General features: G+C 33.2%; 3 protein-coding genes across 4 annotated transcripts; 2 read left to right on the forward strand and 1 right to left on the reverse strand.

Moving 5' to 3' along the window:
• Positions 1-43,303: 43,303 nt before the first annotated feature.
• On the forward strand, positions 43,304-46,131 carry LOC107961481 (cytochrome P450 724B1). The gene is made up of 9 exons (XM_016897601.2): positions 43,304-43,529; positions 43,671-43,995; positions 44,071-44,223; positions 44,436-44,675; positions 44,782-44,868; positions 44,970-45,048; positions 45,171-45,277; positions 45,504-45,622; positions 45,895-46,131. The coding sequence occupies exons 1-9, from the start codon at positions 43,327-43,329 to the stop codon at positions 46,007-46,009; spliced, it is 1,428 nt and encodes a 475-aa protein (XP_016753090.2). The 5' UTR covers positions 43,304-43,326; the 3' UTR covers positions 46,010-46,131.
• A 6,843-nt stretch (positions 46,132-52,974) lies between these two features.
• Positions 52,975-55,510, forward strand: LOC107959910 (proteasome subunit beta type-7-B). The gene is made up of 8 exons (XM_041114219.1): positions 52,975-53,300; positions 53,903-54,044; positions 54,205-54,301; positions 54,390-54,463; positions 54,560-54,663; positions 54,872-54,970; positions 55,063-55,150; positions 55,242-55,510. The coding sequence occupies exons 1-8, from the start codon at positions 53,157-53,159 to the stop codon at positions 55,319-55,321; spliced, it is 828 nt and encodes a 275-aa protein (XP_040970153.1). The 5' UTR covers positions 52,975-53,156; the 3' UTR covers positions 55,322-55,510.
• A 1,011-nt stretch (positions 55,511-56,521) lies between these two features.
• LOC107959911 (E3 ubiquitin-protein ligase RGLG2) lies at positions 56,522-60,472 on the reverse strand. Of its 2 annotated transcripts, XM_041114221.1 has the most exons (13): positions 60,094-60,402; positions 59,667-59,842; positions 59,107-59,491; positions 58,855-58,939; positions 58,636-58,776; positions 58,440-58,553; positions 58,260-58,357; positions 57,896-57,975; positions 57,711-57,816; positions 57,467-57,594; positions 57,146-57,383; positions 56,899-56,955; positions 56,522-56,790 (listed from the first exon to the last, which is right to left on the reverse strand). In XM_041114221.1, the coding sequence occupies exons 3-13, from the start codon at positions 59,416-59,418 to the stop codon at positions 56,707-56,709; spliced, it is 1,443 nt and encodes a 480-aa protein (XP_040970155.1). In that variant the 5' UTR covers positions 59,419-59,491; positions 59,667-59,842; positions 60,094-60,402; the 3' UTR covers positions 56,522-56,706. The 2 variants fall into 2 exon arrangements, with proteins under 2 accessions (XP_040970155.1, XP_016751574.2); XM_016896085.2 differs by lacking the exon at positions 59,667-59,842 and having other exon boundaries at positions 60,094-60,472.
• Between the last annotated feature and the right edge of the window lie 476 nt (positions 60,473-60,948).

Genomic DNA, 60,948 nt, shown 5'->3' on the forward strand with positions numbered 1-60,948 from the left:
TTGATACCTTGTGTATATATGTTGATGAAGTGTGAAGTAAGTATGATTATGAGAATGTGTGTTAATAAAATGACTTAGTTAGCTATGTGAATGTAATACTGTAGTCAAAGCCGATTTCATTACTTGAGACTTACTAAGCTTAAAATGCTTACCCGGTTGCTTTGGCTCTCTGTTTTATAGATTTTGTTCGTTAGCTATCGGATTCGGGATCAGCGAAGTCGAAGTCATCTACACTATCAAAGCTCTTTTGGTACTCTTTTAGTTGAACTCTGGATATGGCATGTATAGGACTACCCCCTGTTGTTTAAGTTCTTTTGTGATGTATGTGTGTAAAGCCATGCGAAAATGGCTTGTAGAAGTGGAGTATGGCATTAGACCATTTGTGTTTATGTATGTATATATGGTTTCACGATGTGACTGTGGTTTGAAATGGAAGTGTTGGGCTAATGATCAGCCATTGGAATGGCTAAATATGATCACATGTGGACCTATGTATGGCAAAACCCTAGTTGGTCCATGGTAACCACAAAATAGGTAAAGTTTACCTTGAGAACAGATGCTGACAGCAACAGTGGTGTAGATTTGAAAAATCACCAAAATTCGTAGGAGTGGAATTAAATAGTGAATAAATTATGTAATCGAACCTTGATAAACCTACTTTCATATGGAAGTAACGAAACAATCATATGAACAGTACAGTAAGAGATATTCGGGTTCTTGTGGAACGGGGCCAGAACAGTTTCTGGATTCCCTGTTCCGCCTTTGGAAATTCACTATAAATTGAACAGAGATAATTAGGGGTCATACCATATATGCATGGATTCCTCTCTGAGTCTAGTTTCCATAGAAACAAACGGCATCAGTATTGGAGCCCTGTACAAGGAGATATCCAAGTCGTAATGCGCAAAGGTCAGGGTAGTCGATCCCTGTAACATGGGAGACTTTGACTAATAAACTGTACTAATTGGCCTGACCGAAAATTCTAGAAAAAAATACATAGGTGGGGACATGAGTCTAGTTTCAGGGAAAAATCACAAAACTGATTTTCGAGTTGTGAAACTCAAGATATGATTTTTGAAGCGACTAGTACTCAGACTGGGCAGTGTCTGGAAAAATTTTTAAAAGTCTGTCAACACCTCGTATTCGACTCCGGTGACGGTCTCGGGTTCGGGGTGTTACAACCTATAACACCCCTATCCCGTATCCATCACCGGAGTAGTGTTTCGAGGTATTACCCATCAATTCACAACATTTAACATACATAACTCTTACATAAAGCATTCATTCTCATAAATCATTCAACACAATCACATTGTCCCTTATAAGGGCCTAAGAGGCCTTAAACATGCTTTAGAAGTGGTTTAGGACTAAACAGATAACATATGAAAATTTTGGCAACTTAGAAAAATTTCAACCATACAGTGGCCACACGCCCATGTGAATGGGCCGTGTGCCTCACACAGCTCTAGACACACTTGTATCTCTGGTCGTGTGAAAACAGGCCATACATACTGACTTGAGTCACAAGGCCAACCACATGCCCGTGTGTCTCCTCCGTGTGCCCTTCGAAGTGGCAACACACACCCGTGTACCAGGGCATGCACTAGGCCATGCCAAACCTATAGGGTATATTGACTTATGAAACATGGCCAAGTCACACACCCGTGTTCTAGGCCGTGTGCCAATTAGGGGGAATACTAACTTGTACCACATGGCCGGTCACACACCCTGTGTGAGACCATGTAGAGTATACTGACTTCATTTAGAGTACATACACGTAACAGTTGGAAAGAGAGGGTTGTTGTTGTTTACTAGGCCACATATTGCCTTATTATGGCCTCAAGGACAATTTTTTGAGGGCGTGGCATCATGTGCTTGGGGCATTGCTCGTTACCCATGAAACTTTCAGAGCACTTTTTGTTCTTTTGTTGTTTATAAAAAGGAGGATACTCTTTTTTGAATTTCACATGGTCTAACTACTTGTGTCTAAGATTGCCTAAATTTCCTTGAACTTTCATATTGCTTCTAGTGCTTTATACCAAACAGGCTTTCTCTATTCAGTTGCTTCCTTTCGATGAAAAACCTACTTTTGTTTCTTTGGGTTAGATTTATTTTTTCCCTTATTTTCTTATTTTTGTTTTGTCACTTTCTACAATTGTTAGCGATAATGGCTTGTTGAGATAAAATTGGAGTGATTTCATCATCTACAGTTTCACAGGATTCCAAACAAAGGAGATTAAAGGATGTAATTGTGGTTGGCTGACAGTATGGTGCATTGCTAATGAAAGGGAGGTGGAAAGGTTGTTACGATATTGCAGTTTGCATTTACATAATCACAATTTCAAGTTCAACCATCCTTCAAGACCTATAGTAATTTGCTGGAGAATCCATATGGGAGCCTTGCCTTCTTTTTCTTTTTTTTTGTACGTATTTGAGTTAAGATTCCATTTGCCTTTACATCCTTTCTTTTGCAAGGTGCTACAAATATATCGTATAGCTCTTAGGTATCTCTTAGGGATGTCTTAGTGGAACCTAGTAGCATTTTTCTTAGATTGCTATACTTGTAGAGAACTTTCATGTTCAAAATCTCTTCATTCTAACATTGGCAGGTTAGAAGAAAGATCAAAGGATGTAGAGGATGTTGTATTTCACCAAGAGATAGAGAAAAAATAGGTTAATCATTGATCACGTTCTCACAAACCCCATGAGCAACCTCCTCCTTAGAAGTAGAAGTTTATTTTAGTCCTCCATAACTTTTCCAAAGAGTTTTCTTTTTTGATAAGGTGGCAATTCTATGCAAGCAATACTTGTGACCAAAGGCCATCGTTAAATGAATAATTCACAGTGAGATAGTGCGACAAGATATGGTAGGTAATTCTTTAGAGGTAGAGAAATTGATTATTGCAAGGAATTTCTACCTCTATTGTTTAAAAAAAAGAAGCCTAATAGCTACAAGGATAAGGACTTGGAGAGAGAGCTCACAGATGAGGAGGTGAGATTATCACACAATAGCATGTGCCTCAACTACATCGAGAAGGACTATTTCCTTGTGAAGGTTCTTTTAGGTCAGGAGCAAGAGCCCTAAAATTTCTTTGTGTTGTATGTTGGTTTCCTTGAGCACAAATGGTCATATTGTTGAGCTTTGGTTGTTTCTATTTCACCAATACCCTTAGACCTCATTGATAAGGTTAATAGAGGTGAGGTTTAAAGTTCTATAGTTGTTAAAAGTTCTCATGTTGAACTTAACATACTTGTTGTTTCTAATACGGGAGTACTCGATAAAAAGTGTTAGGTCATCAATCCTGCAGGTGAGACATTATGATGAGCTCTTTTTGTAACTACATAATAGAGATTAGCTCTAATAAGGAGGAGGTTCCCCTTAATGTACCTCATTTAGCATGGGTCATGGATTTTGGCAATTATTCAAACCTAAGACAATTTGAAGTGACTTTTTCTCCAACTATCCAATAGTTCACTTAAATCCTTAACTGCAAGTGGTTGCACTAGGAACTTTGGCTAGCTCGCATTGTTAATGAAGTAGTTTTTCATCTAACGAGTTTGCTAAGGTGAAATTACGAACAAGGAAAAAGCGTCGAATGGGTGATATCGCAAAAGCTACCTTAAGATTACTACATTGCATCAGTATTTCCATGCCAACTTTAAGGATGTCCATATGAGTTTTTCAAATTGAACTATAGTGGGGGTATAAAGCTCAAGTTACTAGATCCGTTCTACAAGGCTCAGATGCTATATGTGTTTTTAGTGTAGCAATTTCGATTACAATAGAAGTGTTAAACCCTATTTTGAATAAGTTTGATATTCATATTGGCACGTAAGGTAAAGGAAAGAAAGTACTTGGTTCGATTCCTTTCCTATGAAACAAGGGAAACACTTACAACCATTGACATAATGAGAATGTCCAACTATTATCATGATACACTCCGAAGTAGTAAGATTTTAGCGATACTAATAATGCTAGCGAGCTTATTAGATTATTCATGTTCTGATTATTATTTGATAGTGGTTAGTTTGCATGATCGACTTCAATGTGATCTTGATAGGGAGAATACCCTTAATTGGGAAAAGGGAAAGTTAGAGGAGGAGAAGAAAACTCTTCAGGAGGCTTTTAATAAAGTTGTGGATGAGGCTACAAAATAGGTAAACAAGGCTTGATTTTTTTTCTGACAAATCTCACAAAGGATAATGTAGAGGTTGGCCAAGCTACTCCATATCTTAAGTACTAGGGGTCTCTAGAAGAGATAATAAAAAGAGTTGTAGGCCTAGTTTGAAAATTATTGTAAGAGATTAGAAGGCCTACAAGGGAAGTATTTCACCAAGCTTAGCAACAAGGATAAGTCAATCATGGAATTGTGAGACATGTTGAAAATTTAACAACGACCTCATCAATCAAATACAAAAAGTTGAGGCCTTAATTTATGTAAGGCACATGCTTGACAGTTCGAGTGGGGAAAGGTCCAATCAACATGCGCAATTTGGATTTTTCCAAATGTAATTGCTTAAAGGTAAACTTTGATCCATTTTTTCCATTTGGCATTGAGTGGGAGCAATATAAAGAGAAGATGAAGGATCTAATATTGTTGCCTCTTACTCTTCTTCAGATTCCAGATGTTGAGGTCCTTGATAAAGGTGAGCTTGTTGAACAAGCTATCCATTGTCATCGGTGCCAATATGAACCCATTGTTGAGCCTTCTATTGACGTTCCCATTGGGAAAGTTGATTCCCAATATTTTTTTTACTTTGTTCTTTGACTTTTTATTTTCTTTGTATAAAATAGCTTTTATAATCTTTTTCTTTTTTTTAATGAAAATTTATCTCTATAAATATTATTTGTGCTAATTTCTTCCGAGTAGTTTCATATAATTTTTTAGAATTTTTTGTATCTTATTAGTTATTTTTGCATGTAATGATTGACTTATTCGTCCTTTTTATAATGTGAATGATTACAACCTTTAGGCATTTGTGGGAATAAAGTACCTTTGAGTTGTTTACAATCTCAAGAAATCAAAGGCTTAAAAAAACCAAGTGCATAGAAGGTTAAACCAAGTGCATAGGAGGTTAAGTATTTTAAGAAATGTGCAACCTTGGTAGGTTGAAGCTTTTAAGAAGCCAAGTTCTTGAGAAAGTTAAATAATTTAAGAAGTACGCAACCTTGGAAGGTTGAGAGCTTTGAAATTTTGGGTTCTTGAAAAGGTTAAGTACTTTAAAAAGTACATGAGCTTAGAAGGTCAAGAGCTTTGAAAATAAAAGTTCTTGAGATGATTAAATACTTTAAAGAGTATGAGACCTTAGAAGGTCAAGATCTTTGAAAATGAGGGTGCTTGAGGAGGCTGAATACTTTAAGAAGTACGCAACCTTGAAAGGCCGAAAGATTTGAAAAGCTAAGTTCTTAAGAGGGCTAAGTACTTTAATAAGTACGCAACCTTTGAAGGTCAAAAGCTTTGAAAAGCTAAGTGCCTGGAAGGTAAAGAGTTCTAAAAAGCTAAGTGCTGAAGAAGGCTAAGTATTTTAAAAAGTATGTGTGTAATATCATGAATTAGGGCTTAATCGAAATAGTGGTTTCGTGACCACAAATTTGAGATAGAAATAATTATTTTATAATTATTTTGATGATTATGATATGATTGCATGATTGTGTGAAAATTTCGTGATGAAATTCTATGCCTAAAGTGCTTAAATTGAAAGTAGGGACTAAATCGAATAAGCTGCAAAACTTGCATTCTAGAAGTTTTTAGTATGAAATTGTTTTGGACTATTAATGAGGAGGTCTTAAATAGCAATTTGACCCATTTTAAGTTCATGGACAAAATTAGGACATGGAAGGAATTTTTTGAAAGTTTAGTAGTAAGGGTATTTTGGTCATTTAGTTATTAAAATGAATTAAAAACAAAATTAAAAGCCAATTTTTGTCCATCTTTTTCATTAGGCCGAAATTTCAAGGGTCCTCCATAGCTAGGGTATGTTTCAAGCTTCCAAGCTCCATAGTAAGTGATTCCAAGCCCCGTTTTTAATGTTCTTTACGTTTTTTGAATCCCGGTAGCTCGATTAAGCTTATGTTAGCAATAATTCAACCTAGGGTTTATATTTGGAAAAATACCCATATGTGAAATTTGTGTATTTTGATGTTTTATGATAGAATATGAGGTTTTAAATTATGTTAGACAACTTGTGCTACTCGGTTTTGAGTGAAAACGAGTAAAAGGGCTTAATCGGCAAAAATACCTAATAGCCACAAGTATATGTTAGAGAGAGAATTTTATGTTACCATAGAAGGGAAAAGTGATCAGCATGTTATAAAACATAAGAATAAGGAATAAAGTTTAATTCCCGAGCCTAGGGGCAAAAGTGTAATTATGCAAAAGTTTAGGGGAAAAGTGTAATTTTTCCAAAGTTCGTATTAAATGCTGTTTTGATGAATGTATGTATTAAATAAGATTAATTTGGCATTATAGATCAGGAGAAACGAGATTCAAGTCGCGATCGAGGAAAAGAAAAGATTGTGGACTAAATTGCAAAATCTTTATATTTTGGTACCAAGGTAAGTTCATGTGTAAATAATGTAGCTTAATTGTTATTTTTAAGTTATTGATGTTAATTATATGATACGCTGATTTTTAATCGTGAAATATTATGCTTTGTGGTTAATGTTGAGTAATATGCAACTTATGTTTACTACTTGATAAATATGAATTGCTACCGAGTATCGATTCCGATATTCCATGGAAGACGGCAAATGTGAGATCCAGGGAAAAAGCCCGTTTGAACCTTAGGAATAGATTAGGATACAAGTGACATGTCACTAGGATGGTTGAGCATCCGAACTCGTTGAGTTGAGTCCGAGTTCACTTATGGATGCAAATGTCCGAACTCGTTGAGTTGAGTCCGAGTTCGTGAGATGTAACTAGGCATCCGAACTCGTTGAGTTGAGGCCGAGTTCAGTTATGGATGCGAATGCCCAAGCTCGTTGAGTTGAGTCCGAGTTCACTTAGGGGCGGGTTACATGATTTCTTCATTACATATGAGGCACTTATGTGCAAATTATCCGTGTATCCGAGTTGTATTCCGATGTGTTCAACGGGTGAAATTTCTAGTGAAATGGAAGAACACTTAAGATGCAAGTGATGTTTTGGTAAGTGTTGTGAAATGGACACTTTGGACAGGTATGTTCTTAACCCTCGGGTTGAAATTAGATACAACAACGATAAGGTGGTAAGATGATGAATGATGTTTAGAAATGTGATATATGTTTTGGTGATACCATGCTAAAGTTGTTTGGTATATTTGTATAGTTATGTTACTTGTTATTTACATATGAACTTACTAAGCATTTATGCTTACTCCCTCCTCTTTATTTACTGTAGTTTTGAACAAGCCAGCTCGGGAATCGGGACGGGTCGAAGGTTCGATCACACTATCCAAAGGACTTTCATCTGGGTAAATGGCTTGTAAAACTTAAGTATGGCATGTATAGCAATATACTTATTTTGTGTAAATAATTTTATGATATGGCCATGTTTGGTTGAGAAAATGTTTGATACTGATAAGTCATGGTGATGGCTAATTTAGATCATGTTTGATATTATGGAAGTTTAATAGGTTATCTAGTTCATAAAAATTCATGGAAAGATGAAACTTGCCTTAAAACAGAATATTACTGCAGCAATGACATGAATTTGAAAAATCACTAAAAATAGTATAAATAGAACTAAATAATGAGTAAGTTATGAAATTGAAGCTTAATGAGTCTATGTTCATGTGGATCGAACAAAACAGGCATATAAATTATATTTTATGAGATATTTAAACTTTTGTGAAATAGGGCCAGAGTGATTTCTGGATCCCCTGTTCTGACTTTAAAAATTCATAATAAATTTTAAAAAAATAATTAGAAGTTTTTCTTTATATTTACAGATTCCTTATTGAGTATAGTTTTAATAAAAACAAACCTCATAGTCATTGAAATTCTGTATAGAGAGATATCTGATTTTTAGTACACAGAAGTCAGAGCAGTCGAACCCTCAAACAGGGGAGATTTAACTAATAAACTGTACTAATTGGCCCAACAAAAAATTCTAGAAAAAAATTAGTAAATAGATATATGAGTCTAGATTTAGGGAAAATTTATGGATCTTGATTTCAAGTTTCGTAACTCGATATATGATTTTTCTTGTAACTGTGACGCGGGTAGTTAGAAAGCTGTGAATGTAGAAACAAATGATTTGAAGTTCTTAATTTGATAAATTATGTTCGGTAACCCCTCAAGCTCGACTCCGACGACGGTATCGGGCGTGGGGGAGTTACAATGTGACCATGGAAGGTTGAGAGCTTTAAAATCTAAGTGCTTAAGAATTCTCAATACATTAAGAAGTACATGACATTGGAAGGCCGAGAGATTTGAAAAGCTATTCTTTCATAATCACTGCATGTTTGTGCGGTAAATATGATTTCATTTTTCATAAATTTTCCACTTAAAGGAACATGTGGCAACATTTTGCAGATAAAAATTCCTTATATGCCTTGTATTCCTAGTCCTAGGGACTATTTTTCTATTCATTTGGGTGAGTTTGGAAGCTATAAAACCCATGACCCTAGCAACTTTGTTCGAAACTTTTTAACTAGGAGCCATCTTTTCCTATTGTTTTGTGGGTAGGCTAGCTTCTATGTTCCTCATAACTATATTTCCAACTTGACCTTGTCTGTTCTAGTTATAATGGTTGGCTACTTATCGAGTTCTTGTGGCAAGCATTATTTCTAATTAGTCCCTCATTTTCTCAAATATACCCAGATTTGCTCTAAGTGCTTTCTCATTTTGTTAAGGATCAAAGTGAGTCACCACATCCGGATGTACTAATGTCCAGAGTGTGAATATTGTAACCAAAAGATATAGAATTGAAGCGGTGTTTGTAAGTATACAGGGTTAGGTTGTAATATAGTTACGACGAAGCAGGTAAGTACACCAAGGATTGTAACACCCCTAACCCGTATCTGTCGCCGAAACAAGGTTACAGAGTATTACCAAATTTTATAGTACAAACAAATAGAATTGCAAACATTTCATAACATATCAATATTCATATCAAAAACCAATCAAAATCATTCATATTGTCCCAGATACGAGCCCTAGAGGCCTAAAATATGCATTAGAAACAAGTCGGTACTAAATCGGAAACTCTGAAAATTTTTCAGAAAACATTGAAAAATTTCAAAGCTGCAATGTCACACGACCGTGTGGCCAGGCCATGTGGGCATTCGAAATAGGGACACACAGCCGTGTCCTAACCTATGTCCGTGCTCATGTAGCTCTCTAATTTGGTCACACGGCCAAGCCACACGCCCGTGTGCTAGGCCATGTACCCTTCGTAGTAACCTCACACGCTCGTGTGGCAGGCCATGTAACATCCTGACTTGCAACCCCTTGAAAGCTACGAGGGACACACAGCCGTGTCACCTGGCTTGCTGAGACACACGCCCATGTCTCTGCCTGTGTGGACTAAAATAGGCTATTTTACAAGCCATTTTTCTTACCCAACATGCCATGAACCTACAATGAAAATTTCATATAGGTACAAGCCATAACAAGGCACCAAATTCAAATATAATCAAGCTATAAACTTAAAGTATAAAAACATACAACCAATATGCCCATGGGGCACCTCAAACTCAACATTTAATCTAGTATAAATACAACCTCGATTTGAATAAAATGGTCAACTAAACTTGAACTAATCTTACATCAATAACTAACCATTGAGTTCACCTACTAAACATACTTGGTACCAAAATTTCCATTCAACAATTAGCACCAAAGTATACATATATTTCATATAAAACAAGGTACCAATTCATAACGTTTCCAACACATCACAAGACATTTGTAACTTCCATTTAGACTACCTGTAACACCCCTATCTCGTATCCATCACCGGAGTAGTGTTTCGAGGTATTACCCATCAATTCACAACATTTAACATACATAACTCTTACATAAAGCATTCATTCTCATAAATCATTCAACACAATCACATTGTCCCTTATAAGGGCCTAAGAGGCCTTAAACATGCTTTAGAAGTGGTTTAGGACTAAACAGATAACATATAAAAATTTTGGCAACTTAGAAAAATTTCAACCATACAGTGGTCACACGCCCATGTGAATGGGCCGTGTGCCTCACACAGCTCTAGACACACTTGTATCTCTGGTCGTGTGAAAGCAGGCCATACATACTGACTTGAGTCACACGGCCAACCACATGCCCGTGTGTCTCCTCCGTGTGCCCTTCGAAGTGGCAACACACACCCGTGTACCAGGGCATGCAGTAGGCCATGCCAAAGCTATAGGGTATATTGACTTATGAAACATGGCCAAGTCACACACCCGTGTGCTAGGCTGTGTGCCAATTAGGGGGTATACTAACTTGTACCACATGGCCGGTCACACACCCTGTGTGAGACCATGTAGAGTATACTGACTTCATTTTAATTTCAACACTAGGGGACACATGGCAGTGCAACATGACCGTGTGTCACACATGGCTGAGACATACGCCCGTGTGGACAAAAATAGGCCATTTTACCAAGCCATTTTGCCACCCATTTTGCACATACTTATACAAGCCTAATTGACACCAATTTAAGACACAAAAATGCAACCAGAAGTCATCAACCAATACACAATATCATACTATATCCATTTCAACCAATTCAATACTCAATTCAATGCCATTTACCTATTCAAATACCTATCAATTCAACTTGCCTTACTATACATAATTCACATATATATTTCATTTAGTTAAACCATTCCAAACATGCATTATTCATTCAACCTCATTTACTCAATATAGGTCAATTACTTAACTCAAAACAAATCCATTTACACATCTTTATACATTAACAAATTCATCATCACAAGCCAACTCAAATGGCCTAATTACATGTTCATCAAACATACCAAAATGAAACAAGCCTATACATGCCATATACCATATATACATAACTTCAAAAATACCAAAACAGATGTTCAATAGTGCGATGAAGTCTCTGACGATCCACGAATCCAAGCTAGCTTCGATATCACTATAAAAGACGGGAAAAATACACAAAGTAAGCTAATAAGCTTAGTAAGCTCGTATGATATAAACTTAACTAATCATAGATACAACATTCATCAATCTAAACATATTATCATGTACTTTATGATTACTAATAAACCTTTCATCTGCTTATTCATAAGCTTATACACAAACTTTATAACCTCTTCGATTTTAAGCTCATAATATACATGTACATACCTGTACCAATCCATAACAAGTTCATACATACACAGAATGTCGTTGAATACTCAATACCTCACAAAGTAAGTGACATACTCAATATCTTGTAAACTAAGTGCCGTACATAGCCGAAGCTATCTCAAACAGCACACTAAGTGCCATATATAGCCGAAGCTATGTCGAATCACACACTAAAATCTGTAGTCCCTAGCAGCACATATTAACTTGTGCCATATATAGGGGCACTCGAAAATATCTGTAGTCCTGTATATGCAATTTATGCAATATCAAAGCACTAAAAGCATAATTATTACAATGCTTAATACATACGAACTTACCTCGGATGTTAAAATAGTGAATCGAGTCGATTAGTCGTAACTTTATCTTTTCCCCTATCCAAGTCTGTATTCCGCTTTTCTTAATCTAATTATATTCAAAATTAACTTATTCAATCATCTATTCATTCAATTTAGTCCAAAATACACTTTAAAACGCATTTACACTTTTGCCCCACAGATTTCACATTTTTCACAATTTAGTCCTTATTTCACAAAATCACAAATTAATGAAATTCAAGAATAACCTATGTGAATTACCATAGTGCCCCTAGCAGCCCATAATTTTCATTTATTCACACTTTTAACCACTATATTTCACATTTTCTCAATTTAACCCCTTTTTGACATTTTTGTCAAAGAACACTTTACAAAAACTATGAATCTAACATTAAACCTTCCAAATCTATCACCAATCATCAAATTACTCAAACATTCAACAATTGCAACATGTTAAATCTTTAACCATTTCAAAATCTAGGGTACGGGCTAGCTAGAATACTAAGCAACGATCTCAAAAACGTAAAAATCATTAAACACCGAACAAAAATGGACTTACATGCTTGAGATTAGTGTAGCCGAATGTTAAAGCTCCTTCAATGGAGTTTTCCACCCTTATTTTCAGTAGAAAGATGAACAAAACAAAGTGATTCTTTTGTTTTCTATATTTTATTATCTTTTATTTATAAATTACCATATTAACCTTAATTAAAAACCACCAAATTTCATGATATTATGCCCATTATTATCCACTCAATTCAATTAAGGTCTAATTACAACTTAAGGACCTCTACTTTAATGATCCATAGCTATTTAATACCTTTAACTAATAGAACTCAAGTTTTACGCATTACACGATTTAGTCATTTTTACCGAATTAACCATTCAAATAGTAAAATTTCTTTAAGAAACTTTCACACATACATACTATCATGCTGTAAACACTTACAATAATATTAAAATAATCTTTCAACCTCATATTTGTGGTCCCGAAACCACTATTCTGATTTGACTAAAAACGCGCTGTTACACTACCATTTCATCCTCAATCATCCAAGCATCATGATCAAAGGTAACAACCACCTTAAGACTAAATATTTACATAACAAACTAAGTTTACATTAACACACAAAATCCTTAACACAAGCCAAGAATATGGCAACTTCAACAACCAAAAAGCCTATACATGCCATTATAACTGAACAAAACAACATCCATAGGTACCGGTATAGCCGATGGATAGTGTGATGGATCCCCAACTAGCTTCCAACCCGATCGAGCTTCTAATAATCTATAAAGTAAGAGAAAGACAACCACGTAAGCAATGAATGTTCAATAAGCTCACCTAAACTTTAAACATAACCTTTCATTTCAAATATGAACTTTATATGTCATGAATAAACCTATATTAATGCTCCAAGATTTACCATTCTATATAAATATCATCTCACAAATGAATAGGTTCATTAATAACCCAAACACTTTCAATTTATAATATAATAATGTCTCATACTTTGAATTACATAATCATCTCCCTTTTCTTAAAACGGTAATCCATTTCATTTACTTACTTACCATTTCTTTCACCTATTCTCAATCATTTAATTTGTGTATAACACAATACATGAGCATAAACATCAATTATAACCACAAACTAGTGCATTTAAGTATGACTCTTTTAAAATCAACTATACAATAAACCATTTCATAAGAAATTGAATACTTCAATTCTTACCACCCTTTCATGCACCTAAGCATCTTTCCATTTGGTCAATTACCATTTCAATGCATTTCTTGAAAACTAACATAATATAATCCAACGAATAGCTCAGTACAAGCCTAAGCACCTCGACAACACATGTTAGTTAATTTAAACATAATTTTTATAAATTTGACATGGATAACTATTATACTTAAACATGATTCAATTGGATTTATCATTCTTCATAACATACCATGTTTTTCTATGTAACACCATTTCAATAATTTTCATACACACATGTCTTGGTTCATATTGAACACAACATAACACAAAAGACATAAACATAACATTTACCATAGTCACAATTAAACACATAACTTAATAATATCTTTAAAGGGTAAGATATGATACATAAATATAGCATCACTTAAATCATACCTTTCATAGTCATGAATATTCATACTTTGATCAGTGGTATATCATACCTTTCCATATTTTTCATAGTGAAGTCACTCAGGATCCTTACTGAAGCTTGTACGAAGTGTGCTAAACGATGGTTGTAACCGTCCCTTTTCATATTCTATGGTCGAAACCGTCCCTTTTCATTAATCGATGGTCGTCATCATCCCTTTTCATAGCTGATGGTCGTCACCACCCCTTTTCATAATCGATGGTTATCATTATCCCATTTCATAGTTGATGGTCGTCACCATCCCTTTTCATATTTGATAGCCGAAGCTATCCCTTTTCATAGTTTATGGTGGTCACCATCCATTTTCAAAATCGATAGTCGAAACTATCCCTTTTCATAATCTAAGGCTTGTCAATACGTTGTTGGATTTTCTATCGAGACATGATATGATAATATAAAATAATAGCATTTAAAATAATATTTAAATATACAAACATACCTGGCTAAATTGCAGAAATACCAAAGTTCATGGGCTTTTTGGTAATTTTTCATATTTCCTCAATTTTCCACTTGATCTTGATCTAAATTTGTAATTTCATTCAATTTATCAATTTAGGTACTAAAAAAATGTACTTCATGCAATTTGGCCATTTTTGACATTTTTACAAGATTACCCTTAAAGTTTTACTTTTATTCAATTTAGCCGCTAAGCCCAAAACACGCAATTTAACCATTTATAATACAAACTCAAGCTAGTCGGATATTCATAGCATTCAATATAACCCATTTTTCAATGATTTCATAAAAACCCTTTTATTTTTACTATTTTAACAATTTAGTTCCTAATCGATAAATTCATCAAAAATCACTTAACAAAATATTTTTAATTATCAATCAACATTCCAAATTCATCATCTAACATAAAAGATCTCAAGTTTTATCAATGGTAACATTCAAAATCTTTAAAAATTTCAAAATTGAAGGTACGGGCTAGCTGGACCTAATTGCAACGATCTCAAAAACATAAAAATTATAAGAAACTGATAGTTAAGGGGCTTACGTGCAAGGAATGAAACATGGCTGAACCTAGCTTCCAGAACCATGGCTTCCTTCTTCTTTCCATTCGTGAAGAAGACACAAAATGATGATATTAACATTTTGGTTTTTATTTTAATAATTTAATTACAAAATTACCATTTTTTCCACTTAAATTAGCATCCAATTTCATGCTTTTAGTTGCCCAAAACCATCCACTAACCTCTTAAGTGGCCTAGTACCATTTAAGTACCTTTTCCCTTATTGAATTAACCATTTAATCAATCAAATCAAATAGTGATAATTTTTACTTCTTTTACGATTTAGTCCTTTTTAATTAATTAACTATCGAAACGTTAAAATTTTTCGACGAAACTTTAATACCACCTTAATGACACTCGGTAAATATTTATAACTTGATTTATAGAAATGAGGTCCCAATACTTCATTTTTTAAAACCACTTGACCTCAGGGTCTTACCACTTGAACTTAATAAATCGCTTATAAAATAAAAATCACAATATCAAAAAACTTTTCTAAGTCACAATTAACTCGTAAATATTAAATATAATATTTATGAACTTACTCGTTGAATTTGGTCGCCCCGAAACCACTATTTCTGACACCATTAGAAAATGAGCTGTTACAAGGATCATACTCAAGCGAAGTGAGTACTAAATTAATGTTAACCTAAAAGCAAATAGAAGTAATTAGTAGTTTAAATAAATTATAGTATGATAAAACCTAAAAAAGAAATATTTTTGGGTTTTCACAAATAATGAAATAAAAATAAAAAAATAAAAGGAACTTTGGAACAATGAATTCTAACTTTATCAGATCTAAGCATAGGTGATTAGCTCACTTTAGTGATCATAACTAATTCCTATTTTGGGTTTCTATTCAATCAACTAGTCACTACACTAGTAGGATCTCTCGATCTTCCACTAAACTAATGAGTAGACAAGAACTATTTATCTTTCGACCTCACAATCCAGACTGGTTCGAGGCTAAGCTGTTCACAAATAGGCCATGCCAATTTTGGGTTAATTCCCACCTATACGACTTCCTAAGGTGTTCACAGATAGGCCATACCAAATAGTTGCTCCGCTAAGAAACCCTACATAGAAATTAATTAGTCACACCTCCACTCAGTAATCCCCCATAAAAGGATTAGTTCATTGTGGATCTCATGAACACAATAATCTTGATAATAAATGTAAGCATAAATAATAAATCAAGAGAAAAGGTTAAGAGAATCCTGAATTGTATTGATTGAAGCGCGGAATCCACAGTATTTTGATTACAATTACAACTCACATTCTTCGCTGAACACGAAATAGAAAAGAACTAATAATAAACCTAAAGCCTAAAAGAAAGGAAAAACTAAAGACAAAATTTACAAAGAAAAAAAACCTAGAATGTAAAAGTTATCCTTCAACAATTGTTTTAAAAGCCTATTTGTATAGTTAGGGTTGTTGTTGTCCTTAACCCTAGGTTAGTCGACGTTCTCGTGTTTAATATTTATTATGCGAACCAAAATGCCCCTGGATCGTAAGTGCTTCTCGTACAAGACTGATGTTGCAACATCCTTGTTCTGTGTTAAGACGTCGAAGGCAGTATGCATGATTCAGGGCTAGCTTCATGGGTGTGTCGCAACATCCTTTGGCTATGTTGCGACAACCAAGGAAGTATAGCAATCTTGACATTCTTCTCCTTGTGTTGCGATATCAAACTCCTTGTGTTGCAAAATAGTGACAAACTTTGAGTTCCTATACCTTTGAATGGTCTCCTGCACACTTACTAAGTTTGTTAGCTCGCCTTTAGGCATTAGTCAACCCCTAAGGTCAATAAAAGACTCAAAATGTACTTTTTATGTAATTGAACTAAACTAAGAAAAGTAAAACATACTAAAATTGCTCGTATTCAAGCTCTTCAAGTACGAAAACTAGTTTAATCTACTACACCGAATTACGATCAATCAATGAGATGCTTGTATGTGCCAAGCCCTATCTTCGTTAGTATTACAGATTTAGTTTCAAACATCAAGTTGAATAATGTCTTGCATGTTTTAGTTTATTGGTGCAAATAATGACTATAAATTTAATTCAAAATAGATATTCAATTAGACCTTAAAAAGATGTTCATTATTCCTTCGATAACTGCAAAGATATAGTATTCGTGTTAAGTAATAATTACAAAAAAATAAATCCATTAAGAAGTATTATGAGGATCGAATCCACACAAAAATGGCTATAGATGATTTGAACTACTTACTCAAATCACTAATTAACTAAACTACTAATATAATTAAAGAAGAAATAATAAAATAGTATCAATAATGAGTAATATAAACAAAAATGTAACAGAAAAAGTAATAAAATGTTGAGTTACTATTCATTTCAATTCACAATGGAAGTGGCCATGATATCTTTTAATTAATGGAAATTATTCTAAATTCAACCTAATCTCGGATTAATGACTCAGATGCACCTTCAGATTTAGGCCAAGTGCTAATAGTGCAAGTGTCACTGCCACCACCTTCTTGAGGACCCTAAGTAGTTTAATGGTTTACCAACTTCTTACTTAGTGCAATGTGGTCATCAATTGGTCGTTATGCTCGAAGCAATTCTTTGGGTAATTTTCTACTAGATTTCTAAGATAGAGTCGAGAGTTTTCTCAACTACACGTTCCTTTTAGGATTTCTATTAACCTACCTATCACCTTGAATTAACGTGATACATGTGCGAATGGGTTGAAATTTATTAAATTAATTTCACCAAATTTGATGTTTTTCATGTTTGGAAGATCATATAACTTGTGGCGCATTTTTGGATGGGATCTAGGCATTTATAAGTTGAGTTGTCTTCATACAGACCAAATAGTTTTGTCTTAGCTTTGCAATGCACTTCCAAATACCTTATTTTGAGTTTGAGATTTCAATTTATGATCATTGTTAAGCTCAATAATCATCAAGAGGGGAGTGAATTGGTATTTTAAAAAATTTAACAAACTATGGCAAACAATGGAGACTTAAAAATTTATAGTAGTTCAGCCCCAATTGCCTACATTCTCTAACTTAGCCTACCATGACTAAGGATTTCCAAAATTCACTAGATTTAAACATTCCAAGAACGAGGTTTAATCTCTAAAAAACACTATCTTTTCACTAGGCAAGATAGAGCCACTTCTTTTAAGGTTTTCTACCCAAAAACCTTAACCAAAACCTTACAAAGATGAGAAATAAAAAGGATTAAAGACACCTCTGAAATGAAGATATTACAATGATAAATCTCAAGCAATGACAATAAAGAACTTGAATATAATAATGAAGATGGTTACCCAAGTGTTTGGATGAATGATCTACCATAGTTTATTATGGAAAATTAGGTTATTTTCACTACTTGAGCTCGTAATCAAGTGTTTTACATAATATTTACTCTAGTTTTAAGATTTACTGAGGATGTAGTTTAACTTCAATAAAATGAGATTTTGATGATGTTTCATGACCTGTTAGGTCAATTCGGGCCTAAGGTAGCTCTAACAAGTTAACTAAGGGTGTAGGAAACATCTGAAGGTAAAGAGTTAGTGGATTGGCTAGAATGTTGCAACATTTAGCACGAAAGTCACGGCATCAAAGCTGCTCCAACTCTTAGACGAATTTTTCATCCAACATCTACAATACAAGCACATTGGTCCCAAAGACACAACATTGGAGGACCAAAGTCGTAACATTGGCCTACAAAGTCGTGACATCCTAATCTGTCGTAATTTGATATGAAAAATTAGAATATCCCGTTATACTTACGGAGCTTGTTTTCAAGCAAATTAGTTTCTTTTCTATAGTTTTTCGTAGTTTTTAGAATTTTGATTTAATAAGCGTAAAAGTCTCTTTTTACTTATTTTGAGACACAAATTGACCAAATCTACCATTGGGGGCCCTAATATGTGATTAAGTGCTGTAGGGATGCTTTGGAGCCTAAACTCAGGCGAGAACTTTACCATAAGAGAGGGTATCACGATATCCTAACCTTATAATCGTGATACCTCCAACTGGCCCCAAGTTTGGACCACCCTTCAATGGTATCACGATACCCAACTACACAGTGAGCACCCCAATTCAAGTCTGTCAATAGTATCGCGATATCCTATCCTTGGGTATAGTGATACCAACATCGTAAGAGGACAAAAAATGACACGATGTGTAGTCTTTGTCCAACCGAAGCACCAATCATTGAAGGCTCGTTCAAGGGCATTTTGGGGACAAATAAGGTTAGAAAATTGTTGCTACAAACAACCAAATTTTGCTGAAGAGAGAGGAGACACACTTAGCCTTAGTTTTAGATAGTTTTCTCTTAGGTTTTCTTTATTTTTTCTTTATTTTCTTCTAGGGTTTCCTATTTTTAATCTTCCTCCATAACTATAGTGTTTACTTTTCTTCATTTTTCTTCTTGTTCTTGTTGTTCTTATAGTTAGTTAACACTATAGATTAGGTTTATTTTCACTTTTAACCCATCTCTTTTACTTGTAATGACATTCTACTCTTAGTGAGCTAGTTAGTTACACTGTAGCTTAGGTTTATTTCCACTTTTAACCCATCTCTTTTACTTGTAATGACATTATACTCTTTGTTTAATGCTATTTCAATTTCCTTTATTTTCAGTTGTTAAAAACTTTATCTTTCATGCTTTTTCCTCTTTATTTTGAGGTTAGTTTATCATCTTTATCTTTCCTTTAAGTTTTCTAGATTAAAAATGCAAACTTTCATTTTTTTCTTAAGTTTTATGTTAATGGTTGCAATGGTTTCTTCTTTCATGTTTACTAGCTTAGTTTTTAATATAGGTAATTAAACTCCAAAGGGGTTGGTTGATGGAGAAGTGGATAAACTAATTTTTGGATAAGGGGCTAAATTGTTATAAATTGGACTAAATAGACTAAACTTAAAAATTTAGGAATAACGATCCTAAGTGAATATTTAAAAAAAGTGAGATCCAGAGGTAATCTTGTTGAGCACCAATTCGTTAGTCCTAGGTTAGCTAGTGAGATCAAGAGATAAACCAGATTAACTTGTCTTCTTTGGTAAAATTAAAAGCGACAGGTAAAACGCAACCATTTTAGAAGTTTAAGCAATTTAAATCCATAATTTGAGGTTTGGTAAACCACATCGAAATCAACCAACCACTATTTGTTAATTATTTGTCAATTTAAAATTTTTTGCATGTTTTACAATTTAACCCTTTGTAGCTAGTCCATAATTTAGTATAATTATTATTGACTTTATAGCTTGCCGTAATATAATGTTTTGTGATTATTTAGTTAGACTCAATATCTTGCATGCTCATTAGTAGAAAATTTTCAATTGCCAACTCTCTTGGGTTCGATCCTCGGAGTACTTCGTACCTTATTGTACAATTATATTACAATAGGACTATCACACTTGCAGAGACCGCACGTAGTATATTATTCGATTTTTGTCTCTAACTGTTGATTTCTCTCCCTAATTTGTGAGAGTAGGGAAAGGGAAATCACATCCATTCCCTAAATTTGCAACATCCAAGACAGAAGCCTAAAGATTATAGTTGACACCAAAATGCAACAATGTCACGAAATTAAGGAGAAATGTTGTGACATTCAACCTTAGTCCTAGAAGTTCAAGTAAACTGCCTACAAAGTTACGAACTTGGACCTGGAATGTTACGACATTGAAGCTCAACGGGTCAAAATTCTACAAAAAGGTGTTTCCATTCGTATAATCCAAATGAGCTTGTAATTCAATGTTTAGCCAACCTAATTAGGTCAAAGTACATTTAGACTATAAATATAACTTGTAAACATCAGATGAGGGAGATCTCTTAGGATTTAGATTATTTTAAATTTCTCAACATTGTTCTTGTTACCTTTTAGTTTCAGAGTTAATCAATTTTCCATCTATTCTTAACATTAGATGAGGGAGATCTTTTACTTTCACATATTTTTTGTTTCCGATTGATAATCAACATGTTTCACATATTGTAGTTGTCACTCAAACAATCTTCTACCTTGGACTCTTAGGAATTTCTAAGGACTTCTTAACCTTTTTCTTTATTATTTTGCATTATTTTAATGTTGAATAAAATGATTAGGGAAATTGCATTTAGAATGGGTTGTAACTAAAATAGTACGTGTAATACCCCTAGCCTGACCTGATCTCTAGGTTTGAGCTATAGGATGCTACATTTGATCCGCTAGACATGTTCTGCAACTTAAAATCTACAAGGAAAGGGAAAAAAACAACAAGGGAAGCATATCGAATGTTTAGTAAGTCCATAAGCATTAAACAAAAGCTTAACTTAGCTTACAACAAAAAAAAAACAAACTACTTTGCTTGGCACAGTTTTCCTGAATATGGAAATCACATAACAATAATGTGAGTTTAACATATAACCATATCATATAGTAATTCAATATAACCTTTCAATTCACTTATAATCAACATTTCAAAACCATTTTTATAATCAATCCAACGTTTAACCATTTGAACATCAAATTCATATCATACACAAGTATCTTGTTACACCAGTTATCTGAGCTAAATATAAATACACATATCAAGTTACTTGTCCAGGCTAAACCTTTAAACTGACATCAGGTTATCAGACTAGGCTAAACCTATGTCACAAGTATCTTTGATACATCAATTGCTCGTTCAAGTTGAAAATATATATTTGTGTCAGGTTACCAGTTTATGCTAAACCTTTAATGACACATTCGATTTCTTGGACAAGCTAAAAATATACAAGTAAGGTTACCAGTCCAGGCTAAACCTTTAAAACGACATCAGATTACTAGTCCAGGCTAAACCTATGTCACATGTATCTTTGAGTCCACAAAAAATGTTGGATCTTAGTAATCATCGATAATCAATCCGTACAAACGTGCACAAAAAATTTACTAAATTCACTCGGGCATTTTCAACACACCATACATACATTTCTTTACAATTTAGTCTAAATCTCACATTTTGTACCAAATTGAAAATAATCCAAATTTAAACCAAAAACAAACATATTCATAATTCAAATATAAAAAAAATAAATACAATCATACCATATGAACTTACCTGGTCAAATCAGCCAACAAGTTCAATTTGCAAGGGCTAACCGATAATTTTGGCTTTTTCGCAGTTATCTCCAATTTGGTTCAATTCCCAACTATACAATTATTCGATTCAATCTATCAATATAAAACACTTATAATCCCATACTATGCATGAACTAGTTTAATTTTATTTTTAAAATACCCCTGATTTTTCTATTTTATTCAATTTAGTCCTTAAAATTAAAATAGTCATAACTTTCAATTTTGAGCTCCGGTTTCAAAACTGATCCCAATCACATCCTTCTATGACCCTTTATTATCTATTATTACAAAAATTTCACATCAATTATTCAATTTATACACTTTAGTCCTTTTTGACAAAAACTAACAATTACACTTTACAATCTAGTCCTTTTTTCATATCTAAGCTTAAAATCTATCAATTTAACACCAATTTATTCATGAAATCAACATTGGAAACTTTCAAAAACTTTAAAATTTTTGTAATTTGGTACATGGGCTAGCTAAATCAAGCTCTCGTGATCTCAAAAACATAAAAATTACAAGAAAATGACTTGAAATCTTACCAATTTGAGGGACCGGAAGTGTTGAAGCTTAAAACAATGGCTTCTTAAATTTTATTTTGCTTCGTATGGGGGAGGAAGAAGGAAAATAAAGATGACAATATTTTATTTGTCTTTTATATCTTAGATAATATTAACTAACCTTAATTTTAGTTAATTAAACATAATTAACTTAACTAATTAAGCTATTAATCATACATGGTGGATTCCACCATCATTTACCACTATCTAGTATTAATAATTGGTCCAATTTCTCTCATGATCGTTTAGCTAAATAACTATCAATTCCCTAAAATTAAAGGACCGAACTTTAATATATAAATATATATATTAACCTTATAAATATTAAAATATAGTATTTATGGACTTGAACTACGAACATAAGGTTCTGAAACCACCATTTTTGACCCCACTAAAAATTGAGCTATTACAGCTCTCCCATCTTTAAAAAATTTCATCCTCAAAATTTAGCCAAGAAAAGATGTGGGTATTGAGATTTCATACTTTCTTCCAATTCCCACGTAGCTTTTGGAAAAATCTTGTTTTGAAAATGACTTTCTTGTACAGCAAAAAATTAAAATTTTAAAAATCAACCTGGTTCGTGATGTTTATAGCAATAAACCTTAACCGAATTTGTATATGTGGTTTCAGCTTAGTGGACATTCGTTGTTCTTAAATTTCAACCAAATGGTCTTCTCCGCTATTCTTGTACCACGAACTGCTTTAAATGTGAGCTCGAACCAATTGAATCAAAACACAGAACTAGAAAATGTTTTCTCTACTTTTGAGGTGAAAACAAAAATTCTTTCTTTTTAATATAAACCGGTAGAGTTGTTATTCTAAAAAAATATATGTAATATTTGAGAATAAATTCTCTCTATTTTTGACAGAATAACAATGTAACATCCCAAAAATTGGGGGTTAGTAGAATCGGGTTTGAGAGTTAAAAGAGATTGGTTATGCCCTAATTTTGAGATTATCTACGTATATTTAGAAATAAATGAGGCATTGGTTTTTTGGATAAGTGTTAGTGAAATATTCCTTGAAACCTAAGTTCAAATATCTTCTCTTTCTCCATTTTTATTATTTTGCTAATTTTGCCTCAAACCCTGTATGTGACACGCATTGTTTTTAAAATAAATATTGCAAAATTATTTCAAAAATAAGGAAATAGCCTAGTAGTTAATTGATAAATGCAAAAGCATGAAAATTAAATTGAGGTCCCAAGTTCAAATCCTTTCCAATGTAAAATAATTCTTTTTTTTCCAAAATTCCTTGTTTTTAATGTGTGTGTCATCCATACCCTTGTAACCCTAGTTATAAATATTAATTTTACACAACATAATCAGATTGTATTCTATTTTTACTCACCCTAGTCGTTCCTCACCTCTCCTCTCCTCCTTGATCTTTAATTTTTTTTCTTTCTTTCTCCATTGTTGTCATCGCTTACACCTAGTTTTACCATCTTTTTCTTTTTCTTTTTGTCTCAAGATTTTTTAACATCTTCTCCGCCATATTTTTGATATTTTATCTCATTAAAATCAGCCATAAATATGAAATCTTGAACTCCGAGATAGATCCCAAACATTGCCAAGAAAATGCCATTGTCATTTTTATTCTTTCTTCAATTTGTTGATTAATCTTGTCAATTAAAAACCTAAATTTAAAGATCTGGAATTTAGGGGAATTTTAAATATTTTAAAGGTATTTTTCCATATTTTTAATTGATCTTTAAATCGTTTTCATATTAGCCCTGAATTTTTCCACTACGGGTGGTGGTGCTTGCGCCTATGTGCAAGAAAGGGGCTTGTTTTGTCTCTTAGTTCTTGCCCATATTTCCCAGAATTAATTTGAGTTCTTTAACCCTCCTAATTAGCCTTTAATCACATTTTAATTAGGAAAAGATTTTATTGATCAATTAGTCATTTGGATCTCACAATTCGGGAAGTGTAAGTGCAATTAATTGTAAACTAGCTTGTTTTTTCGACAAACTTATTGGGAAAAGGCTATGGATTCATTAAATGAGGGATTTTAATCAATATTAGCTACTGATTTTCCAATATTTAATTTTTTTAGGTGTTGAAAATCAACCGTAAAATCGAAAGACATTCACGTAAACGATTTGCAACAAAATAGTGTAAGAATTCTAACTAGTTTGGATTCGTAAAATAGTATTAATTTTGACGATTGGTTGGATCCCATAAGTGGGTGTTTAAGGGCTGGTTAAGATATGAATTGATTGAATTTATACTGATTTTCTACTTAGGTTCATTTTAAGGTTTCTTAAGGAAAATTGGAAGATTTGCAAGTGTGTTGTGAGAAAGCGAAAAATAAGGTGTGGGTCCTAAACTAAAAAACTTGATTAAAAATGATAATATTTTTGATATATTTAATGACTTAGCTTGCTGATTGGATTTTCTTAATACCCAAATAATTAATTTTGTAAGTGGTCGAACCAAATACTTTTCCAGCCATAAAAGATTGATATGTTAGCAAAGTTGCTAGTTTGACAGTGTGACTGTGTGAATGGTATTATGATGCATGATTGTGTTATTTGGTATGAGGTTGATTGTATATATAACATGATTTTCTGAGATATGAGTTTATGCATGATATAATTACATGGATAATTTGCTATGTTATATTAGAAATGTTGCTATACACGCACAATGGAAAATCGTAAAAGTATGTGAAATTATGTAATACTAAATTATATCATCTTAATGGTAATTTGAAAGTTGGAACATTGTTTCCATTTAATGAAAGTATGTGATTATTGAGGGCATGTTGAACATGTCAAATAAATGTGAAAAGTATTGAGATATGATTATGTATGAGTTTGTGTGACATATTGCATTTGCATTGGGATGGGATATCTTGTGGATGACGGAGGAGTTCTATGGAGTACCAGTGCCATATTAAGTCAGCATTTATATGTAGTCAGTGCACTGCACTTGGAGTACCGAGGGGATTGAGGATTATATTACATATTACATGTTATTGGTGATTGTATCGCACTATTTGATATCCAACAGATTTTATGCATTATTGATTATTTAGTGGATTTGCCACGTCGAGCTATGCTAACGTTTGTTGGAGTTTGGCAAACAGGTTTTGGAAACTCATGGTGTATAGCAGATGGTATGCGTAGGAACCTTTTTTCATTGCATCATGCTCATGACATCTTTGAATGTTATTAATTTATGCTACGTATCGTATTGTGTTGTATTGAATGATATCGAAATTAATGATTGTTACTCAAATGAATGATGACCCATGCTCATACATCGTTTGACATCAATTTGATAATGGCTATATAATGATATGAAATTCTAATGATGGTTCTGTTTCTTTTATTAAAGCTAATTTGTTTCACTATATTTGATATTTATGCATGTTTAAATAATTGTTCCACTCACACTGAGCTTTCATAAGCTCACCCCCTAATAGTGTTTAACTTTGCAGGTAAACCTCGAAATAAGGACCAGACTTGGAATTCGGAGAATCACCTTAGACCTCAAACTATTCTTAATAAGTATTGTTAAGTCTTTATTGGTTTTGATTTGCAATTTTTAATTATTTCTGGTCTGTGGCTCGGTAACTTTGCTTTTGGGGATTTTTGCATGCATGGATTACTCAAGCATAATAACCAAAATATGCATGATATTGGGCTTAAGTAAAATTTGATATTGTTATCTAATTTTCGCTGTATTACAAATGAGTCATTTTTTAAAAACAAATAGATAAGGCAACAGAGTTTCCAAAATGACTTCAAAAATGGTTTTTTCACTTCATTAGTTTAACATTGAGTTTTTACAAAAAATAGTGAAAAGTAAACGATTTTTTTTCTTAAACAACACTATCTATAATAAAATGAGCCTTAAGTATAGATTGTCTAATAAATCAACTCTTTTAAACTAACTCAAAGTGCAAATACGTTTTTTCTCTAAAATGAGTTTATTTCAAGTCTTCAAAAGTAATGTAAAAGTAACGTTTAGCTTAGCCATTTCGGTGGCTAATGTTGCCTCCTCAATCTAGCCATAATGTCTTGGTCAGGTTTGAGAGGTTACAAACAATCTCTCAAAGTTGAGTTAATACCTCTACCAATGCCATCTATTTATAAGAACAGAAGGTAGACCCATTGTTGAGTTGTAATAGTTTATTTCAAATAGAAAAAAAAAACATCCTATCTAGAATAGGACTAGGGTGGACGGCACACCATAGTATTCCTACTAGGGTGGCCACCTCCTTCATGTCTATGAGGGGCTTTTGGGTCTGTCTCATATAGGGTCCAATTACAAGTACTTCCTAGGCATTTTTGCCCAGCACTCTGTAATGTGATCCAACCCAATTCAATTTCTCTATTTTTGAAAATAAAGTCTAATATTTATATATAAAAAAATTCGCATCCCTATTTTACCCCTAGTAAAATTTTGACGATTTTACCCCTGGTAAAATTTTGACGATTTTGTCCTTATTAAAATTTCGAGAAAATATGTTAAATATTTCACAACTCAACATGTTTACTATGATTGAACGGTTTGTTTTCATTTTCAGGCTTCAAAATAGTCCAAAAACATAAACTCATTCTTCCAATTATTTTTTTAAGTAATTATATAGGATTGCAAATTGATCATTTCTGTTTCCAAAAACCTACATTCATTTCGATAGGAATTCACATTTTATGAGTCCACCTATGCAAGATATGATAGTTCACCAGATTTGCTTACATGATAGTTATACATGGGATTTCGCCTTAAGGAAGTTTGTGAAACAGTTCATGTATATAAGCCCATTTCTATATGGGAAATCATTTTCTTCAATAATTCGTAATGGGTGAGTTGCTTATTCAAGCATGTATCTGACGAAGAGCCTCTGCGAAAAGTGTATGTATCTACAATATGGATAATCGTCCATAAACCCACCCCTAGATGGGAGTCTTCTCTCATGAATCCATCTATATGTTTCGCAATTATGGATCTGCATACATGAGTCTGAAACATGGGCTCATAAGGATCATCCTACAAAATTGAGTCCATTAAGACAAGTTACTAATAGCAATCCACTATAGAAACCATCTAACAAGACCTACCGCACTTGGCTATCTGTATATGTTAGTACAAGTCATGTATCACAGGATTTATCTATGGGTCTTCTTCCATAAGTCTGTAAGTAAGAATCCGCAAGGATTATTTCTCAAGGAACTAATTGTGCAGGAGTCCGTAAAGATATGTATTGAAGAAGGAATCCGCGGTTCTAATCCACCAAATTTTATAATGTCTATAAATTTGTATTTCTAATTATACGTCTATGTAATCTCATAAATGGAAGTCTTATATGTGCAGGATTGTGTATAGTCCGAATGTGAAATCTCCTATTTCAATTCACTTGTATTAGCTCCAATGCAGTCGAGCAAGCTGAATTGTCCTCTAGGATGTACAAGCAGATAAGCGATGGTGTCATTAAAGATAATATACCAACTCCAAGCTGAGTCGATTTATGCGATGTCAATACTACGCCAATAAGATTGGCAAACTATCCTAGCATAGACAAATTCAAACATGAAGTACAAGCTTAATAGTGTTATGCTGATACAAGGTATGGATATCTCACTAGGTTCATTCGAACTTAATTGTGCTTTATAATGAATTGCAAGTAAAAAGGGAAATTCAAGGATTCGAGGAGGGACTAGGCTATATTTGTCGTGCTCAAGCAAACTTACTTCTCAATTGTAATATGCAAACAACGGGGCGACCTAGAGGCAGAGCCTCAGGGTCATGGTCGATATTGTAATTAAATATTCTCACAAATGTTAATTTTAAGAGCAAGTAAAATTCAATATGGTAAAGTCATTTTTTTTAAAAAAATTGTATCTTAAATTAAAGTTCTATAATTGCAATAAATTCTTGTAAATTGCAAAGTCAATTAGCTAATCATGTTAAATAATATTTGTATTATGTAAATTGTACAATATATTAATGGAAGTGATAGTTAAATTTGAAACATAGAGCATAACACCCTGTAGTTTGGATCCAAGGACCATGTCGGGTATGGGGTGTTATAATTTTAGTCATATCGGAACATCGATTTAACCGATCCTTAGGAAGTTAGATTTTGAAAGTTAGCCCCTGTCACACCCCTAACCCATATCATCGTCGAAACAAAGTTTTGGGCAGTAGTAAGATTGACATATCATTTAACAAAAATTTCAATTAAATACTTACCATTTCTTCATAAGTATATATCATTCATTTCATTATATCAATATTTCATACACCATCATTTCCATATATTTTATGTATATTTATTCCGATAATAGTTCATATCAAACTTAAACATAAATTATATTCCATGTACCTATACTTATTTCGCTTATCTTTCAACCATGGTCTTATTCATTTCTTGTCACGTTGCCATGGTATCTTTCAACCATGGTCTTATTCATTTCCTGTCATGTTGCCATGGTATCTTTCAACCATGGTCTTATTCATTTCCTGTCATGTTGCCATGGTATCTTTCATCCATGGTCTTATTCATTTATCGTCATATTGTCAAAGTATCTTTCAACTATAGTCTTACACATTTGAATCGCGATGCAATAGCGTCTTTCAGCTATGGTCTTACTCGTCTGAATCGTGATGCCATAGCGTCTTTCAGCTATGGTCTTACTCATTTTTGTTATGATGCCATAGTCCAACTACGGTCTTACACGTGTATTGCCATGGCCTAGCCATGGTCTGACACTCTTAGTGCCATATCCCAGATACGGTCTTATCATTAGGATGTCATAGCCTAGCTATGGTCTCACACATATATTGCCATGGCCCAGCCATGCTCTTATCCGTTAATTCATCACTGATCACTGAATTGTCATACTCAATTCAGCGTTCAGCTCAATTTGAAATCTTGATCCAATTTAGCAAATAATCATGAAAATTCAACCATATGAACTTACCTAGCTAAATTGCAGAAATACCAAAATTCAAGGGCATTTTAGAAATTTTCTATTTTTCTATATTTTCCACCCGATATTTATCTAAATTGATAATTTAATTCAACTTACTAATTTAAATAATAAAACAATGCATTTCATGCAATTTGGTCATTTTTGACATTTTTACAAAATTATCCCTAAAGTTTTACTTTTATTCAATTTAATCCCTGAGCCTACAACATGAAAATTAGCCATTTTTAATGTAAACCCATGTTAGCTGAATATTCACATATATCTTCCTCGTCCTCCTCTCCATTCCACATCCTTGATATGTACATAATTCCACTATATGCTTACATACTCATATCAAGCTGTCCACTTGAGTCATTGTCACTAAATTATTTATATCTTGAGCTACAGAATTCTAAATCAAGATCTTCTTGTTGTTTTAGAAATTAGAATCAAATATCTTTCTACCACAAAAATTCCAGAATTTATAATTTAGCCAATAACTATAGTAAAATCTTCAAATTTATCCATGTTCTGCTGTTTGACAGCTTCAACCTTTATTTACTAAAAATTAATTATCTCTTAGTACGGGATTCGGATGATGTTTCCGTTTGTTTTTCTTGAAAATATACTGATTAAGGATTTGAAAATATAAATTTAAGCCTGTAATTATTTTTATACAATTTTTAAAGATTTTTCTAAAGTCAAAACAGGGGAACCCGAAATCATTCTGACTTTGTATCACTAAATTTATTATATCTCACAATTTACGATTCCATTGCTTACATAGTTTCTTCTATTTAATTTCATATTTTATTCAGCCTATAATTTGATTTTCAAAATTTTTGGTGATTTTTCAAAGTTAGACCACTGCTACTGTCCAAAACTGTTTTAGTACAAAATGTTGATTACCAGGTTTATAACACCCTTATTTCCTTTCTCTACAGTATTTTCCATCACTTTCTCTTATTTTCCTTCACTAACATATCAAGAACATAAAACTTCATATAAGAAAACTATACATTCACATCATTTCCATGCTTTTTCAATAATATTACACTTAAAAATATATTGAAATCCTGATATTCTTACCTTGTTCTATTGATTTCAATCTCTAACTTGATTTTCTCTCTCCTCCAGCTTCTATTACTTGAATCTAACTTGATATTCTAGCTCCCCATAGTCTCCTAATCATCTTTCTCTCATGATGCCTATAGAAATTATTTTGATTTCTAAGTGAAAATGGTGGATTTTTTTGTAAAAGGACCAAATTGTAAAAAAAAAAGTTTCTTTCTTTCTTTTCTCTTCATACGTTGGGTGCATGGGAAAAATATCATGGCTCTTAATCTTTCTTTCCTTATATATACTAAATAAAATAATAAAATATCATTTAAAAATCAAATTAAAATATTAATAAACTAATATGTATTTAATTAATCTAAAATATCTTCAACATCATCATTACTTTCTAGATTTCTCTCTCCTACTAATTGACCATTTTTCCCTTTATGATCTTTTAAAATTCCATCCTTGAGTCATCATTTAAATTTGGTAAAATTGTAATTTAGTCCCTCATAATTCTTCACCTATTCAATTTGGTCCTAATTCATCCATTTTCCTTAGTTTCTATATCATTTCAACCTTAAAATATTTACACTATTAGTCCTTCAAATTTTTCATATTTACACTTTAACCCCTTAATTTTGAGTATTTACTTTTGTGCAACAAAACTTTTCTCACTTTTACGATTTAGTCCTTTCTTGAATTAATATATCATAATATACTCCCCAATGTTGAAATAACTCAAAATTTCCCTTTTTGTCACTTTATTTCCTTATTTTACTATATCAAGAATAATATCTTACTGTAAAAATTTTTGGAGTATTATAGTCCCTATATGCATGTTACTGAATTTTGGGTTAGTTCCTCGAACTATTATTAAGATGTGTTGTGTATTGTAGAGTTAAGTTATGCTGGTAGATAGTTCGTGAAAAGTGGGAGGGAAAACCCTGCAAGCTATAAATTTGAATGCAAGTACCCCAAAATCAACAAAAAAGGAAAATAAGCAATCATAAAAGATAAAAGAATAGTTAAAAATTTCATTGATGGAAGGAATTGGAAGAGAGGAAGAACAACTACAAGAAAAATTTTAATTCCTTTCCTCAACTGGTGGGGAAGGAGTGGCGGTATTCCTTAGGGCTTCTTCCTCATGGCTAGTTCCTTCTGTGGGAGCAAGGTTAGTTACCTCAGGTTCTTGAAGAAGGAAGAGTTAACCAGAATCTTTCCACTCTTTCTGGAATTCTACATATTCCACGTCCAAAGGGTTGAAAACATCCAAGCTAAGGTCCACATTGGTAAGTCTCTTCATGCAGTTGAAGTCCATCTAACTCACATTAAAAGGACCCACGGTGACTTGGGCATGCAACATAAGGTTGGACCTCAACTTGGGCAGATATTCTTTCATATTGTCCTTGGTATTTACTTTGAAGTTCTCTAGTGCCTCGTTGTTTTTATTCTGCAACTGCTCTAGATCTATGAGGCATCGTTCTTAAAAGGCTTTCATTTTCCCCTCCTATTTAGCTTATTTGGCTTCATATTGGCGGACCCTCTCTTTCAACTCTTTCTCCCTAGCCTCCAAGGATTGGAACTTAGTCTCCCAAGTGGAGACAGTGAGCTCTTAATTCTAGTGGATAGTGACCTCATGTTGTTGGCGAAGTTGGATTAGTGTTTATTTACCATAATGAATAGCCTTCTCAATTTCTGCATGTTTAGCCTATTGTTAATTATAGGCTTCCTAAAGGGACTAGTAGATAAGTCCGTACTCCGCTACTATCATCTGATATAAACCCACCAATTTTGTTAATGAAGGCTTATGAAAACTAAAGGAAGAGGAAAAAAGGTAGACAAACTCTTTTAATCCTTAGGGTAAATTTTCATCTTATTTTTGTTTGACAACGGATGGAGAAAAAGGATATTACCCAGCATTAAGGTGATTTCACCAATAGAGTAGTTGAGGGAGTAGAGAGGAGAGGTGCACAGAATAGTGCAGGCAGTGCCAAAGCTTGACACCGCAAGAGAAGATGCTGACATAGTGGCAGGAAGATCTGCAGGATTGACGGGTATAGAGGTAAGATTCGGGTATGGTAGGGATAGTTGGGGGAGAAACTTCTTTCTAGGGAATCACCGGTTCCTTTCCATGTCTGCGATTTATCAGCCTACCCCCACTACTATCTTCAGCACTCTGGAATTGTTCTTTCACCCTTGGCCTCTTGCAGCCACTAGTGTTAACCCTTTCTCTTAAGGCAACCACTCCTGCACTCTCCCGTATATTGTCCATCAAAGCACCCATGTCTATACTATGCTAAAAATTGGAAGAACTAGAGGAACGGGAGGAACCTGTAGTAGCAACAACAATGTCAGCCCTATTAGGAACTAGAGCTCTACTCGATAGCTCACCTCTATCACCCACTCACCTCTATCACCCGCTAGTGAGGAATACCAACAGTGGGGACGCCTATTACAGATAGTGTAAAAGAAGTTGGCGGGTTTCTTCCTCCTCCATACCAATGCCAAGGCTCAGTCATTATTAGTCTCATAGGCCATGCTTCGTTGGCAGATTGTACTCTTCTGGGATCTGCACCGAGCATCAAGTCAGCTAGCCGACAGCCATTAGGGTTTTTCCCATCTAAATAGTTTCAGAATATGTTTCTAATTGTTAGAAACTTCTCCAGCTCTAGTATACAGCCCAATTTCAATCGGTTGTACTACGCCATGGCAATTTCACAATCAAATACTTGTAGTTGAATATAGGTGGATTCTCGAGGGATAGACCACTCAGTGGGGAAGTCAAAATCACCATTAAGCTTTCTCCTTACCCAGATATATTTATGGCGATTCAGGTGAAAATTGGAAGCCCAGTTCTTAACAATGGGCTCACAACCCATGCGGGCACTAAAATGAACCATTTCAACCAAGACCCCTTGGGTGATGACCTTCAGCTAATATATATGCTAGAGAAATCCAATAAGGGGTCGCTCCATTTGAATGCAGCAATCTATGAAGTAGACCACCAATGTCCACCATGAGAGGCCTGTAAGTGGCCCCAGTGCAATTCCATAATCGTTCAACACCGCACAAAAGAAGGTATTTAGTAGGATATGAAAACTTGCTTCTAGTAGATAAAGAAGGAGAATGAACCCATTATTGAATTCGCTCAAACAACACTCTCCTCGAACCATTTTGAATAGTAGGCAAAGTTGGGCAATCAGATTCCCTTAGCTTCCAAATGCCGAACCATCTCCTCTTCAGTGGTCATGCATCTGTAAAATAGAGTTCTACCGACGTACTGGCTCCATGATTACGTGGCTCCTTGTCACCTTCAACAGTAGAACCACTCCACGGCCTCTACCTTACCCCCTAAACCTACACTGACTCTAGCCATTTGAAGTAGAATGAAAAGAAAATAATCATGGACAAGAAAGGATTACCTTTAGAATTGATTGCGTTCTAAAAGAGAAGGAAGTAATGCTCTAGTGATGAAAAATGGAAAAACAAAAGAAGATGATAAACTAGGAGAAAGGAGATTAGGGTTTAGAAAGAACTCAAGAGACTGGAAAATTGAAGGAAAACAAATTGAGAAAGTAATGATTTATGCTTCTTTATGATTGCTTATATATAAGCCAATCATCCACTAGAAGTTTCTAGTTTAAAAGAATTATAGTAAATTGTTCAAATCTTCTAATCTGTGCATGACAGTTGATAATGTCTTATAAGGGTTTCCTTAAACCCTTGGTATTCAGAAAACGAGAAAATCTGCCAATATAGTTCATGTAAGCAAGCATCTGCCAAAAAGAAAGGTAGCCATCCGTTAAAGTTATATACTTTGACACTCCACAAGGCTATATTTTATGTGTCTTTACTAGGACTACCTGTAAAAGAGTCTATCAGCGGAATCTATTTATAGTGCGACTATTCATGTGACTGTTTGAAGAAACATTCTGTAAAAAGGCTATGTAGTGCTAGTCACATTATGTTATGCATGTATTACTCTGCCAAGTACTGGGGTACAAAGATTATTCGAAGTATCTAGTATGAAATTATTTGTTAGTATATGTCACCCTAGTGTGGATTATGTAATCCTCGTTTACCATTAGCCATGTGAAATCGATCTGCAAGAAAACTAGTACAAGTACATATAATGCTAAACGTTCAGTTCAAGTAAGATGAGTGAAGATATATTTAGTAGCTTAAAAAGGGGGCCACTGGGAAAAAAGAATTCCACAAAGATTCCACCTCTTTCCTGATTGTAAGTAAGAAATGTCGGGGACGAAATTGTCTTTAAGAATGGGAGAGTTATCACATCCGAAAATGTTAAAACTAGAGTTTCAATAGTAACTTTAGGTATTAGTTTGAAAAGCTTTCAATTTGGGCAGACTCTAATGTAAATAAGAGCAAATTGCGGACTGGTTGGAAAAAGATTGGATTTCGAACTTTAGTTTAGTTACTTTTGAGCTAGACATCTTTTGTAATGGGAGACACAATGATTAGGGATATCTACAAGTTTTTGTTGAATTGATTTTAGAGAAGGAAGTGCGGGAGGATTATATAAAAGAGAGATGTTATTTTTCCTGTGCTATTCTTTCATTTTTTTATGTTCTTTCTTCATCTTTTTCTCTGGTTTATTCTGGAAGAGAGAAGCATTAATAAGTGTTATGCATGGAGAGAACAGACTGAAGTTTGAGCCTAAGAAATTAAAAATTTCGTAGCTGGTAAGCTTTCTAAACTATTTGTATTAGTGGATTTAAGAAAATGGAAAAAAGTTAAGGATTTTGGTCAATCTGTTAAAATAAGTTTTCTTTGATAATATGTTTTGATATAACAAATTAAAGTGTTTTTGAATAAAAGTTAAAGTTGAACAAAATTGAGAAAATGATTTCTCAAATGAAGTCTAAAAGATAAAATTTTCAATCCTTACTTTGAATTCTTAGAAAATTTTTAAATCAGTTTTAAAATCAAGTTAAAATGATTTTCATCAAGTAAGAAATTTTTTTTCAACTAGTCAAACTGTTTTTGAAACAAGTTAGAATAGCTTCAGGCGAAAAAGTACCAATGATTTTAAAATATCGATACCTCTTTTAAAAAAGTACCAATTTGACTTTCTATTTTTCACAAAATCAGCTAAGTATCGATCTGATATCGATACATTTCATGTGGTATTCATAATTTTTTTCTGGTATCTATATTTAACTCCAATGATCACTGAACTCTGCATTTAATGCAAAAATTATCAATACCTTTTTAGTTGTTATCGATACTCGTTGTTGCAGGTGAATTAATTGCATTGGTTTTCACATCCCCAATGGCTATATTCATATCTACAACAACCACAACGGTTAGAAATAAATCAATGGGGTACAACTTTCAAATATCCTACAACAACAAGAAAGCGTATTCAAGCAAAAAGATAAATCAAACAACCTTTGTGTAACACCCCACACCCGGCGTGGTCTCCAAACTCAAGTTATAAGATGCTACATCAACCAACGAAACTTAATCACATGTGTATACAGTTTCGAATAAGAGCAACGGCTACTAAAATTAACATTTAGAGAAAAGTTCATTGCTAATTTAAACATTTAAACAATAATAAAAATAGTTTTCACTGCAATTAAGGTTCATTTTTAATAAATCTTGAAAAACCACATAAGTACTGATATCGAATGAGCAGGTATCGATATTTTTATCACGAGTATTGATACTTGTATATGGGTATCGATACCAAAGTTAGATTTTGTCAAATTTTGAAAACATGCCAACTTCGAGGTATCGATATTTTTATACCAAGTATCGATATATTTTCCCAACATACCAAAAATTCGCAAGTTAAAATGTTATCCATGCTCAAAATAATGTTCTACTCAACACACAATTATAGTCTAATTTAACTGAACTTATTAACATCCTTTAAACATTTATCACGTTACATCCATACATTTAAATAAGAATATCTAACAAGCATTATCAATCTTAATCTCAAACGTCAATTTAGTCGCAAATGAAGTCCAAAACAACATCCATATTCCATCAATCTAATACCAATATAGAATTAATAAAATAATGTTAATAATCAAAACTAAAACTCTAACCCACATTGCCTTTATTTAGTGAGTTCAAAAGAATTGCAAAAACCAACTACTCAAAATTATTGCCTTGCTTAGATCACTTCCTTCGCCGCTCCACTCACACTGAAAAAACTACTTATTTGCAAGATGTTAATGTGGAGTGTGAGCTTAAATACGCTCAGTGAATGTTCATAATTACCACAAGCATACACAACGACATATGTCAAGCAAGAGCATACTATGACTCACTCATAACCATATTTTCATCAAGTCAAAACAACATATTCACGCTTCATTAAATCATAAAACTAGCATATACTCTCATATGCAATTAGACTCAACTTATATATATAATTCATCAAGACAAAACAATGTGTTCATGTTTTGATGATCACAAGTCTAGCTTATATATTCACATGAATTTACACACAACATTTTCACATATTAATCAATTTATGATAATTTGGCAACTTGGAAACATGAAACATAAAAGTGAACTCTATCACCACATATTGGATATGCGGATCTCCATCACACCGATGACTCAAAGAGTCTAATATATCACATAAGTATAGAATAAAGTTAAGCACTCTCCAACACACCAACCTATCCCAGTGAATAAAGCTTAACTCGACATTCCCTTATCCCTCCAATCTATACCGGGGCCTCAATGCCCAACTCACAAAACACAAAGTTGAGTACTCATAATCCTATGGTATGCCAACTATATCCAACGATTTCAAGAGATCACAAGGCCAAAATATCCGCAAATACACACACTGAATTATTATTTTAATGCACATAATCTCTGTTCATAATCATCAATTCATATCACAAACTTGTACGCAATGCATGCTTATTGGATTCACATATAATTGCACCTTAAATGCCACAACTATACTCATTGAGCCATCACATATTTGACCACATGCGTGTGCATTAAAATTAGTCTATCACATACAAGTATTCACACACATTACCTATTATATCAACATCTCAATCCACAATTCAACATTCATTAAACATAATTTCACAACAAAGAAACAATAATAAAGGCTTACAATCAGAATTTAGGATAGGGGTTTAGGCTATTCCTAAGCTCCCAATTAATGTTATGAATCGCTCATACCAGTAGTTACTCGCTCATACTAGCAGTGACTCCGACCACTCACCAATCATACTTTCGCTTACAATCCGAAAGCTTAAACAAGCATTTCCTTGCCTTTAGACTTGCTCAAAGTGGCTCCTGATTGATCTGGAAATTAACACACATAACAAACACATTCCAAACTCATCAAAAATATCCTTGAACACAACCAAACAACAAGGAAAACACAATTCAATTCTCTTCTTTCTCACTATCGAAAACTAGCTAGTTTTGCCGAAATTGAAGTTTCGATGTCCTGATCCCATTTCTAAACCTCCATTTCAATTACAAATATCCTAAATAACATTTAATTTCATATTTAAACCATTAATTTCACCTAAATCCATTATCCTAAATTTTCCAAAAAAAATTAAGTTTTCAAGAATATGAAAAAGGGGAAAACTCTCGATTCCTAAAAGTTCGGTTATGAACAATCAAATTGAAGTGAAATAAATTCTAATTAGGATAGAATAAATTAAAAATCACTTTGAAGACACAAGTTTACCCTAGATTTTAAGATCTACCATTTTTTAATCCGAGCTTACTTTAAAAACATCAAATCTAAATAAATCTCCATACAATCGTTTAAAACTCAAACTGAATTAATAGCACTCTTCATTTAATCCTAAAATGTCAGAATATTACCTTAATTTGATGAAAACGACGATATACAACTCTAATTCGAGATTTAAACTCAAGAAGAACAATGATAAATTTGGGGAAGAAAACACGATTTTTGTTTGAAATTTGGGGTTATTTTGGTTTTTGGGAGGTTAATAAATATGAAGTAATGAATTAATTTTGAAAGAACTTCTTAATTTTAGGTTTTGGAAAATTTTCGAATGATTTGGTGTTTTGAAAGGAAGAAGACGTGAATGACTTAAAGAAGAACAATTTTCAAAAATTGGGCAATTTTCTCTTTAGGTCAATCCTTGTTTCTCCTCTTTTTCAATTCAGTCCTAATTCAATTAAAATATTTTTTTTTTCAAATTAAATCTCAAAATTAAATTTCGTTTTAAGCTATATAATAAAATAAAAGTCTGATTATGACACTCACATACTTAAATTACTAGGTTAAAAAAACCCAGTTCTACTAACCCAAAACTACTAGGTTCGATTTTGGGATGTGACACTTTGTGCCAAATATTTCCATATTTTTCCTTTACACACTTGTGAGCTTTATTTCCACTCTATTTGCTCAGTTTTTTTTCATTGTAATTTAGCTTAATTTGTAAACATATTGATCTTGTAAGGATTATTTCTTTGTTTGCTTCTTTATATCTCTTTGAGAGGGTTTGTATCTTAAGGTTTGGGTAGAAACATTAAGGGAGTTTGTAGGTTAAACCTTGTCTTCAAAGGTTATCAAATTAGTGATTTTGGGAAAATCCTTAGTAGTGAAAAGTTAAGGTAGTAGAGTAGGAAATTGAGGCCGAGCCATTCTAAATTCTTGTGTCAAATTTTTCTATCATTTCTCTATAGATTTCACAAATTTTTAAAAGTCAATTCACCCCCTCTTGGCAATTTTGGTTTGATTATTTGAGCTAACACAATCCATTGACTCTGATTTGTAATGGTTAAATTTGCGGATAATCATTAAATTGCCTCTGCAAGCAAACAAATCATGGTTCTTATAATTGTGAATTATCTTCGTTGAATTTTTTATTTGGTTGTTATGTTTAGTGGCTAAGGAAGCTTGAGAAATAAGGGAAAAGCTAAGTAGATGGATTCAATGCCGGCTTCTTGCTGAGTTCCAGAACTCAAGTCTTAAATGGTTGTTCACTTTTTTAGTATCGTGTACTGGATATGTTTAACTTAGTCTTTCGCAAATGATGAGTTTATTCTACGACTAAATGTTGATGTATCGTGTTGCATGATGTGTGTTGATATGAAAATGCATGGCTAGTTGTAAGTTTAACCATGTTGTGTAGATGAACTGTTTGGCATAATAATGTGCCATGTATTAACCGTGGTATTGGTTGAGTGCTTGTATATGAATTACATGTATATGAATGATATGCGGAGTAATGGAGGTTTATCAAAGTGTGGTTAAGATGGGAGGAGTAACGGAGAATATGATATGTTACACATTTTACCTCTAGTAAGGCATGTGAATGCAAACCGAGATTGGCGAATTGTTCCGGCCTTGCAGGGGAACATGTATGTGTTCAAATTAATTGCGGAGGTTCAGTTGGTTTGTATGGAGAATATACGAACATAGTTATGAAAGCCCTTTACGAGTAGTATGAAAGCCTTTTAAAGGTAGTATGAGACTCTGCGGAGTCTAAGGCTTTAATTTGTATGAATAAAAGAAATCCATAGCCATGGCATAATTCAGGGAGGTCTGCCAGATTGCCTATAAGGCATAATCCAGGGCGGTTTGCCAGATTCGCCTACATGGCATAATCCAGTGGAGGCTAGCGACATAGTTCACGTATGTAAATTTGTTTTTATATGAGGAATTCCTTTTAGGAATTTGCATTTTATGAGTTCACCTATGTAAGACATGATAGTCCACCAGATTTGCTTACATGATAGTTATACGTGGATTCCTCCTTAGGGAAGCTCGTGAAATAGTTCGTGTATATGAACTCGTTTCTATATGAGAAATCATTTTCTTTATCAATATGTAATGGGTGAGTTGCTTATTCAAGCATGTATTTTTCTAAGACTCTGTGCAAAAGTGTATGTATCTATAATATAGCTAATCATCTATAATTCGATCCAACTCAATACATATTTTCCTATTTTTGAAAATAATTATTTTAAATTAATTTTTCAATTAAATAATTTTCTCAACTATATTCTGATTCCATTAAAATTATGACAACTTTACCGTAAAAGAATCTGTGATAAAATATATTTAATTTTTCTACATTCAACGAATTCACAATAACCAATTAATTTATTTTGATTTTTTAACTCCAATTAATTAATTATATATTTATTTGAAAAACCATAAATTATTTCCAAGATCATTTCCATACTTAGTGAAAAAACCACATTCATTTTTGAATGTTACCCGTTTCTCTAACTTTATCATTTCTATCTATTTTTGTTCATTTGATTCAACATGCAATTTATTTCTGGTTTCAAAGAGATAACAGATGGATTGATTGGACATATGTGATTAGGGCTCAAATGATTTATAATTGAATTCTAGCTTTTTGCCTATTAATTATAAACTTATTTAACCCTGAAGTCATTTTACTATAGTAATGTGACTGAGCTCTCCCTAATTATATATCATTATGAAAGATATCAATGTTCATCCAATGACCTTGTCATAACTGTATTACCCTCATAGGATATCTTTAATATCGTTAAAATAAATTCATTCTCTCAATATGATCCTATTTTATCTCATGATAACCATTACATCTTCCTTCATGAAAAGTCAACTACTACCAAATATAATTAAGTCATTTATCACAAAAAAAATGACCCGTGGCCACATTTTTCTTTCTATCTATTAAGTAATGTCAATGAAAGGATATCATTTACTCATTTCTTGGGCTATGAATTCCACTGTTTTGAATTATGCTACATATTGCAGAAGTTGTATTCCTAACATACCAACTTTCGATTCCTTATCTATTCGAACTCAGACTTTTTCTTACATCAAAATATATGATTCACGCATACATAATCCATCATCCACTCAGAACTAAGGTATACCACACATAAACATCACAAGTGAGTAAATCCATAAACGAATTCAGGATCTTTTTGCTTGGATCCAATCGATGTATTGTCAGTCCAGTTAGTCACATCTATGTATCTATCTTCTGGGAGTTATCAACTTCAATGCCCAACACAAAGCATCTCCCAATTGGACCTAATAAACAACATATTAGTCTTTCAATCAATTTGCTCATCAATTTGCTCATTTCTGATTAGACTAATGACATGTTTAGGTTCGTCTATTAATATAAGTTGTCTTTTTGTATTACGATTCAACCACGTAATACCGCTTAGTATTAGTTAAACATTAAACAACCAATAAGTTAATATTTGCTTCTTCTTTTTATTACATGAAAAAACCACATGAGGACATTATACAAAAGATGTTAATGTAATTCACGAATAATTTTATTCAAAAAAATTACAAGTTTACAAACAAATATACTACACTTAGGGCATCAGATCCAACAATAAGTTCGTGAGTTCTTGGACTTGCGAGGTTATAGGCTTAAAAAATCTTAAGTTCACGGGATCTTAGCCTCGTAAGTGCTCCTAACTTACAAAATGGCTCTAGTACATGGTGTTGACTAGAGAAGTTGGCAAGACATGAGGCAAGCTAGCTAGGCATAAGTAATAAAAAGGTGACATATGGCCTAGTACGCAACAATAGTTAACATTACGGCAACTGTGACGCATATCTCACCTCAAACCATACTCCCAACAAATCAACATTCATTAAAAATTCAAATATTTTAAAAATCCACAACCCTTAAAACACACCAAATTTTTTCTAAGTCCATCCACCTACAACTCCTAGTAAGACCTTAGCTCACAAAAGCCTATACTTCGTAACAATGTCAATCATCTCATAACCATTGAAACAATCCTCACCAAGACAAAAAGTAGGCCACAAAACAATCAATGCCTAGGAAGAGGTCACTTTATAACCTCCTTTCAATTATGGGGAAATTGTTATACCTATACCTAACAAGCTCATTTCATGTCCTACCAAACTCACTAGTTAATGCCACAGACTAGAATCATCTTGTAAGGCAGGAGCACCCACAATGCCAAGACCTCTATGAGCTCAAGACTCTACAAGCCCATAATCTCTTAGGCTCTAGACCTAGCGGACTCACATTGCGGGGCCACACCCTTAACACAAACAAAACACCTATAACAACCCATTCCTACGAGAATAAGACATCAGTAGGTCGATTGAATTCTAGAGAGTTTGAAATCAATATAACGATGACACATGGTTTCTTGAGAATAACCAAATGTGCCCCTTTATTCACATTCTCAACTATCACTTTTTCTCCTCTCGAACTCTATTCTTCATAAGAAACTTAAATTTTAATTACACTTAATCACTTATGCCTTTTCGTCTACCGAATGAACCATCATGAGCTGCTACAACCCCTACCTCATATCAATATATATATACGACTTAGAAGGGAGAAGATTTGGTAAGCCATATATATATTTGATGTTTCTTTTTAATCATTAATTTAGTGGGAACATGATAATGGTTTCTCTTCTCTGGCCATGAGAAGAACATAATCTAGTTCAATTTAATGTTTCGGTTGTCATATTTTTTGACTATCAAATTTTTACTTTATTTTCCATAAAAAATTTATCCAATTAAAACCAATTTAATTTCCGAAACACTATACAGATTATGACAGATTTTTTTTTTTTTGAATAAGCTATGACAGATGTTATTGATTTATTTGCTCACATGTTTTCCTCTTGTATCAATTAATCAAATAAAGTTTACCATAAAAGAGGCTTTAAATTTAAATCCAGCTCATATATTAACTCCAAAAAAACACAAGCGTCCCAAAGTTTTGACCATTTTCACCTTTTTATGAAACATTGAATATTAAATTATTTCAAAAGAAAAACAGAATCCAGATACCATTAAATTGGGTTTAAATACACATAAATCTAGCCCTTACGAAAAGAAGTTAAAATTAGTAGACAAACTTTGCTGTAAAAAATGTTTGGTTTCTTTCCTTTAATTTTATCAGCTTTCTTGCTTGGACTAGGATTCTATTTACTTCTACAAGTACTTGCAAGAAAGGAGCCTGCAAATTTACTCCGTGGAAGTATGGGGTGGCCTTTGTTCGGGGAGACTCTTGGTTTCCTTAAGCCTCACAGATCAAACTCCATGGGAAGTTTTCTGCAAGAACATTGCTCAAGGTAACAAATTTAATTATAAGCAGCGATCAAGATTAATCACTAATGTTATACTCACTTTCATTGTTAGTTGTAACAATCTAAACATTTGCAAATATTTAATGAATGATACTGAAAATGTTTGCATTCATTGCTGCTAGACAGGTACGGGAGAGTGTTCAAATCTCATCTATTTGGCTCCCCAACTATAGTTTCCTGCGACCATGAACTTAACATGGTTGTTCTTCAAAATGAAGAGAAGTTATTTCAGGTGAGCTACCCCAAGGCCATGCACGGCATTCTTGGCAAATTCTCTTTGCTTATTGTTTCTGGAGATGTTCATAAGAAGCTGCGAAATATTGGCGTCAGTTTCATCACTTCCTCGAAATCGAACCCGGAGTTCCTTGACTGTGTGGAAAAGATGACTATCTCAATGATGAATTCATGGAAAAATTGCAAGGAAATTGGCTTCTATAAAGAAGTTAAGAAGGTGGGATTAATCAGATGTCAAAAGCTATACATGCCTTAATATCCATGATTAACAATCTTGTTTTCTTATAAACAGTTCACACTCAATCTTATGGTGAAGCATCTTTTAAGTATTGAAGCAGAAGAGCCACTAGCCTTCAAGATCCTGGAAGATTTTCTAACTTACATGAAAGGCTTCGTGTCTTTGCCAGTTTACCTCCCTGGTACACCTTATGCCAGTGCAGTGAAGGTACTGATTAGACCCATTTTCTATTATTTTCTATTTTCATAAGCAACATTATATAGATTTTGACACATATTTATTCGTTTCATGATGTCTTGTTCGCTTTTGTGGCTTATATTTCCAAATTTAGGGCTAATATTGCTCTACAGTTCAAGTTCTTTAATGATATGATACCTAAAGTCACCCTTTCCATCTTTCACTATATGCATATATTGCAGGCTAGGGCAAGGCTTTCTGCAACTGTTATGGAGATCATAAAAGAAAGGAGAAAGGAGAAGTTGGGGCCTGTTAAAGGAGATTTCTTGGATGCAATTTTGTCGAAAGAAAATCTAAGTGATGAGAAAACAGTAAGCATTGTCTTGGACATGTTGCTTGCTGGTTATGAGACAACTGCAACACTCATGGCCTTGATTGTCTACTTTCTTTCCCTTTATCCAAATGTTTTAGAACATTTAAAGGTAACACTTTTCTCTCTCTCTCTCTCTCTTTCTTCCATGCATGCATCAATCAAACTTTTCTTTCTCTCTGTATATTTTACTTTTCTCACAATATTGTTTATGCCAGCAAGAGCATAATGCAATAAGGAAAAACAAAGAAAATGGTGAACCCTTGAATTGGGAAGATTACCAGAAAATGGAATTCACTTGCAACGTAAGAAAGTATTTCATTTACAAGACATTTGTATGTACAACATATATCAAAGGACAAAACTTAAAATGGTAGCCTTGTCTTATTTATGAATATATATATAGGTTATTTACGAATCGATGAGATGTGGAAATGTAGTCAAATTTGTGCACCGGGTTGCTCTTCAAGATGTCAAATTTAAAGGTTAATAACGACAACCCTTCATCCATTCTCTATATATGATTTTGTTTCATAGTCATATATGCTATTACATTTGGGAGAGAGTTATATCTATACAGATTTTTACATATATTTAACTGTTGTAGGATATTTCATTCCCTCGGGATGGAAGATACTTCCAGTGTTGACTGCAGTTCACTTTGATCCATCTCTTCACGAAAATCCTATGGAGTTTAACCCTTGGAGATGGACTGTAAGTGTTTATATATATATAAGAAAATAAATGAAAGAGAAAAAAAATAAATAAATAAGATATCATTATTCATCTAGATGCAGGTAATATATCTATAGGTATGGTGGTTGGTCGACATAGAAAAGCGAGCCATGCATATGCATTAGAATAAAAGAAAAACAATATATTTATTTTGTTATGTTCTGTTGTTTGTGTAATTCAATAGTCGGCCATTTGGATGACACAGGATAAAGCAACAAGCAAAAAAGTGATGCCATTTGGCGGTGGTCCTCGGTTATGTCCAGGGGCTGACCTTGCTAAAGTAGAAATTGCTTTCTTCCTTCATCATCTTGTCCTCAATTATAGGTAAAATTTGAGCATCAATAAAATTTAAAATTCCCATTTTTTATATATGTTAAATGGATCATCTATGGTCATTGCTTCCCACTTAGGAACCAGCAAAATAATTAGCTTTGATCTTTCTTTTATAATGACCGGGACTCAGATATTTCTCCTGTATTATTATATGTATGGGGATTTAGGCATCATTTTTGTGTACGTTTATGTCAAACTGCATTAATATATCGATTACTTTCTCTTATGAATCGTAATTGGATCTGTTTTTTTTTTCCAAAAAGGTGGAAAACAATGACAGATGATTTCCCTCTTGCATACCCTTATGTGGAGTTCAGGAGAGGCCTACTTTTGGAGATTGAGCCAATACAAGCCAAGGCTGGAAAGATAGAAACCTGACATGTAGTATTTAAGTATACATACATTAGCGTTTGAGCCTTTGTCATGGTTGTTTCCATTGAAAGACTGGTAAATTTCAGATGTAAAGTTCAGGGGTATGGAAAAAGCCTTTGTCATGTAGCAATTAATGTAATTATAAGTATAGGATTCTTCATATATATATATAATATATTCTCAGCAGAAAGGCATATTATTGATAGGGGGGGCAGACCCCAATGTTCCAAACATTGATACAGTAGAAGATGGTGAAGCAAACAACCAAACAAAAACAAAACCCGAAAATTAAGCAATTACTACCAGCGAGCACAAAAAATAGAAGATCTTTGAACACCTGCTTTAGTATGCGAATCAGCCATGAAATTCTTATCACGATACCCAACTTTCTACTAAGTTTTATTTTGTTTTCAATTTTAAAAACTTCAAATTTTTATCACCAATATTTTTAAAATTTAAAAATTTTAGCCACTTACCAATAAATAATGAGAAATTAACGTAGGCCTGTTTTTATTAGTCTAATAACAAATTTAGTCTTTTAATATTTTTAAATTTTAATAAATTTAACCCTCAATATTTATAAAAATTTATCAATTAGTTCTAATTCTAAATAATTTAATAAATTTAACCATGAATATTTATAAAATTTATATATATCAATTTAATTCTAAATCTAAAAGTTTAAAAAGGAAGATTATTTTTTAATAAAAAATATAAAAATGATTTTTAAAAAATCTAAAAAGCAGAAATAAAAAACCAAAAAGATATGTGTGGAAATAAATATATTAATATTAAATAAAATAAATTATAAATAATGTAAGTAGTCTCAAAATCACTTCTTCCCTTGCAGTAAAAATCAGATTCATTATATAGAATTCAGGATATTGTGTAAACTTAAGATTTCATTTCACACATATGAGTTACCAAATAAATATTCACATAAAAAGATAATAATTATGATAAAAATCATTTTATTTGGCAGGGTTTGAATCTAGAAGACACCCTGATCACAGCCCATTTTACCAAATCCCCTAAATTAATGTGAGCAGCACACAGATTGTAAATCTTCTCATCTATAACATGGTTGCAGCCATTCCAAAGTAAAAACAATCATTACCAGGCTACTGTGCAATAAATCAGGTAGTAGAACTACAATTATCAGCAAGGAAAATCGTTGATTCATAGTGCTTTCTGAAAATGTTCAACTGCAACCCTTTCCAATCAATTTCATAGGAAGCTTTATATTCTTCGTCAACCATGTTGCCAAAACAAAACTGGATGTCTTTAGTTAGAATGAATTTGGGCTAGGCAACAAGTAAGTAAAATTCATTGCAAAAGATCAAGGCAATGTGTACTTGGCTGTTCGAATCAGTCAAAACTCTGTGCCTATGCTAAAGGTCGCTTAAAATGTGTTTTGAAATTGAAGACTAATGAAGAAAGGATGAAAATGAAGAGTAAGTAAATTACCGCAAGGGAAGAAGCAATTTTGAGAGCTGCATCATTTATAATTTATTTTATTTAATATTAATAAAATTATTTTAATACATATGTTTTGGTTTGTTATTTATGCTTTTTATATTTTTAAAAAAATAAATTTTATCATTTTTTATCCAAAAATGATTTTTTAAATACTTTTGCTTCTTTTTTTTAACTTTTAGATTTAAGATTAAACTAACAAATTTTATAAATGTTCATGGCTAAATTAATTGAATTTTTAAAATTAGAATTAAATGACAATTTTTTGTAAATATTGAGGGCTAAATTTGTTAAAGTTTTAAATTTATGATCAAATTGATAAAATGTATAAACATTGAATGGCTAAATTTATTATTAGGCCAATAAAAATAGGCCCATATTAGTTCTTGTTAAGTATTTAACAATGGGTGACTAAATTTTTAAAATTTCAAAATATTGGTGATAAAATTGAAAATTTTTAAAGTTGAGTAACTAAAATAAAACCTACTTGAAAATTGAGTAATCACCTAGATAGTTTACCCTATATATTTTATAAAATATAAATTCCTTAAAATATTCAACCTCCTCATATGATATAATATATATCTATATTCGACTCACTTAAATATTAATAATATAATTGATTTGGTATGACTGAGTTCAAGTCATATATATTATATAGATTTATATTTGATAGATTAATAATATATAAATCTATATATACTACCACTGAGACCCCTTTTAGATTGTATCACACCTCCATTGTGATAAAGTTTAAACGAAAAAATTACTTCCATCAAAACACAATTTTTTTAGTGTTTTTTGAATACTTCCAGTGAAGTATGTTAGTCCTGCTAGTTGCACAATTTTTTGAAGAAATCTCGTATAATTTATTGTCTTTGTTTAAAGAATACCACAGTCAAAAAAGTTAAAGTGAATAGGATTATTTTATACCATAACAAGAAGTTTAAATGAGGTAAAAAAACTAGTGGTTTATGGCAATCATATAGCTTGGATTCACAAGTCTACAAAGGCTTATTTATTGAAGATTTATTTACTGATTTTTGTGGGTGAATTTGAAAGCTCGATCTATTTAACAATGAGTAACACTCATAAGCTTTTTTGTGTTGTAAAAAAAAGAAATATTGTATCAATTTGGTCTAAGTTTTTATAAAGGAACGACTTAGTAGGAGAGTTGAAGTTAGATAATGGAAGTGAGGTTGAAAAGAGTTGAGTCAGTTAAGCTTAAATCATATCTTGTACAATTGAATTATAGTGGGTTACTCTCTGAGTAATGTTTCACAGATGTGAGTAATTTTTTATTGTGTAACCAATTCATGTGTTTTCTTATTTATTTTTTCAATTTTAGTTGTTCCTTAGTTGCAACTTAAAATACAATTAAACCAGTAACTCAATACTAACATTTGGTATCAAAGCTAGACACTAGATGAATTTGGTAAAGCTTCCGTTATTGAATTGTTGAGATGTGGAAGGAAGTTCGATTTCCAAATTTCTTATACTCAATGCCTCCAACTAAGCTTACTAGAAAGCATGCATGAGGGAATTCATTATGTCCATAAATAAGAAGGTGAGGAGAGTTGTCTCACTAGTTAGGATCCACCAACTACTAAAGTTAATAGAGTTGGAAAGCGAACGGCTCGAACAAGCTCGGATCGGACTTACTTTGGATTTGAATTTTTTTAGGCTTGGATCAGCTCGAGCTCGAGCTTTCTTGAGCTCAATTTTTCTTAAGCTTGAATCTGTTACGGGCTTAAACTTTCTCAAGCTCGGGCCTTTTTGGACTCAATTTTTTTGGTTTAGAATTTCTTCATATTCGGGCTCACATTGAGCTAGGCGGGCTCTAACTTTTCCCAGTTAAGATTTTCTCAAGCTTGAATCTGTTACGGGCTTAATCTTTCTTAGATTCGAATTGTTATGTGCTTGGATCGGCACAATCAAGCTTTCGGATTCGGACCTGTTTTGCTAGCTCTAAAGTTAATGATGCGAGGACATCCAAGCCAAAAATTACTTGGACCGCTAAGAAGGATAAGCTAACCAACTTTAATTCAAAGGATCTTAAAGCCATATTTAATAGTATGGATCCTCAAGAATTTAGAAGCATATCCAAGTGCACTATTGCTCCAAAAGCATTAACCATTCTTGAGACTGCTCATAAATGGGTTCGTATTGTAAAGCAATCCAAACTCCAAATGCTAACATCTGGGTTTGAAATTTTGAGAATGCTAGAAGATAAATCTTTGTTTGATATCTATGCTAAGTTATGTAACACTACCAAGTATTTATTTTTAATGAAAAGTACTCAAATGTCAAGTTGGTGCTGAAAGTATTAAGGTCTCTACCAAAATGTTTCTCCATCAAGGTGACAACCATAGAGAAACTAGTTAATGACACTAACACAATGAGAATTGATAAGTTTATTAGGTCTCTGCAAACATTTGATATGATTCTAGAGGAAAATAAAGGGGCAAAGTCAAGACAAAAGAGAACATAGCTTTGCAACATGCTTCTTGACTTGCAACTACCATTAAGAATCTGTAAAAGCAATTGACCCTTTTAGTTAAGAACTTCAATAAGGCATTTAAGAAGTTCTTTGGAAAAAGCAAAGTATTTGAAGGAGGTCGAAGCTTCAACAAAGGAAAAGAGAAATATGTTGCCAATGAAAAGAAACCCATTGTAAAAAAAAAAGGCATACAATGTCACAAATGAAAGAGATGTGACCATATACAAGCTGAGTGTGTTGATACACTAAATAAGAAACATCCATGTGTGACATGGAGTGATGATGAGTAAGCTAGTAAAAAGGATGTATATAATAAGCACCTTTGTATTATGTTGTCTTCACTTCGCAAGTGACAACTAGAATTTCAACTTATTCTTATAGCAATGATAGTGATGTTGAATCAACAAAGGATTTCATGGAAACCTACAAGTCTATGCTTGAAAAATAGGATTGGGTTTGTAAGATCAATGTACGGCTTATTGATGAGAAATCTATGTATAAATAGGATAATTATAGGTTCATGAAAAAGCTTGAGGAGAAAAACTACTTGTTGACTAAACAATGAGCCAAACTCAATGAAGTTGTGAAGAAGTTGATTCCAACCTAGTCTATTTTAAAAAGGGCAAGTTCTAAGAGTGAGAAGTTGGATGAAATCCTTATTGTTGCAAGAAAATACATAGTCATAGCCATGGATTTTTAGGATATGTGGGCACAAGTGATGAAAATGTGACCCCAGTAGCCTTTGTGAAAGCAAAGGAAATTGTTGATGAACCTGGAAGCTCTCAGAAGGATGAAGCTACTTACATTGTTAAAAACTAAAAGTATAAGGGAAGAGTAGTATGTCATTGTTGTAATGTCTCAAGAAATATCAAGCCCATATGTTACAAACTTCTGAAGGATCTTAGAAGAAAGAAGTTAGTTGCATCACCAATTGTAACTTAAGCTACAACTAACATAAAACAGAAGCAGAAACTTGTCTTAAAAAAGAGAGGATCAAAAGTTCTTTCTAGTTAATCAATAATCCTTGAAGGCTTCCACCGAACATATATGTTATTTTGACAATGAATTTCATGCATATGACTAAGAGTAAAGACTACCTAAAAGAATTCTAAGAAAACCATGAAGGAAGGCTAACCTTCTATAATAGAAAAAAGGTAAAATACTTGGAAAATGTGTGACCAATCTGGATGGAATGAAAAACTTTAAAATATGTTCCTTGTTGAGCGCTTAAATGCTAACCCGATCAGTATAAGCCAACCTTATGACCAAGGCATGTTGGTGAATTTTACTAAAAGAGCTACAATGTGACTAACAAGTTAAATGAATTTATCATGGAAGGAGCCAAGATATTTGAAAATTGCTACAGGTTAGTAGAACCGCTTGTTTGCAATCAAGATAGCTCTTTAGGTCTTAAGCTATGGCATGAGAGACTTGGTCATGTGCACTTCAAAAGATTGCAAAGATTGGTAAAATATAATGCTGTTAAAGGAATTTCAAAGTTAAAAGGAGCAATTCCCAAAATGTGTGTTGAGTGCTTAAAGGGGAAGCAACAACATAAGTTGCATCCTTAATTACAATTGATTCAAAAAGCTGATCTTTAAAGGTTTGGCACATGGACTTGATAGGTTGATGTAGAATAAAAGGTTGAGAGGTAAAAGATATGTTCTTGTATATGTAGATAATTATTCTAGGTCTACATATGTTAAATTCTTGCATGAAAAATCTAACACATTATGTTAAATTCTTGCATGAAAAATCTAACACATTTGGTGCCTACAAGAAGTTGTGTAAGAAGCTAATTAATGAAAAAGGCTAGCTCATTGGGAAAATTGTCAAGATAATGAGCAACCATGGAAAGGAATTCAATAAAGAAGAATTATCAAAATTTTGTGATAATGCAAGCATTCAACATGATTTTTCTCCCAAAACTCCACAGTGATATGGTGTTGTTGAAAGGAAGAATAAGACCATCTAAAATATGGCTTTAATCATGTTAAATGCCAAAGGGATTTCACAAAAGTTTTGAGAAAAAATTATGAATACAGGGTGTCATGTGATCAATAGAGCTTTACTAAGACCTAAATAATGATGACACCTTATCAAATGTTGAGGGATACTTCTATGTGTTTGGAAGTGTGTGCTATTTACTTTAAGACATAAGCTAAAAAAAAGGAAGTTTGAAGTACACAACGATGAAGGCATATTCATTAGTTAGTCCACAAATAATAAGGTTTACAAAGTGTACAATAAATACACTAAATCTGTGATGGATTCCATCAATGTAATGGTTAAAAGATAAGCTTGAAAGTTCTTTAGTGGTTGAGTATCCTAATGAAGTTCCAATGGAGATAGTTGTAAAAGAAGTTGCAATTGAACAAGCAACTAAGTAGAATCATAATGAAAATCAACCTATAGATAACCTTTCTAAACTTAAATCATCCTTTAAAGAATGTAAAAATCATCATTTGGATAATTTTATTGGCGATGTTATCAATGGCATAAGGACAAGGGGCAAATTTGAACCAAACTACCATATTCCCTACTTTTTCCAACTCCAAAAAAACTAAAGCCCTCATCATGTTTCACTTCCTTGCAAAAACAATTTACATGGTTGACATTGTTTTTCACCACCTTGTCATCATTCTTTATATCAATTCCATCAGGGTCTCATTCCTTAAATAATTTTCTTTTCTTTAGTCCAACTCAATCCTCTTAATCAAAAGATTTAAAATAAATTTATTTATATTTATTTAAAAAATAATGTAAACCTATATATATATATTGGTAAAGAGATACTAAAATATACATGTTGAAATACTTGAATTACCTGGTTCAATTTTCAGGTTGTGACTTCATTTTTAAAAGAAAAAAATTCAATCAACTTCTTCTTCTTTTTTTCAAATTTAGAAACAAATGAAAGGTATGCAAAAGAAATGAAAAACAAATCCAAAGCCGCTTTGGATAAATAACCTTTGAAGTTAAAGCATAATATGAAAATAAGTAATAAAACGGTACCTTATTAGCAAAAAAAAGAAGAAAACTCTTTCCTTCCCTTTATAGGTTTCCTTGTATTCTGCCAAATCCCTACCCGATCTTTCCTTGCTTTTAAATTTTATTCAAATTTTGTTTTAGGTCAAATAATCAATCGATTTGAGGAAAAATAAATAAACAAAAGAAATGTCGAAATCGGTGATCGAAACGCCTCCGAAGGGCGGTTTTAGCTTCGATCTTTGTAAAAGAAACGAAATGCTTGCAAAGAAAGGCGTTAATCCGCCTTCGTTTCGGAAAACTGGTACCACAATTGTTGGCTTGATTTTCCAGGTACTATTTTGGGGAAAATTGAATTCTAGGCTTTAATCTTTTTGCTCGTTTCACTTGTATTTAGTGTATTATTTATTTATTTATTCAATTTGGGTTTTTGATTGGTTGATACTGGGCAGTTTAAACTCTTTGTTTTCGATTTTATTGTTGGTTTTTAGATTTAAGAGTAGAAAGGAAGAATTATACTAATGAATCTATGTTATAGAAATAAAGAAGCTAAATTTTAGAATGTCATTAGTCATTACCCAGTTGTTGATTCTTCCAAGAGTGTTATGTAAAGGCTGAAGTTGGAAAAAGTTAGTTAAAGTAGTAGTCTTTAAGATTTTGCTCAAGTGACTGCTTTCACGATTTGTATCTCAGCTTTAAGGTCGAGGTATTTGTCACTGCAAATAAATGATTAACCAAATGGAATTGTGGGTTATAGGACAGAAACTGAGATGACTGTTGTTGATTAATACGCTTGGCAGAACTTGAAAAGTACCTAGAGATGGCACCATTTTGTCGTAAATGTTTGCAGCTTATCTCTGTATTTGTCTTGTGTATGTAGGCTATTCTGACGCTAGTTTGGCAATGCCATTGTTCTTATTTGAAATTTTATGTAGGATGGTGTTATTCTTGGAGCAGACACGAGAGCAACTGAAGGGCCTATAGTTTGTGATAAGAATTGTGAGAAAATTCATTACATGGCACCAAACATTTATTGCTGTGGAGCTGGAACCGCTGCTGACACAGAGGCAGTGACTGGTACTTTCTGAAATTGGTGTTTGATGCTTTGATATGGTTCTGCCAACATCAGTAGTTTCTTTGAATTTCATGCTTGAACAGCTCAAGTGTTAAACTGTTATATTAGAATTCTCATGTTACTGTAGCTGACCCATTGTTATGGTCTTATATGTGCCTCCAGACATGGTCAGCTCACAGCTCCAATTACATCGCTATCATACTGGTAGAGAGTCTAGGGTTGTTACAGCATTGACCCTTCTCAAGAGACACCTTTTCAAGTAAAGTTTTTGCCTTTGATATTCTTTGACTGACAACATACTCATAATACAAAGCCTATAGAGAGTAACTGCTTAATAATTTGTCCAGCTATCAAGGCTATGTTTCGGCTGCTCTGGTACTTGGTGGTGTTGATGTCACCGGACCCCATTTACATACTGTAAGTTCTCTTCAACTGTTTGGCGCTTCAAAATGACAGTAGCATTTTTTCTTCTTTATTAGTTAGGTTTCTTATCACTACAATTGTTAAAAATCTGCAGATATACCCCATGGATCTACTGACACGTTGCCATTTGCTACTATGGGTTCTGGTTCTCTGGCAGCAATGGCAGTTTTTGAATCAAATTACAGAGAAGGCCTTACCGTAAGTTCATCTGTTCCATTCTTTTGGTGTCTTGAAGATTGAAGAGATAGTCACCTTCACATGTTTTGCAACTATGAGTTTGTTTGGTTGTAAAATCTTTTATCAAAAGTAATTTTTCTTGCATTCGTGGTATAAAGTAAAATAAATTAGCTTAACAGCGTTTTATTTTGATCCGTTGAATCTGGGCAACTGTTTCTTCTCTTATCAGAGAGATGAAGGAATAAAACTTGTAACTGAGGCTATATGCTCTGGTATCTTCAATGACCTAGGAAGTGGAAGCAATGTCGATATTTGTGTAATTACCAAGGTATGTGTTAGCTACCAGCCACGTTTTTTTAGGAAAGCACATCTTATGTTCATTTTGGTGTGAGTTTCTCATTTTCTTGAATCATACCTCAGGGCGGCAAAGAATACTTGAGAAACCATCTTCAACCTAACCCTCGCACTTACACCAGTTCCAAGGGCTATTCGTTTCCAAAGAAGACAGGTTAATAACAATAAACTTTACAATGTCAATCCATTTTCACTATATAATTTCAGTGGTTACTTTGCTAAGTTTTTAATTTCTATGATTACAGAGGTCCTCTTGACAAAAATCACGCCATTGAAGGAGAAAGTTGAGATCATCGAAGGAGGAGGAGATGTGATGGAAGAGTGACACACTTATTTATGTTACTACATCATCTTTATAACCTCACTTATGCTCTGTCAAAGAAGTGTTTATCAGTAGTTTTCTGAAATTGTTTGTTTTCACCTAAGATTTTGTTGGCTTATGAATCTTTTGAGGTGTTTTTGACATTTTAGTTAAATGATTCAAATGGAAATGTTAGTAGTGAATTTCAGAGCACCCCAAAGTCTTTGTTATCTGCTTCTTTAGTTTCATTAGTCCTTGTTCACTTGTTGGTTGGCATGCTGACATTGTTATCATCTTTCACGGGTTTCCCTCTGAAGAATCTGAGGGGAAGATTATACAATTGGTAACATATTTTTCAAAATTTCGTGTTACTTCATTTAGTTTGCTTTTTCTTGGGTTACAGATCTCTTTCATCAGAAGCTCCGTTGACGGGTTTGATCTTCTTTTATTTTATTTTTTTTCTAAAATCTAAATCCTGTGGAGTTGTTATACAAATATCTTTGTGAGTTTGCCTCTTCCATAATTTAAATAAAGATTTTATTATTCATTGCTGTTAACTTCTTTTTGGCTAAAACTTGAGGCTCGATTACGAATTTTACAGTTTTACTTACTTTTATATAGTAACAATAATTGGCATTATTGGTTTAATGCAGTGTTTCTAGGGCCAGTTTACCATTATTTTTAATAAATTAGATGTTGATAAAATTAATAAATTAGATGATGATAAAATTATCAAAGATTGGGGTTTTTTATTTCTATTCAAGAGTGGATGAATAGTTTTGTGATTTTGGCTAAACGATTGTTGAATTCTTCCGTTGGAGTAAATGGAATAAAATAGATTTTTATTAGTACGATCTGACCTATTATTAGAAATCAATTTTATCTTAAATTCTTTTAGGTATATATGCAAATAATTAGTATGGACTTCATTACTTTTTCATCTATTAATTTTACAATGAGATGAAAGTCAAACATAAGATTATAATAAGCAAAAAAAAGTGATGAAGTAAAACCAAACCCAAATGTACAACACTATCGGCCATCGGCCATGGCCTAATTGCTTGATGTATAGATGGTGTGTACATATTAATTTATACAATTTAAATTGTATTTAAGCATTAAAAATTATTATTTAAGTCAAATATAAATAAAATTATGTAATTAAACTTCATATTCGTTTCAATCACAACAATTTTCTAAAAATGATTTCTGGACTAAAACGTATGGGAAGAAGCATTGATCATAATTCATAAATGAAATATCAGAAATCCAAAAGGAAGATTTTTTTTCATCTCATCTTTTGGTCATAGGCACCACATATTGACTTCCTCAAACCTATCGCTATAATAACAAATCAACAAAAGAATCATGGGAAATGTATACTTTTTTTTTCAAGAAAAATAAAAGAATCAAAAGTAGAGCTTTATTTTGGTCTGTATTGGACTTCGACAAATCGGGCAAGTTTCGAGGTCTTTCGCACATTCTTCACATGTCTGAGAAAGATCAAAAGGTTAAATTATGTCAGCACTTCATCAGCCATAATCTATAACCAAGGACTGGACTGCCAATAAATAAATAAATTAATCATTTCAGACATTTACCTGATGTCCACAACCAAATGCCATGTCTCTTGAGTTACTAAGGCAAATAGGACAAAGCTGTTCAAAACAACAGCAAAGGAAATGTTAGCCTTCATGATAAATAACCAAATATGTAAAGTGAGGGACAAGTCTCCAAGAGTTCGTAATCTTAAAGACTTTGGTCTTTTCGGTCTCGAAAGTGGAATGCGAGAGAAGCTTCTCATTAATAGAAGATATATGGACTCACTAAACAACTACATTCTCATACCTGGCTATCGTAAGTAGAACTTGGAGCTGGCGAAGCTGAGCTGACAGGAGTAGTATCTTCGGGATATGGAGGGACGCTTGGTTTGAAACTGGTAGGATGAGAAGGTTTTGCGCTGCTGAAAGATGCTGAACCATATTTAAAACTGGTAGAATGGGAAGTTTTCAAGCTGTTGAAAGATGATGCACCGTATCTAGGAGGAGGTAATGGAATTCTCTCAGGAATATTTCCCTCTCGACCACTGCACAACAAATAGATTGAAAATCACCATCGAAACCGGTAATATAAACCCTTTCAAAAGACGAGCAGAGAATGAATTATTACCCCAGAATATTAAGCTCAATGGTTGCTTTGTACTGTGAAGGAATTTCCATTAAAGCTGCTAGAGCAAATTCCGTCTCCTTCCGTGAAGGGGCTATATTCTTTGACATAATATCTGTGAAATTCACAAACTAAGAGAGAGAGAAACAAAACGAGAAAAACATTAATAACTGAAGCATGTTAACAGTACCGTATGACCAAAAGAACATATCTACCATAAAAAATCTTGTATGCACTCAGATTTTACCTGAAAATTATCAAACGCACGAGCAGGTATGTTATCATCAAACTCCTTCATCATGTCCCAAGGTCCGTCTCCAACACCAACCAATATAATCGACAAAGGAAGCTTGCTGCAATAGAAGAAACATATAAGAAAGAAAATGGTTGTATTCAGGAAAAAAAAGGCGAAAAAGTTTACACCATCTTTACCTTGCTTGCACTATGGCATCAACAGTCTTCTGCTCTTGTGGACTTAGCTGGCCACGCTGAGTATCAACGCTTCGAGTTACCTGAAAAATCATCAGCCTTAGTGATATTAAACCGATATGGAACTACAGCAAAATCTACTAAACAACCATCAAACGGTTAATAAAAAAAGTAATAATGCAATGAAAGAAAATAGTAAGTGGTACAGTAAACCATCATGCCAGCATTTTTTTTATTAATTTTTTCCATGCCAATCTGGACCAAGAGCCCTTTCTGCTAATTTTTGCTTTCAAGCTAATCACCTAAGTACTACATTGAGTTTTCTTAAATTTAAATAAAGTATAAACCTTCACACGGAGCAAAATACCTGCCCATCAGCGATTATCACTAACACGTGATACTGTCCACCACTCTGCTCAACAATGGTCATAGCCATTTCAATGATTGGAGCAAATGATGTAGGGCCTGCCAAGAAATTGAAATAATTATTTGATTGGATAAGCTTCAAATGTTAATGCAAAATAACAGATGAAAAACAGATGGAAACCTGCAAGTCGTAGATAAGGCACAAGTTCTCTATAGCGGCTCAAGACTTCCTCAAATCCATTACAAAATCTTTCGTCTGGGTAGAAACTGAAGACATCTTGATCATGTGTTGATGCTGTCAACAAATATAAGTAATTCTTAGCATCTCCATTTAAATAAACAGGCATCCTGATAAGGAAAACAAATTAAATACGTACCATCACCAAATCCGAAACAAGGAATTAAGTTGTCCTCGTCAAAGGCAGCTAACGTCTTCCCAATAATCGATATGGCTTGTTCATAGGGATTTGAACCATCTCCAATGTGGTGCAAACTTCTTCTGTTGAAAGATCTTTTACCTACAAAACAAGCCAGATTGAGCAAGTTCTACTACAGCTAAAGACATACATTGCTAGCAATAAGAAGTCGATCTTAACCTGTCCACTCGTTGCTCTTTGTGAAATCGATACCAACAATGAGATTAGAAGATTCAAGACCAGCAATAGCAAGCGCTTCCGTTACCTGCAATCAACAAAATGATTTAGTTGACCTTAAAATTTCCTTCACCAACAACAATAGAAAATAAACTATTGAATAATATTAAGCAACAATCATTTAATGGCTGTAGAAAAGGAGAAAGCATAAATACATAAAAGCTTCTAATAAAAGCAACCAATGAAGATATTAACCTGATCTAAGCAGTTGTAATTGTCTGCAATTTTCGAATACTTCCTTTGTAGCTTCTTTTTGTCGCCGACACGGTCTTGTGGAGATGGATGATACTGTGGCTCTGGTTGCAGGGGTGGATAATGCTGCTGTGGCTCTGGTTGTGAATACGGATAATACTGCGGCTCTGCATAGCTATATTGAGGCGGAAAACTATGGTTTTCTTGACCATATGATGTCTGAGGATACCCCTGATGAGAATCCCATGAAGGTGGATTTGAATGATAGGAAGAACCCTGCCTCCAACTTCCCTCCTTGGAACTACTACCCCCCATTAACCAAACAGAATGCTGCTTCCTTCCTCCGAAAAATCAATTAAAATCAACTACAGGCCAAATACTAGAATACCTGGAAAAAGAACCACCCAGATATAATCGCAAACAACAATAATAGCAGCAATTAAGGAATGAAATCACCAAACAATCTAAATCTTTTCCAAAACCCTTTTTCCTTTTTCACTATATCAATGTAGCACAAGAAATCTAGTTAAACAAATCAAAACGAACCGAAATCGAAAACCCACCAAAGCAAGCATTCTAGCATATATATAAGGATGCAAGCAAATTAGATTTTTCCAGGAAACGTCAACTTTTCCTTAGCCGAATTAAAGAGACCAATTCAGAAACGTAAGCTTCCACTTCACCGACCATAAAACAGCTTAAGAAGAGCCCTGGCGGCAAAGTATGCTACCAAAAACGCCTAAAACAAATAAACTAACGCGTCATCTATTAGCACTTGGAACTTATCCACAGCCACCATAAACAAATTACTTAAGACGACAAGAAAAGTAATACGGCGGCTGTAGTCAACCAAAAAAAAACCGTGAATTCTGAAAGAGACCCATTAAGCTTGTCAATTGTTAATTGCTTAATTCTCTAAAAAAAAGCTGATTTTCAAGATCTGAAGCATGAACAGTTTTTGGAACTGGGTCAAAAGAGAAAGTCCGATACCTTAGCTTGAAGTAGGGAAATTTGCAGAGCATCAATGGAGGATCTGGGCATCTTTATTACTTTTGAAATTAGAGATAAAACATTGATAATAAGCCATTGATTCAAAAGAAGATAATCTTTTCCATGTTTTTTTTTATATATATTAAAAAAGCTTTTTTTTTCTTTCCTTTTTAAAATATTAAACTGCCGAAATGGGGTTCACATGGATGGAAGTCGCGAATTTTGGAAGTTATCGGTGTTGTTTATGTGCACACGTGAACCACCGATTCCAGCTAAACTCAACTCTAAACGCATTTCAATCCTGTTCGAGTTTCTGTTCTTACTCCCCTTGTTTCTAATTTTCCATTTTTTCCTCAAATAAATAAAAATATACAAAACTTCTTCTTTTTTTTCTTTAGTTGAATTATTCTTCAACTTCAACTTGATTCATACAAAATTATAAAACTGTTAAAATTAATGGGTTAAATATAAAATTGGTACCTGAATTTGTTCATTTCTTCCAAATTAATATTTATGATTTTTTTTTAGATTCGCATCCGAGACTAAACACCAAATCTATATGAAAAATACGAATAAGAGTACGAGACTCTGAACCACAACGGATAAATCGACGAATCTTAGGAAATAGAATGGGATGGGAGGGCATAAAAGACCTTTGTTTGATTAAATTTTCCAACCAGAACCAACCAGGATTGTAAACAATGAAGGAAAGGGCAGAAATCTTCATATCTGATCAAATAAAAAAATATACCTTATCAGTGATAGGGATAGCATAGTTGTAGGCAGGGGAAGGGCGCGAGATGGATTATATGTAATATAAGGAAGGGAAAAGCTTTTTTTGATTGCTTGCAACTG

Source organism: Gossypium hirsutum, chromosome A05 (genome assembly GCF_007990345.1).
Source record: "Gossypium hirsutum isolate 1008001.06 chromosome A05, Gossypium_hirsutum_v2.1, whole genome shotgun sequence".
NCBI classification, from domain to species: Eukaryota; Viridiplantae; Streptophyta; class Magnoliopsida; order Malvales; family Malvaceae; genus Gossypium; species Gossypium hirsutum.

Bases quoted from the DNA above. Each gene is read 5' to 3' on its own strand.
- LOC107961481 (XM_016897601.2), top strand. From the start codon at position 43,327: ATGTTTGGTTTCTTTCCTTTAATTTTATCAGCTTTCTTGCTTGGACTA. The intron at 43,996-44,070 runs GTGGGATTAATC...TCTTATAAACAG, and splicing joins TCTATAAAGAAGTTAAGAAG to TTCACACTCAATCTTATGGT. The intron at 45,049-45,170 runs GTTAATAACGAC...TAACTGTTGTAG, and splicing joins TCAAGATGTCAAATTTAAAG to GATATTTCATTCCCTCGGGA.
- LOC107959910 (XM_041114219.1), top strand. From the start codon at position 53,157: ATGTCGAAATCGGTGATCGAAACGCCTCCGAAGGGCGGTTTTAGCTTC. The intron at 54,302-54,389 runs GTAAAGTTTTTG...TAATTTGTCCAG, and splicing joins CTCAAGAGACACCTTTTCAA to CTATCAAGGCTATGTTTCGG. The intron at 54,971-55,062 runs GTATGTGTTAGC...ATCATACCTCAG, and splicing joins ATATTTGTGTAATTACCAAG to GGCGGCAAAGAATACTTGAG.
- LOC107959911 (XM_016896085.2), bottom strand. From the start codon at position 59,418: ATGGGGGGTAGTAGTTCCAAGGAGGGAAGTTGGAGGCAGGGTTCTTCC. The intron at 57,384-57,466 runs GTAATAATTCAT...TTTGTTGTGCAG, and splicing joins ATTGAGCTTAATATTCTGGG to TGGTCGAGAGGGAAATATTC. The intron at 56,791-56,898 runs GTAAATGTCTGA...GATCTTTCTCAG, and splicing joins CATTTGGTTGTGGACATCAG to ACATGTGAAGAATGTGCGAA.